Source organism: Lepisma saccharinum, unplaced genomic scaffold, assembly GCF_977018435.1.
Source record: "Lepisma saccharinum unplaced genomic scaffold, izLepSacc3.1 HAP1_SCAFFOLD_583, whole genome shotgun sequence".
Taxonomy (NCBI): Eukaryota; Metazoa; Arthropoda; class Insecta; order Zygentoma; family Lepismatidae; genus Lepisma; species Lepisma saccharinum.
The window spans coordinates 18,880-90,968 of NW_028143256.1; the positions used below are offsets into that span (position 1 = coordinate 18,880).

The 72,089-nt window shown below is 40.5% G+C and overlaps 1 protein-coding gene and 1 non-coding gene across 2 annotated transcripts; both read left to right on the forward strand.

Annotated features, from left to right (window-relative positions):
* Positions 1 to 13,936: 13,936 nt before the first annotated feature.
* Positions 13,937 to 30,686, forward strand: LOC145983040 (cytochrome P450 4C1-like). Its single transcript, XM_083116321.1, has 3 exons — positions 13,937 to 14,105; positions 16,181 to 16,247; positions 30,443 to 30,686. Exons 1-2 carry the CDS (start codon positions 13,946 to 13,948, stop codon positions 16,225 to 16,227), a joined length of 207 nt encoding a protein of 68 aa, XP_082972447.1. The 5' UTR covers positions 13,937 to 13,945; the 3' UTR covers positions 16,228 to 16,247; positions 30,443 to 30,686.
* A 40,316-nt stretch (positions 30,687 to 71,002) lies between these two features.
* Positions 71,003 to 71,077, forward strand: TRNAA-UGC (transfer RNA alanine (anticodon UGC)). The gene has a single exon. It is a non-coding gene; the product is annotated as a tRNA-Ala (tRNA).
* Positions 71,078 to 72,089: the final 1,012 nt, after the last annotated feature.

Genomic DNA, 72,089 nt, shown 5'->3' on the forward strand with positions numbered 1-72,089 from the left:
GACTCTGAACCAAACTAAAGAACATTTTAATTTTACAATAAATTCTGCTTTGGTCAGCATTTTGAGCATTATATTATACATGGAAACAAGGCTAAATAGTGTTACCATTGAAAACAAGTGTTGTCATGCAATGCTTGTGTCAACTTTCAGTATCTCCATGCTAGTTGTTGGTATGTATCTCTAAAACTATCAGAGCTATAAAGAAATTTGTTAAATTGATTGATGCATCAAGTAACAGCTCAACACCGTATACAAACAACTTGATGAGCCTGTCTGCCTGTGAGACATTAAAAATCAATCAAAAGTGATCAAAACTAGCAAAGTGTCAAAATTTATAATTCTTAGAGGCATATATTTTTGGTAAATAAAAAACCAAAATTTCGGTACGAAAACAGTCAATTTTGGTAAATAAAATAAAATTTTGGTGTTATAGAGGTGAAAGAAAAAAACAGATCAAAAGCAGTATATAAAATGACATTTTGGTTTTAAAATTGTGAACATAATCCAAATTTTGATTTAAAAGCTGCACTTATTACAATTATAAACATAACCCTTATTACAATTATAAACATAACCCTTCTAATAGCACATTTATGTAGTTACCAGAGTATTAAGCTTATTCCTGTATATAAGGGGGTCCATTCTTGCTTCTCAAATATTTACAGCAGAATTAATCAATTTTCCATGAATTGCATAACTCACAGGATAATTCAAACTTCAGAAAGTGTCGCGTTGGTAAATAAACTCTACATTTTCTGTTTAAGAGTCTATTTCGCATTTTGCAGTTCATTTCGTGACAAAATAGGGTAGTAAAATGCACCTCACACCTTTCAGAAACATTAAAAATTAACATTAGAATGCGTTATTTCACATTTCATGTTTTTGTCAAAAACGAAATATGCATGCCCCTAATAATTCTACAATTGAAAAACTTAGCAAATTCTAATTAAATGTGAAATAAATTATTTTGAATTTCCCATCTGTCTGTCTATGTGAGCCAAGCAAGTGTCAACAATCGATACATTTTTAATGCTGCAATATCTCTGAACTATTAAAGCTATAAATATGAAATTGCTGATTTGAAAGTACATGAATTAGCAAATTGATTTGATTGTTGAGTTGAGTTTGTGTTTTAAGTCCACTTTATGCACAGTAAGGCTACCTACAGTTTAAAGTGGGATCCGAACCACTATGTGCCTCCACCGGGTATCAAACCCGGGACACCTTGATTACAAGGCGACGACGCTACCACTGCACCATCGGGGAGGCAAAAATTGATTTGATATTCATATTCTTGATCAATCTGTTCATTTATCTGTTTTTATGTACAATCAGAAGCAACTGATACAAAATCAATTACTGAGATCTACTAAAAATGAAAACTTATAATACAGTAGATGGAAAAAATGTACATAATACCATTTTAATATGTTTATACGTCCCACCACAATTGATATGTCTTAATTTTACCCTATGATAAATGTTGTTTGTTGATACTGATGAGAGTTTCATGATAAAATAGCAATGGGAAATGTTCCGGAGCAGTTATTAAGACACAAGTTTGATGTTTCAGTCTGCTCAGAAATAAAGTTTTGAAGCAGGTTAAAAGAGTGAGTGGGAGGAAGATAAAAAATGCCAGCCTCCAGGAAGGTGGGATTCGGTGGAATACAGACTTTACAATCCCGGAATTTGCCATCCTCCATGGCAGAGTAGTTAGCACAGTGTGCTAATATGCCAGGTGTCCCAGGTTCGAACCTTGGCGTGGGTGTTCTTTATGTGAGGTGCCCCTTCATCGTGTAATCAATCATCCTCATGCGAAGTAAAATAAACCCAATCAATTGATCAGCTGTCCCAGATATACATTGTCCTGCATTACAAATTCAATCTTGATAGTGCCAACATAACAAAATGTTACAAAATTTTCCCGGATTTTATATTTTCCGCAATTTTTTTTATGTGGTCTCCTGAAAAACATGAAATATAGGTTTCACTAAAGTGTGCAAATCCTGTGTTCTAATTGGTGTTTCAATGTATTTGTTCCTTTATTTGATTCATTATTCATCCTCATTGTAGTGTTTCTTTGTACAAATCCCTTCTACATCATTTAATCATAGTTTATTATTGTGATTAGCCTAAAGAGGCAGAAAAACCATGTAAAAATAGAAAAGTATAGAAATGAGATAGGGCAGTGGTACCACTATATGAAAGTATTCGTTGGATTTTTTAACCAAGACTAGCCGATACTTTTCCAGCAGTTGGTATCTGTATTTCATGGGGTCTGTAAAAATGCCACATGCCATTTCTTCGGAGTCTAATTATCCTAGACATTATGCAACATTTTAAGTTTCCATTTATTTTGCACCAATATTGTGTGAAATACTAGATTTTGTGATCACACAACAAGTATTTTTAATATTCATGTCATTCTTGAATATTTGGGGCAAAACTCTGGTAAATTCCTGCTTATAATTGGAATTAAATATCCACCCACTGATATTAATCAAATTATCAATATTAGGGATGGGCTGATATGAAATTTTAGCCGTTACTGATAAAGTACTGATACCGATAACAGATATTCTACTGATCCGATGTAAAATTCCAAATGTGTTCACTGGCCTCCTTAATAAATGTATGTTACTAGATAAACCAAACTTTTGCAATGAAAGAGAAGCTGTCTATTTAGACATTTACTTGATAAAAAAAATGTGGGTTAGAGATTATATGTTTATGTCCATGAAAATTATAACAAAATGGCACAATATTGCATTAAATGTTAATACATTTATAGATATGTCAGATCTGGAAAATAATCTGTAATTTTACTGATAAACTGATACACTGATATCCCTATGATTGGCCGATACTGATAAATAGAGCCCGGATATTCAGGCACTGAAATGTATTAAAAATGGCAGGCAAAAAGGCAACGAAAAATTGAAAAAAGGCAGTCAAATTTCAGAAAGAGGCGGTGAAAATTGAAGAAGAGGCATTAAAAATTGAAGAGAAGGACTTAAATTCTCCATAAATCTTTAAAAATGTATTTACAAATAATTATTTGAATAACATTTTAAAAAATGCCTTGTCGGAATGACAAAAGAGGCAAAATAGGAAAAAATGTTTGAAAAAGGCATCGTAAGGTAAAATAGGCAAAAAAAAAGGCAAAACAAAGTATTGTTCAGAATGTTAAAAACCTTCGGATCGGTGTACTTTTGTGTTCATTTTTTGTCTACCAGCGTCGGAAACGAATTGTGTGTGTGTGTGTGTGTGTGTGTGTGTGTGTGTGTGTGTTTGTTTGTTTGTTTGTTTGTTTGTTTGTTTGTTTGTTTGTTTGTTTGTTTGTTTGTTTGTTTGTTTGTTTGTTTGTTTGTTTTTTTTTTTGTTTTTTTTATATATTGTGTAGTAGTTGTGGTGTGTGTGTTTATATTGTGTTATAGTTGTGATGTGTTTGTGTGTGTCTTGTGTAGTAGTTGTGATGTGTTTGTGTGTGTCTTTTGTAGTAGTTATGCTGTCTAATGTGTTTGTGTTCGTCTTGTGTAGTAATTGTGCTGTCTAATATGTTTGTGTTTGTCTTGTGTAGTAGTTCCTCCATTCATATCGGGGGTTAGGCGTAGAGCTGACAACTCTGCACTGTAAAAAGACATGTCAAGAAACAGAAATATAAGGCCATGGATGTTCCCAAGGTAAAATATTCCGGAGGTAAAATAGTCCCCCGTTCGGATCTCCGGGTGGGGACTACTTTGGGAGGTCCCTGGACTAAGGATAAGATCTACGTTAGGAATAAGGATATTAAATTAGGCACCTGGAATGTTCTGAGCCTTTACCGGCCTGGGGCATTTCAGTGTACAGTTAATGAGATAGTGAAGTATAAATTAGATGTAGTAGCTGTCCAGGAAGTTAGGTGGCCAGGAGAAGGGAATTGTAAAACTAAAAATTATACTTTTTTCTATGGTGGTACTGAAAATCATAATTTTGGAACAGGCTTTTTCATAAATAATAGAATTATCTCGGCTCTTAAAACAATAGAATTTATTAATGATAGGATATCATATGCAGTTTTACAGGGTAGGTGGTGTAAAATTATTTTAATAAACATACATGCACCAACGGAAGATAAAGATGATAATACTAAAGATGATTTTTATACAGAGTTAGAACAGGTCTTTGATAAATTTTCTCAGTATGATATGAAAATTCTGTTAGGTGACTGTAATGCACAGATTGGCAAAGAAGAGACATTTAAACCCACGATTGGTAAAGAAAGTCTTCATGAATTAAGTAATGATAATGGAATAAGATTAATTACTTTTGCAACCTCAAAGAATTTAATTGTGAAAAGTACCACTTTTAAACATAAAGATATCCATAAATATACCTGGTCTTCTCCAGATGGTAAAACTCATAATCAGATAGATCATATTCTCATTGATAAGAGAAGGCATACTAGTATAATTGACGTTCGTACACATAGAGGTGCTGACTGTGCCAGTGACCATTATTTAGTAATTGCTAAATTAAGAGAAAGACTCTCAGTGATAAATCATAAGCAACAAAATCTAAAAGTTATAAAATTTGATACAGGAAAGTTTGCTGATGAAAGAATTAAGAAAGATTACCAAATTAAACTGTCAAATAGATTTGATGTTTTGCAGGATTTAAATGATGATGAAAATATAAATGAAACAGACGTAAATAAGAATTGGGAGCACATACGTAATGCAATAGAATCAGCAGCTAAAGAAACTATAGGATACCATAAACCAAGAAAAAGTAAGCCATGGTTTGATAATGAATGTCATAATCTAATAGAAATAAGAAATCAGGCTAGACTTAGGTGGTTAAATAACTCGGATGATACAAATCTAAGCAATTATAATACAATAAAGCGAGAAGTTAACCGCACGTTTAGAAGTAAAAAAAGAGATTACTTGAAAAGCAAAATTAACGAAATTGAAACAAACAGCAAAAATAAAAATATCAGAGATTTATATAAAGGTGTAAATGAATTTAGAAAGGGGTGGCAACCTAAAGTAAACTTGATAAAAGATAAAGACGGTGATTTTCTAGCTGACCCAAGCGATATTCTAAATAGATGGAAGAACTACTTTAATGACCTTTTAAATGTCCATGTAAGAGATAAATCAGAAGTGAATGAAGTACACACAGCAGAACCTTTAGTTCCAGAACCTAACTTGACTGAAGTTAAAGATGCTATTAAAAGGCTTAAGAATAACAAAGCACCTGGCATTGATTTAATACCAGCTGAGTTAATTAAATATGGTGGAAATTCATTAATATGTCAAATTCATAAATTAATTTGTTTAATATGGAATAAAGAAGAAATCCCTCAACAGTGGAAAGAATCCATAATTGTTCCTGTGTTTAAAAAAGGTGATAAAATGAACTGCAATAATTACCGTGGAATTTCTCTACTCTCAACAACATACAAAATATTGTCTAACATTCTTTTAACAAGACTAACCCCATATGCTAATGAAATTATAGGTGATTATCAATGTGGATTTAAACGTAACAGATCAACTACAGATCAAATTTTTCACATCAGACAGACACTTGAAAAAAAGTGGGAATATAATCAAAATGTCCATCAGCTATTCATTGATTTCAAAAAAGCATATGATTCGGTCAAAAGAGATAAATTATATAATATATTAGTAGAGTTTGGAATACCTAAGAAGCTTGTTAGTATGATAAAAATATGCACCAGTGAAACAGAAAGTAAAATTCGTGTGGGTAATAATATGTCTGACAAATTTACAATTCATGATGGGTTAAAACAAGGAGATGCATTATCTCCATTGCTCTTTAATTTTGCTTTAGAATATGCTGTTCGGAAGGTAAAAGAAACTAAAGAAGGACTAAAATTAAATGGTGTGACTCAGTTGTTAGCATATGCAGATGATGTAGACTTACTGGGGGATGATATAAATACGATTAAGAATAATGCTAAAATATTTTTCAAAACTGCTAAAGAGATAGGTTTGGAAGTTAACAAAGAGAAAACTAAATATATGCTTACAGGCCGAAACCAAGTGTTAGGTAATAATCAAAATCTAATTATTGATAACAACTCGTTTGAACCAGTTTCCAAATTCAAATACTTAGGAGTAATATTAACAAATGAAAATTATATTAAAGAGGAAATAAAAAGTAGGCTTAATTCAGGAAATGCATGTTACTTCTCTCTTCATAAACTTTTGTCTTCTCGTTTAATATCTAAGAAACTAAAAGTTAAAATATACAAAACAGTAATTTTGCCTGTAGTATTATACGGGTGTGAAACTTGGTCCCTTACATTAAAAGAGGAACATAAATTGAGAGTATTTGAAAATAAGATTCTTAGGAAAATATTTGGACCTAAAAGGGATGAGGAGACAGGTGAGTGGAGAAGGTTACATAATTTAGAACTACATAATTTGTATTCATGTCCAGATATTATTAGAATAATTAAATCAAGAAGACTTAGGTGGGCAGGCCATGTGGCACGAATGGGAGAGGAAAGAGGAGTTTACAGGATTCTTGTTGGGAAACCAGATGGTAAGAGACCTGTAGGAAGGCCAAGACGAAGATGGAGGGACAACGTTGAGATGGACCTAAAGGAAATCGGTAGGGATGGAAAAGAGTATATAGATCTTGCTCAAGATAGGGACAGATGGAAGGCCTGTGTTGCTGCAGCCATGAACCTTCGGGTTTAAGAAGGCTAGAGAGTTAGTTAGTTAGTTAGTTTTGAATTCTAGACACTATTTTTCCCTGGAATTATTGGTTTCATATTTCTGGAATCGAAATGTCATTTTTAATATTTATAGCGAAGAAAAAATTTCCCATTCCAAATTTTCTGACAGTTCAAGTTCCAGAAATCAGGATAAATATGGAATTAATTTTTTTAATTGTAATACACAAATTTAGGGATCCTACCTAGTGAAATGTGTGATGACACTCTACCACATGAAAAGGACAATCAAAGGAAATTGTACATGTTTTATGCTTTAGTTTAGGTAATACTACCTCAAAGATATTTCATAAGGGTTGAATTGAAATCTTAACCCTCCCCCAAATCAAATCTCTCTTTGTACATCCTTGGAAAAAGACCAAATAACAAAAAACTAAATTTTATCTTGCTCTTTTGAAGTAATTACAGATAGTATATATAAAACTTCATTTCATGAAAAGACATTTAAGAAAAGGTTTAAGAGAAAATGTTATTGTAAATCCAGTATATTTTCTAGAGAGAGTGATTTAACTCTAACCTTAAACAGAGCATTCCGTAGTGAATGTCACGGAATGCCCTGTAGTTTCTCCATGTATCAATGGATGATATTCAACTTGACATCATCACGCAGTACACTTTGGGAAGAAACAACATGAAGTTGGACAAACAGATTCGCATATGTTAAGGAAAGTGTATGAGGAGCCTTCTTACAGCAAAAATTTGCTAGATGTTATACGTACACATTCCCCATATGATCATGATAATCATACCTTTAATCACTTTGCCATATACGAGGTGTGGCTAGAAAAAAACTGGATTGATGTTGCTGTCGACAAACGGCAAGCGCGTCAAGGTCAAGTGGTGGATGAGCGTATAACGTGATATCCTGCCTATCGACTGTGTGATTGCCCAGGGTGCAAGGCACTCAGTTCCGCTATAGCTTGTGGATGAAGTGAACCGTACATCTACGCTCCGTCGGAATAATGTTAAGTGTGAAAGTGGAACAGCGTATCAATGTAAAGTTTCTTATGAAGCTCGGAAAATCCGCCACAGAAACTTATGGTTTGTTGAAGGAAGTGTACGGAAATGAGTGTTTATCACGCACGCAACATTTGAGTGGTTTCAAAGGTTTAAGGAGGGACGAGAAGTGATCGCAGACGACTCTCATCCTGGACTGACTTGCACGTCAAAAACGGAATCAAAACATTGCAAATGTCGGTGAATTGATTCGAAAAGATCGTCGCATTAGTATTCGAGCTATTGCTGAATTCACAGGAATTGACAAAGAGAGTGTTCGTCAGATTTTACACGAAAGTTTCAAGATGAACAAAGTGTGTTCAAAATTGGTGCTACGCAACCTGACAGTGGAACAAAAGGACACTCGAGTAAATATTTGGGTGACATTGTAACAAACATTGAAACAGACCCTACATTCTTAGAGAGAGTGATAACCTGTGACAAATCGTGGTTTTTCACCTACGATCCTGAAACCAAGTGCCAATCAATGCATTGGAAGAGCCCGTTCGCCACGACAAAAGAAAGTTCGAATGAGCAAATCAAAATTCAAAGCCATGATGATTGTTTTTTCGACATCCGTGGGATTGTGTACATTAATTGTGGACCTGAAGACCAAACTGTAAACCAACATTATTACATTACGGTGCTGATGACCCTTCGTGAGCGAGTAAGAAGACGATGTCCTGATTTGTGGAAAAGCAAGTCATGGATTCTTCATCAGGACAATGCTCCTGCCCACATGGAATTGTCAGTCAAGGCTTTTTTGGCCAAGCATGGGATCCCAGTGTTAGAACAATCACCCTATTTGCTGGATCTCGCTCCATGTGACTTTTTTTTTATTCCCAAAGGTCAAATCAGCACTGAAAGGAACCAGATTTATGACCGTAGAATCTGAAAACAAAAGCGACGGAGGTCATGAAAATGGTTTCAGAAGATCATTTCCAACACTGCCTTCAACAATGGAAGATTCGTATGGAATGGTGTATCAATAGTGCAGGGCAGTACTTTGAAGGGGATAATGTTCGTATCAATAAAAGGTTTTGCAGCAACAGTCCGTTTTTTTCTAGCCACAACTCGTATAAACACAATACATACTTTTAACAAAGGATCTCATGTGTTTGCCTGAAATATGGCAGCAGAGCATGATTTCGCACAATAAATCGCAGGGAAGTTGTTCGCTGAATATCATCCATTGGTTTTTACGTGTTTTGAACAGAGGGGCACATTTCTGCAATTTTATTGATGGTATTCTGTACTAAAATACTTACAGCAGGTTTCCCTCAATTTTTGTTGTTGATATTACTAACCGAGAATTTTGTAACATTACTTTTATATTTTAAATACACGCTATATGCTAGATATTTCTTGTTCGAGATTTTTTGAGTCTCGTAACATTTACTACTCTATCTCATTTCCAGACAATACTTGGAAGTCCACAACACAGTGGCGTACGCAAGGGGGGGGGTTACCGGGTTTAAACCACCCCTTGAGCTTTTGAAATATTATGGAAAATGCTGTAGAAAAAAAATAAAAATTGCTAATTTATCACAGTCAAAGATCTGCGACAGTAATAATAATAATAATAATAATAATAATAATAATAATAATAATAATAATAATAATAATAATAATAATTTGAATTATTATTCCCATGCAGCATGAAGAAAAACACAACATTCCAAACACAATCTAAGCGGCCGCAAAGTTAATTTTGCATTTTTTTTTTTTTTTTGCAAAAAATCGCGCAGTGACTCTCGCGAGAATTGTGAAAATTCCTTGCTTCGTCCTTATTGCAAACGTTCTTCCCGGTACTGATTTCACACCCCAATGTGAACTCTCAAGTGATGCTGAGTCTACATCCACATCATTAAATAATGTTGAAGAAGTCCTTTGTGAATCACCTAGAAGTGATAAATGTGTTGGAATGTCTATAAACTTACTTTTCAACGAAAACATAGACTCAGTGGAATTTAGCAACATGTATTCTCGCGCTTCATCATCATCCTGGGTGAGTTCCATAGGTAAAGGTAATGTAAATTCCCCCGTGCATATAGCACCGTGCCATGAAGGCACACATAGTGGTGTGGTGGGCCCCAAAGATTCTCGATCTCGAACTATTTTGCAGGTCATGTGATCAGCACCATGCTCCGGCAGCTTTCATCCCCCAAGGTTGCTCTCAGGTACCCATTGTTATGATGCTGGGTGCGGATACAAGGCTGGATAAATTCCAACCAATTCGGGAATCGAACCCGGATATCCCACGAAGTTGTCAGACTAGACCAGCACGGCTCCTTGAATGAGTTTCATATTTCGATTATTTCAATAAATTTATTATATTTGCTTGTTTTTATGGATTTTCTTCACACTTAAAATGTCTCACTTATCATATACAAATAACCGTTGACTAGACAATTACTTTGAAACAAAAGAAATGTAATTTTGTTCTATTTCTTTCATAAATAGCAGCTGCATTAGTAGTAATTAAACTAATTAATTAATTATAAGAATTGTTAATTAATTTATTATTATTATTAATTAATTAAAGTATAATAAAACAATGGTAATGTGAATTTGTAGAAAGTTTTCGAAATAACACCCCCCTTGATGAAATCCTGGGTACGCTACTGCCACAACATATTGGAAAGGGATCATTTTACAAACCAATAATGTCTTTCCTAGAACAAGGACTTTTCACTGCAAAAGGTAAGTTGAAATATTTTAAATGGCACAAGAAAGATTTCAAGTGGCACAATAATTATTTTCTTTTCCCTTATTTAGAACCAATCATTTCTTAGAGACAGATATGTACATGTGAAATAAACAATTAAGATCACTTATTATCACTTGTTAAAATTACATAAACAATTATTATGTTGATGATTCTGTGCAAGTGTCATTTAAAACTTTGAAAAATTGCAAACAATCTTACCCATGCCATGAGGTAACAGAACTCAGGTTATTTCTTCTTGACAGAAAAGAACTGGGTCATTCTCAGGAATTTTACAGGTCACAGGTTATGGCTTGTTTTTTTAGTAATCAGCCTTATATTTTTCCATTTCTTCTTGCAGTCAATATTTGCTTTTTAAATTTTTTTAGTAAACCTGTGCCAAGATGATGATCGCACCAATCATCTTCAGCAGAGAGTCTTGCACTGCCACTGTGGGTTTAGACCTGGCCTGGGCATGCATTCCTTTGCAAATGCCCTTTATCAATTCCATCTCATCATTATTCATCCTAGGGTCTCCCTGGTGGTGTGGTAGTAATGTTGTTGCCTCGTAATCAAGGGTAAAGGCCTGCACAAGACCTGGAGCAGACCCGTTCGCGAGACATCGCTCCTGAAATGCCATGCAACCTGCGCAACACCCTCGCTTGAGCAGCTTGTATGCCCACCTGCACAGATCGTTCCTGGCAGGCATTGTAGACCCGCCGGGTACCCGCAGTCTTACGATACCTAGTAGGTCTCAGTTCGTTCTTTCCATCAACTGCAGACCCCTCCCTCTGCATAACGTAGTTGCTTCGAGTAGAAACTGCACCTGGCCCACACCGTTCTGCAGTGTTGCCAACTGCAATAGATTTTCACTACTTAAAAAAGGGAACTCGAAGCTTCGTAAGCCACATCACCAATGAAATGAGATTTACGAATGTTGCTACCCCCCCCCCCCACACACACACATTGAAATAGGTTTTCCGTGGCACAGGATCCATAAGTATATGTCGTAAACAACCAATATACGTATATATAGTGATATAGGACAGGACTGAAACATGTCACGTTCGACGCTGAGGTCGCGAGTCGAACAACACACTGTTCTACTGCGAACACCAGGGCCGTAGCCAGCCAGGGCCATTGCCGTTACCCTCGTTTGGGGGGTAGGGCCAAGTACTTGGATAAACGTGCCAACAAGAACAATCACAATAATAGTAATAAAGTAGCATGAAAGGCATTATAATCCTCATAAATCACGCAAAAAGGGGGTAGAAGTTGGTTCTCACGCGCATTTGTGTTGAAACAGAGGATTAGAAATATTTTTTTTCAACACGTCAATTTACATTAGCTAATAATGGAAAACAAGCACACAAACTGTTTTTGAAAGAAAGAAAGTGCATGATAAATGCATTCCGAATGTACAGACATATGGCATGTAAAATTTCCATCTACAATATTTTCTTTTCACATGGAGCGACGTATTACATAATCAATTCATCCAACTCGTAACAAACCAACATTAATAGCAAATAATATCACGGGCCGCCATAGCATTCTCTGTTTTAAAACTTTTCTCACTTAGATCGTTCGGCGCTCAGGGCCGACTCCCGCTACCCCTTTGCTACGGCATTGAACTTGATGAGACTGGATAATATTTTATAATATATTTCTACTTTCATAAAATTTGAAATCAAGGGGTTGCAATTACCCCTCCATTCCCCCTCTGCAGGTGCCATTGGCCGTCTGGAAGGAAAATGCAAGAAAAATATGAAAATTAATTCCATCTTGAGTACCCTTTAGCCCTGCTACTCTTAAATTCTGCTAGTCTGTTTTTTCTTGTACTTTAATGTTTGACCCCCACCCTGACCCTTCCGCTAGACTTAATTTCCGTCCAAGCTTGTGAGCAATGCACCCTACCCACTCTGGTTGCGCCACTGCGTGCCTGGTTAAGGCACCATGCAATGAAAAGCAATTAGTTTTCAGTGAGGAGATTTTTGTTTGCTCGATCATTCATTTAAATAAATGAAGCTGTAATACTGCGTGCATTTCCTGGCAATAAGATAAAAACTGCTTACGCTGAACTGAAATCGCTAAGTATATAAATTCTCCTTGGAGGAGAGAGCTCCTTCTAGGACCTCGTAGGATTTACGAGCTACGTAAGTAGGCAACACTGGCTGAAGCTGTCCACGTGGTGATGAAACACCTGGAGCGACAAGCTGCCGGAGGGCTGTTTCCTTCCAGCAGGTTTTGCAGGCGCCCGGGTCTTGTTGAATGCCCAGTTACCTTGTAAGCGCAGAGCGCCTGGAAGACGAAGAACCCGGGTAAAGACGCAAGTCGACTCGTTGCCGTGGGCAGGCGAGCAGGTATACCTGTCCTCGCGGCAAGCGGGCAGTGGGTAGGTAAAATGCAGATTATGCTGGCCTCTAATCAAGGGGTCCCAAGTTTGGATCCTGGTGGAGACACATTGGCTTGGGTCTCACTTTAACCCATAAGGATGCACATATGAGTAAAAATTACCAAGGAAATTTTGAAACATATTTTTTGATCATTTCCAATGAGTGCCTGAGGCCATCCTTCTCAGTACCCTTCTAGTGAACCCATCTGAGTGTCTGGACCTTGAATCGGTTATGAGACTATGTTAATTCCGCTCCCAGGGTCATCGAAATGCTGCCTGCACAAATTTCACCCAACACATGCTCATACGTTTAAGTTTGGTTTTTAACATATTTTTTTTCATTTTTATGAATTCTGTGATACAATAAAAATGTTCAAAGTTAATAAAATTAAATTAATCAACAAAGTTTTGATATTTAAAGTCTTAAGTAATTATAATTCACACTTAAGACTTCAGACAACTTTGCATCTGAGTATTTTCTTACCCAGCATGTATTGTTACATTATGGCAGAGAGTGCTCGTTTTACAATCTTTATCAATTGCAGAATATAATAACACTTTTCAAACGTATTAAAATTAGTTTAATATAAGAAGGTATTATTATTATTATTTGAATGCTTCGAAACAATTACAAATCATACTTAAGAAGCAATTTTGCTTCTGGGTATTTCTTACATAGCTCACGTCCTTGCATCCTAGTGGACAGTGTGCATCCTGATGGATTAAACAATAGGTTCAGTCCCGATTAGTCACCCTGTGCATAAGTGGCCTTAAAAGCAAACTCAACTCATTGTTCACCTTCATCATCATCTCATTGTTCATCCTCATCATCATGATTAACCTAAAGAGAGAGAAAAGCATCATAAAGTAAATAAAATATCAATTTACATTAGCAGAGTCTGGTGGCAATTGAGACTGATCATGCATCATCCAGTGAAAAACCTACTTATTGGTACCCAAAGCAATGTGGCACCACAGTGTTTCATTTTTAGTTTTAGTGCAATGGAGTAATTTACTTATGTATTTATTGAATTTACTTAGTATCTGTTCTATATTCTTTATTCTTTCAGCCAAAGTATGGAAAGAAAACCAGAAGATGCTCAATCCAGCTTTCCATGTTTCCTTTCTTGACAATTGCATCTCTATGTTTGAGAGGAAAAGTCTAGCACTAGTTGAAGAACTTAAGAACTTTGCTGGTCTGGAAGAAGCAAGTTTGAAGCACACAATCTACCATTGTGCTCTGGATATTATTTGTGGTGAGTTAATGTACTAGTTATTGTACCCATGGACGTCCGCAGAATTTTTCCAGGGAGGGGAAAGCAAGGTATTTTTTTTCCAGGGGGGCAAAGGAGGCACATTTTTTCCCTTAATAGTGATGGCCCCTCAAAAAGCACTATTTCAGTCTGAAATTATCATGTTTCTTCAACTAATTTATAAAAGGACGTTAAAAAATTAACGTTAAAAACTGTACTTACGTATGCGAGTATGTTGTTCCTATTTTTCTTTCTTTAGAACTACGTTTCAGAGATTAACTATCCCCTTCTTCAGGTTCGTATGAAAAAACTAGGTACTCAGCATAGTACCTCGATGAAATGTAATAAAATGATTGTGGACAAGGGTTGGTGTGGATAACACGAGCTTTTTATATACGTCTGGGCTGGGGATATAAATGTATCCCCTTCCGACTACCATTTGCTTGGCCCCCTAAAGAAACACCTCCGTGGGCGGCGTTTCGATACACTGGAAGAGGCAAAACAGGCTACGGTTACCTGGTTAGGGGGCCTGAAGCAACATTTCTTTTAAATGGGCATGGATGATTTGGTGTCACTTTGGAATAAATGTTTGGACCGCAGTGGTTCCTATGTCAAATTTTAGTGTGATACCATGTGTCAAACATACTACAGTTTCATATTTTTTTCTATGCATGTTGTTTTTCAATAAATTGAAAATTCACCTTACTTTTTGATACACCTTTTATGATTCAACATGGCTACAATGGAGTAGGTGAAGGTACTTTAGGGTGGCCACCTTTATGTGTTGAATTTATATAGGACAATGCAAAAGACCCATCAAAGACTGTTTCGCCGACCACCTAGGATACATACGCAGGAAAGAAAGTTCTTCTGGTTTATCCAAACATGCCTTAGAAACCAACCACAGGATTGCGTTTCCTTCATTGCACATGTGAAAGGAGAAATAGAACGGGATGTTAAGGAAGGGATATACATGATCAAAAACACAAATAATCTCAATGACAATTTATGTGGAAATCTTTATTCTTCTTGGTACAACACTGTTACCAACACTGCAAGACTGCAACGGCATCAAGGAGTCGAAAGCTTGAAAGAACACCAAAGTGTTTTTTATCGTTCTGTTTGTGTGTTATTTTAGTGTTTTAACAAATATGTTGCCGGCACGTGATGTAAGAAGTTTTCTACAGTCATAAACCCATGTAGCTAAAACAATCATGCATGAAGTGAATACTTTCATAATTGCGGTAAGATCCTAAATTGTGTGTACATATGTGTGTGTGTGTGTATGTGTGTGTTTGCTTTGAAAAATATAAACGCTTTGATTTGTAGTGGATATAAACCTTACATTAAGGTACATGGACGTCCGCAGGATTTTTCCCAGGGAGGGGCAAGGAAGGTATTTTTCCCAGGGGGGGGGCAAACGAAGGCAAATTTTCCCCCAAAATAGTGTTGTTCCCTATAAAACATTGCTTAAATTTGAATTTATGGTGTTCATGCAATAATTAACACATATTATTGTGGCTAAAATGAAATTATATGTGTGAAATACAATTTTTTTTGTTGAGTTTCATTTTCCAGGGGGGTCCACGGCTCCCCCTTGCCCCCCTTCCAGACGCCCATGTTAAGGTAGCATAACCTTTGTAAAGAGTGTGCCACAAAAAAGTAACCTAAGACTGAAGAAAGGAGCAAGTGGATAATGTATAAATTCTACTTTATTATTAACATTATTACAGTTATTACAATAAATGTTTCTTTCTGAAGGTTTCGTAACATATTCACTTGTCATAATAGATGCTGGAAATGGTTCCTGTTTAAATGAACAATAAATGCTGGCTGGCATGGGGTACTATGGAGCCAGGCTACTTATTTGTGGCCCATCCAGCACTTTATGTTTGCAAAATCTAAAGGAAAACACCTAATAAGAATACTCATGCTTGGTGTAGGCTTGAATGTAGAATGCATATTCATTCAGTGGTTCCTTAACTTGGTTTAAAAATTATTTTGGGGAAACAAGAAAGAAGTACAAAAATACCTTTAAAAATTATCAGCATGATAACATATATTTTCTCTAATTTTAGGGTCACGATACAACAGGTTTTACTGTCCTGCTGTTCCTTTGAAATGAGTCATCATCCAGATATTCAGGTATTGTTCCTTACATGTGTGTTTGTAAAATTAATATGTTTGTGACACTTATTGTTATGGACAGTGAAGATTTTAAATCAGTTTATAAAACTCAAATCCAGAAGTATCAGAACCGATAAAATAGGCTTGTTGAACTGAAACACGTTTATTGATTATAGTTTACATGCATTTTAACTGTGAAAAGAAATCCCCATGGACATTGAGAATCAATTCTCAGTGTTTCACAAGCTGACATATAAACAGACATGGACACGGCACAATTCATGAGCCCCACAGGGAAATATAATTTCTGTGGTTTCACGTACCAGCATCTTGTAGGTTTCCAAGAATTAAGTTTCCAGGATGTGTTCCATGGATGTGCCTTCCCACCCCTTATACCCCACTTGGATTCAGGGTTACCACAGGTCTTCTTCTCCCCAGACATGTCAAAATGGTGTCTGGGAAGATTTTTTTATCAAAAATGTATAACGGTTTAACAAAAATATCCCAAATGTTAAAAATTATCGTAGCAAGTAACAACAGATAAATGTCATGCTAGTTCCAGTGCGAATATAATCATCGATAGCATCTGATAGCCACTGATAGGTCGACATCAGAAATCTACACAAATTGTCTCTCATGTTGCATTATCTCGGAATCAAACTCATACCTACTTTCATTTAAACGGTTTATCAAGTAGTGTCCAGTTCATTTAGCATGCTTTGTTTTTATGCTTTTATATTAAATTAGAAAATAGAAATTTCGAAATGAAAATGTAATTATGCAGATGAACTTAGAAAGGTTACAATTAGTTTCAAAAATTTAAAAATATAAGATGACCTCTTTTTAACTTCACAAAATATGGTAACCTTGCTTGGCTTAGACAGCTGGTACCCTACATAACTTAGTACAGATCAGATGAATTTATTTATCTGAATGTCAACAAATACTATTGCAGTTTGGAAGAAATTTCCCCTGGATTTCTCTAGATTAACTGTCTTAACATAACGTCTTAAAAGCTGCTTGCAGAGTTTGAAACTTGCTATATACTCACATAATATATATTCTAAACCTCCACTCTCCATGATAAAGTATATGAAGAACTACTTGAAATATTTGGTGACTCAGATAGGGGAGTAACAGTTGATGATTTGAAGAGAATGAAATTTATGGAAAGGTGTATCAAGGAGAGTCTACGACTGCATCCACCAGGAGCTGTGTTTCGGAGAACTGCAGGAGAAGATATTAACATTGGAAAGCTATACTCAGGGTTCCTACACACCTAGAAAACCTGGAAATCTCAGGGAATTTGAAAAAAAAAAAAAAAATACAAATCTCAGGGAAAATTTTATAATTGATTAATGGTTCCCAATGAAGCAAAACTGAGGGATTATATTATGCTCCTGTCTGTGGATAATCCAAGCTGTTGTAGCATTTCTCTTTCAGCAAGGAACTCATATCTATTTGTTTGTCTGTTTCTTGTTTTTAAATGAGATTCCAGGGCTGGTGACCAAGTGTATACCCTCATAAATTTTGCGCTTTTTAAAATTTAATTAACCGATTTCGATCTTTTACATGACGTAAAATATATGCGAACCTGATACAGGAACTTCTCAGGAGAAACAGAATGAAGGCTGTAACTGGTGATAAAGTAATTCACCAGTTTAAGACATTGTTGCACAATGTCAGCAGTGAAAAGGAAATGAAAGAAAAGTTTTGTAACTTTTCAATCAAAACTGATGCACTAGATTCTTTTTTTACGGGTGTCGTGAAGGGCAAGGATGACTTCTCTGAGTTATGGAGCACTGTTAAGTTGGTTTTGATTTTATGACATGACAATGCATTTGTGGAAAGTGGGTTTTCTGTAAATAAGCAGGTTTTAATAGAAAACTTGAAAGAAGAGTCTGTTGTGGCTATTCGGCAAGTTTATGATGCAGTGAAACTGGTAGGAGGAGTGTCAAATGTAGAAGTAAGCAAATATATGATCCAGAGTGTTAAAGGTGCATATATTAGATACGAAGAAGCATTGTAGAAGATGAGAAAGAAATGTGATCACAAAAAAGACAAAAGGAAAGAAATGAAACGTAAAGCAAGTGAGATCCGTGCTTTACAAGTCAAACACCAAAAGATGCAAGAAGAAGCAAAGGCTATTGCAGAACAATTCAAAAAAACTTGAAGCTTCTGAGAAGTAAAGTTTCTTAATTTGCTGTATCAGACAATAAGTACATTTTTTGTTTTATATTTCAGTCTCAGAAACTTATTATTCCTTTTTACATCGGTACTAATAATGGTCACTTCATTTTTATATGTTTTAAAATTTCCAATAATTTGTTTGTCTTAACTATTATTGTACACATTACAGATTAATTGATATTGTATCTATTTATAAACATCTATGAAAAGTGTGAAAATATTTCAATGTTCTATATCATATATGTTAGAAATTGTTTCAGAGTTGTTTAAAGTTCTAGAAAACTGGTCATCTTTGTTCTTAATTACATACAAAGAAGTGTAATTTTATTTTATTATTGAACTAGTTTTGTTATTTGCATCAGAAAACAACAGTAATAAAGGTGAGGATGGTATGGCTATGAGGGGAAATGGAGGAGACCATTGTAAAATTATAGTAGTCATTTACTGTGCATTCAATACTCTGGAAAATATATGAGGATTATGGAAAACTCAGGGAAATCTCAGGGAAAATGGATTTGGAGTTTGCGTGGGAATCCTGTACTGTTCTCCAAGTAATGTATGGAATCACTGTAGATTAACTGCAGAAAATAGACTTTATATGCATGCTGAAATGGTAGGAAACTCAGACTTATCACTTACATGAAAACTCTGGAAAAGTCATGGGAATCAGTTCATAAGTAAAAAGTTAGGGAGTTTTGAAAAAAAAAGATTAAAAAACCTGGATTATAAACTGCTAACAAATTTCATCTTTTCCTCGAAGAAGTTTCATTTACGTGGGCTGGAAATTTAATAGTGGCAACTATTTATTTGCAAATGATACAAAAGAGATACCTCTGCCCTTCGATGTAGTAGTCACCAGCATTGTGTACAACCGTTGCCAGCAATGTGGAAGTCGTAGAATACCTGTAGCATCACTTGTTCTGCTGATGGTTGGAATGGAGCTGTTTATTGCCTCAAGAATCTCTGGAACAGTTCAGAAGCTTCATCTTAGGGATCTAATCAAAGTCACAGGGGCTGCTAGAGGATCTGCCAGCCCCATCGAACTAACAAATCAGCCACAGGTAGTGCTACATACACCCGAGCATTGTCCTGCAAAATGATGGGAAGATTCAGCAGAAAGGATTCGCAATGCAGATTGCAGGTTATGTTCCAAAAATAAACAGTAATACTGTGCATTGATGGTCTGTTCAGGACAGGGGTGCCCACCCCCCCCTCCCAAGGCCGTAGATACATCCCTTCCAGGGGGGAACTCATCATCGAGCGGGGACAATATAGTCTCCCCCCCCCCCGGTTGCATGCTAAAAATGAGACTATATTTTTTCCAACTTATCTCTGTTTTTTTATAAATTTGGAAAAAATATTTTTGCGCTAGTTGGATCAATGGAGCCTCAAGTTTTTGCTACCAGCTAGAAGTATGTGACACAAAGATTGACGTGCAGATTAGAATTGCAACCACGCGTCGTCGCCTTGTAATCAAGGGGTCCCGGGTTCGATACCCGATGGAGGCACAAGTGGTTCGGATTCCACTTTAAACTGTAGGTCCAGTCCCGATTAGCCTTACTGTGCATAAAGTGGACTTAAAACAACAACTCAAGAATTGCAACCACGTCTCTACAAATCAAGTGTAACGTGTAATTATCCCGAATTCGCTGCTTCTGTTTCCAGGTTTCCATTGAATCTGCCAGGCGAGGTCAGTGTGAAACAATAAACCCACAGTACCCCGGTGGGAAAAGTATGGAAGAGGGGCCATAGGACAGCTTAATATTAAATCTCTTCTTTTCCATCTACGATAAGACGAGACTAGATCCTCCAAGACTTGTCGAAACGAGACCAAGAACGAGACAGTCCACTGTAAAATCTAGAAGGAGAAGCAAACAGAACGGGTATTTACACTTCAAGATGAGACCCAATGCAAGATAGGCATTTACAAGTGAACACAAGACCGAGAACAAGGTAAACTTCTCCTTCCAGACAAGACAAGAGACTGACAAGTACCGTCTTGATCATATTAGTGTTGTTCCTTCAGTGGCGAAATAACAACCTTCTCAACATAACAGAAAAAATATATTTCTCCTGTCCTCAATTATCTCTACCATTTGCCTAAAGTACTTTCCAGTTTTTCGATCTCTCGCCCCCCAACTCCTCCTCGCAAAATTTAGCACCTATGCCCCTTAGCTACAGACCTACCATGTGTTTCGTATAATGTCACAGTATTTCCTATTTTTCAATCTAGCTGTGCAAATTATTTATCAATATCAGAGAAATTTGAATTAGCCACCCCCTGTGAATGAGATCCACGCAAAAGCACACATACACAAGATCCTCAGATGAAAGTTGACACCCCACAGCCTGCCCCAATCTGCGCTCTTGCAGCAATATATATATACTGGGTGATTTTTTTAACCTGAATCATTTGAATAACTTGAAAAAAAAATCATCCTACAAAAAAATGTTCCAAATAAAAAGTTGATAGTTTGGAGGGGGAAGTTTAGTGGTGCAACAAAAGAACACCCCCTCCCCCTCTTGTAGGTGGGGCAGGGGGCAACTTTGAAATTGCAAATAGAAACCCCTATTTTTTATTACAGATTCGGATTTTACGAAAAAAAATACATAAGTTTTGTCTGAAACATTTTTTTCGATTCGTGATAGATGGCGCTATAATCGACAAATTTTCATTTCTTGAATGTTTACACTTTAAAACCAATGTATTTCATTTCACAATTCATTTAAATTAAGAAAATAAAACATTTTTGTTCCAGGACTTGAAATTGTTGTAAAACAAATAAATTTATTTTGAAAATACAAAATTACTCGACAATTCTTAGCTCTAGATATCTCGATGGTTAGTAAACTACATTCACTTCTCAATTACATTAAGTGTTCAAAATGGTGGGTGACCTTCAACTTCAATACATTTATTGATCCGCGCTTCGAATGAATGTACACAACTCAAAAGTGCCTCTGGTTCAATTATGGCACAAGCGTTTTGGATTCGCTCTATCATATTTTCACGAGTAGTTGGCAATTCTCGATCCACTTTATCTTTTAGGTAGCCCCACAAAAAGAAATCTGGTGATCTGACAGGCCAATTTACAGGACCAGCTCTGCCGATCCATCGGCCATTGAAGTCACGGTCGAGTACTTCACGTGCTGCTCACAAATAGTGAGCTGGACATCCATCCTGCTGAAACCACATGTCTCAGTTCCAGGTTAAGATCTTCAAGTAATATTGGCAGTTCATTTTGAAGAATGTCGCGGCACTGTTGACCATTCAAATTTCCATCAATGAAGTAGGGACCGATGAGTTTGTCATCAATAATTCCACACCACACGTTTACAGTCCATGGACGCTGATGCTCAACTTTGCGCAGCCAGTGCGGATTTTCGACACTCCAGTAATGCATATTATGCAGATTGACCGTTCTGTGGTTTGTTAAAGATGACTCATCAGAGAACAATACCAGATGAAAGAAATTTGGGTTTATTTGTATTTGTTCACGTGCCCACTGAGAAAACGTCACTAGATTTTGAAAATCATCCCATGAAGTTCTTGATGCAATGACACATGATATGGATGATATTTATGATGCTGTAAAATCTTCAAAACACTGCTCTGGGAAAATCCGGAATTTCGAGCTACTTCTCGCGAGCTGACATGAGGATCATGGTCCACAGCAGCTAACACATTAATTTCATTTTCTTCTCCAGTAACTGTTCTTCGACGGGTCCTTTGTTTAGGTTTAACACTTCCTTCAGTAGTAAATTGATTGACTGTATGTTGAAACGAAGCGAAAGAACGCACCCTGTCTGAAAAACGCTGAGCATAAACAACGACAGCTTGACGGAGATTCCTGCCAGATTCTCCATACACGAGAACCATTTCAATTTTCTCTTCTACAGTTAATACATCCATTGATATTAAAAAGTATCAACAGCTTAGTCAAATTAATCGCTAAGATAATTCTTGTCATCTAAAAAACAATGAAAAACAAACAATGATTTAACAGGAAAAGTCTAGAAAGGAACGGTTTCTTGAAATTGTTTTATTTTTTAATTTATTTTTTTCTGTTGTAGCTTTGTTAAGCATCTTTGACACAACAATAAAAAAAATAAACAAATATCGAATCTAACTTTTAAATGTTGTAAATAGGGGAATTACCAGCTTAATGAAATCTCAAAAGATTTGTCAAGAATTAGTACAAAGTTCATGCATGAGAATGTTTTATTTTCTTAATTTAAATGAATTGCAAAATGAAATACATTGGTTTTAAAGTGTAAACATTCAAGAAATGAAAATTTGTCGATTATAGCGCCATCTATCACGAATCGAAAAAATGCTTGAGACAAAACTTATGTATTTTTTTCAGTAAAATCCGAATCTGTAATAAAAAATAGGGGTTTCTATTTGAAATTTCAAAGTTGCCCCCCGGCCCCACCTACAAGAGGAGGAGGGGGTGTTCTTTTGTTGAACCACTAAACTTCCCCCTCCAAACTATCAACTTTTTATTTGGAACATTTTTTTGTAGGATGATTTTTTTTTTCAAAATATTCAAATGATTCAGGTTAAAAAATCACCCAGTATATTGCTTTACTTATTCCCTTACGCATAGTTCGCGTGTTCTCAGGATCCAAGCATCAAAAAATCGAAATGGGCAAAGGTCAAATTAATTTTTTACCTAACACAAACTACTAAAATCCAGTCTTTTTAAAATATTAATAAGTGCATCGCTCCACTCCAGCTGGTTGGAAGTTTATTACGGTCTCGTCTAGTCCCACTTCCGACGAGCTAACGTGTGTATGGCTCTGAAAAAGAATTCAACTGGTTTGCAAAAATTACCTGCAAGGCATGAATTTGTACGAAGGATGGGTGAACTAATCCTAATCGGCGTCTTGCGCCCTCCTTGACTTCCTGAACAAAGTAAGATCGCGTATCTTCTCAAATTTAGTTTTATTTGCTTAACAAGTGCTATTTGAATTTACATCATCAAATACGTAACAATACGTTCTGCATAAATATAGACAATCACGTGACGACTACTATTCTCTCTCAATTATATAACAATAGCAGTTGTATTAAAAAAAAACAAGCCGCGTCAACTACAACTTGTTCCATACACTTACAAGGCAGACATCTCTTAACATTTAGCCCCTCTCCAGACTTCACAAATTTAACTTCGACGATCAACGTCGATTATTTCTTTTACATTTTCTTCAGCTTCCTCTTCGTCTTACAAACATTTACATTCACACAAAAAAACTATCCCTACATATACATTCCTTCTCTTCACTCTCGTATTTCAGGAATTAACCCCGGCGATAGAAATTATTTGCAAGTTAGTTGGCGATCTATTCTAGAATTGACAAAAGGGGAAAAGGGAGGACTAATTCAAGATTTATTAATCAAAAGTAATGCAATAAATTAAACCTTTAGATAAAATACTATGATTACTAGCCCACCTTGACTCCAAATTACGCAAAGCTTCCACATGTTCGTTGTGGACGTCCCAGGTGTACGGGGAAAACGGTAGAGTCACGCCTGCCTTAGCTCGGGTGGCTATCACGTCGTGGAGAACACTGTTACTAGAGTAGCTCTTATCGTGGTCGCAGCAGGGAGAGATCTTGCGACTCGCGCAACAAGGAAAACCTCTGCCCCGAAAAACTCGCCAGGTGGCAGTATCATCAATCCCATGTGAGCTTCTGGGAGGCAGACGAAATTTATTCGAGCGAACTAACAATCTCAAGGCTACGGGTTTAATTCCTTTTATACAGGGTGGACCGAAGTATGTGGCAAAACAGGATAAATAGCCCCGATTCACCAGAACATCCCCCATCTTCGAAAAATAGAACATCAGGCACCAAATAGCAACACAATACACAGTTACCAAGGAAGGCAAAAAAGGCGTATAAAACCCCAGCAAAATATCACATACCCTCAAAAAACTTATTTTGTTCGATTTCCAAATTTTTACAACTTTTTTTTTGTTAGATCCCGATTAGCCCAATTAAGTAAAATATTATAAAAATAAGATATACAGTAAATAATGAAATAAATATCCAATAAATATAAGAATAGGCATAAGTGTAACCATTATTACTGTGGCCGCGGTGGCTCAGTCGGTAACGCGTCTGACTACCATGCTAAAGGTCCCGGGTTCGATCCCCGGCCGGTTCAAATCCGGGAACTTTTCTAACGGTGGAAGCGGCCCCGGCGCGCACCCAGCGTCGAATAACATGGGTACCTGGGGGAAACCCTGGGGGTAAAGGCGGTCAGGGGCGTGATGCTGATCACATCACCCCCACTAACGACCGGATCAAGAAAGTGTGGGGCGTTACCCCCACACCCCCTATACGCCTTCATGGCTTGGTGCTATGCACAGGGGAACACTTTACCTTTTTTTACCTTTTTATTATTATAAACTATCTGATACCAAAAATACAAACACATTGAGATATAGCTGAATGAGCACAATAATATGCTAATAAATACGATGAATAAAAATGAGTCAAGGCCTTGTGAACACATAATGAGGCTGAAAACTAGCACTTCGGCGAAAACATCATGATAATACCAAAGATTAAGCGCATAATATATAAACTCATTGATTAAAATAATCGTCCTGGAACAATGACAAAAAATCTCCAAAATAGAACAACAAATTGTGGCAAAATACCTATGTACCAAACATAGGTGTGTGTGTGTGTGTGTGTGTGTGTGTGTATATATATATATATATATATATATATATATATATAGCACCATCAAAGCGTAGCACGATCCACCTGAAAAAGAAAAAAAGTGTCCAGTGCACCGTAAAGTTTCTGCATGAAATGAAATCCCAGAACTATCCACCGGTGACCACCAAGCACTCCCACAGGGTCGGCATTCAAGTCCAAAATTCAACACTACAATGACATCCATCGAAGGTTGAAGACATGACCACTCGATCTTCCTTATCATCATCTTCGCACATCTCGCAGCAAAGGTAAATATGCAAGTCCGGCGTCATCTTGCGAAAAAAACAGCAGAGAGGGATGCTCAAAAAGAAGAACATGAAGGGTACTGGAAACCTAGTCAAACTTCGATCAAACCATGTCGAAGTGAACAAGACAATAATACACTTTCCAAAACACCATACTGAAGATCGCAACGACGAAGATGCGAAGATACTTCATACAAGAAACAGGGCAAAAATATTTGTGTAAATAGCATCTGTCCAAAAACACAGGATAAAGAGGATCACCACCACGATCGAAGCACTAAATATTCACTGGTGTGACTCCAAGGAGAGTACGAGCCAATAGTAACACCTAAAGAACACAGGCGTTCCTCAAGACATACCTGAATTTCCAAAAACACATCTGTTTGGTGCAATCCATGAACACCAATGTACAGTTGCAGTCGGAGATCCAAAAATCCAGTCCAGATCCAAACATGCAAGATCCATGCAGTATACCCATAACCGGGCACGTACACATGTTCTGAAGAAAAAAACATAGCAGCGACGAGAAGCAGGTGGAAAAAGAAGGCACAGCGTGGCATGCAGAATCTAGTGGCACTGGTCACTGACAACCGGGTTGGTAAGCCACATCAACAAATCAAATTCTCCAGGAAATGTACATGCAAAAAAATAAAATAACCAAAATTACTAATTAGAAAAGGAAGAAGGAAGAAGAGAAACAGAACAGATTGAGAAAAATATACACTCTGGATAACAATATTGAACAGATAAGGATGACAAGATTCTACAGAGCAAGGACATACAAGTTAACAAAACTGCTCTTATCGTCGAACATTTTTTTTCCTGGGGGGGGGTTCATTAGGCATACAAACTCTCTAAGTAGCTTGTACATGTCCCCACTTAGAACAGCGACGGCACTGAACATTACGTCTAGGTATACCTGTTACATTATAATGACCAGCCTGAAGATTGGTGCTGGAAGCCAATTTATTATTAGAAGTTGTAGCCATTAACCTATGTGCATTTGTATTCATAGTTCTTTCATCCGATGGCGGAGCGCTATAAAATTTTCGCTCCATGGGAGAAATGTCATCAGTAAAGAGTAATTTGAAAGACAAGCGGCAACATCTGAACCGGCTTCAGAAAGAACATCATCCAAAACAGTCTCTTCCCGAGAATGATAAGCTTTAAGGTGCATAACATGCATTTTTCGAAGATAGAGCTCAGTTTCTGGGTCAACTAAAAGGGCAGTAACTGGCCCTAAAAATTTTAGAATCCTCGCGGGACCTCACCATCGTTCCATTAACTTAGCAGCAACATGATTTAAGGCATTACTTTTTGGAAAGACCTTGTATAAAACCAGATCACCCGGTTTAAATTTAACAGATTGACGTTGAGGATCATATCTGGCTTGCCTTTTATGCCAAGCCTTAACTAAGTTTTGAAAAACTTCAGCCCAAAGAGTAGCTCTATCTTGAGTAGGATTGGCGCCCAAATCATCCTCACCATGGAGTTCCCAATGGAAACCAAGCGGTCCATCAAGATCCCTTCCAAACAAGATTTTTGCCGGCAAAGTTTTAGTACTTTCATGGATCGCATTATTAAAAGCAAAGACAATTTGTTGGATCCCACTTGCGATGATCAGCCGAATGATAACAGATAAGGGAAGACTTTAAATTACGGATAAACAGTCCAGCAAGTGAGGGATTTGAATAATGAACACTAGTGTATATGTGCTTTACAGACTGTTCAAAAAGAAAAGTATTAAAAACACTAGAACGGAAGTAAGAAGCGTTGTCAGAAACTAATTCACAAGGACTTCCAAATGAAAGAAATAAGGAAGGTAATTTCTCAATAACTTTTGCAGAAGTAGCAGCACTCCGGGGAGATAGAGACACCCATTTTGAGAAACTATCAACTACTACTACTAGAATATAAACGTTGCCTTTTGCAGAACGCACTAAGGGGCCCACAAGATCAATGTAGAGCCTTCTCCAAGGGTGACGGATAATCTCGGAAAATAAATAACCTGAAGGTTTTCCCACAGCCAACTTTGCACGTTGACAAAGATTACAAGATTTAACATAGTTACGAATATCAGCCTGTGCTCCTTCCCTTCAAAAGAGAGACAAAATTTTACATATTGTTTTGGCTATACCGACGTGAGCACCTCCTAATGGAAAATCATGATAGTAACGACATATAATGTGCTGTAACATTTTAGGAAGAACAATACAAGCATGGTTAGCTCGAGGAGGCTCCATACTAACAAATTCTTATAAATAGCATTGTGTTTCATTTGCTGACCAGCCAAGAGATCTAATCCTCTTTAACACAGAATCATGAAGTTGAAGATCAACTATATCTGATGTAGAGAAGGGAATAGGAATAAGTGTCAATTTGGGAGCAGAAAAAACCATGTGAGAAGAACTGGTTAAGCTCGAGGGACATAACTGAAATTCCTCAGGGGAATGTATCCTGGACAAACAATCCGCCACTGGGTTTTGTTTCGAAGTAATATGTTGAGTCTGAAAGTAAAACGTGAAAGGTACAATATCCAATGTCCAAACTTGCTATACTGGTCTGAATGTTGCAATAACTAGGATAGAGCCTGGTTATTGGTCTGAAGAATAAATGGTTTACATGCAAGATAAGTTTCAAACTTTATAAACCCAAAGACGATAGCACTACATTCCACCTCATAGATGGATTGGTGGTGTTCCAAAGGAGTACGCTTTCTGGACGCAAATGCTATAGGATGCCAAGGATCCATCAGGGTCCCATTGGTGCAACACAGCACCTAACGCAAAACCAAAAGCGCCACACTGCAAGACAAAATCCTTAGAAAAATCTGGCAAGGCAAGAACGGTATGTTCGATGAAACTCTGTTTTAAACGCTGGAACTTAATGTTATCTTCTTCAGTCCAAACAAAATGGACATCCTTTTTTCGCTTATCAGATAGAAAGGCTGTAAGATCAGAATAGGCGGGAATAAATTTACTGAAATAACCCAGTAAACCAAGTAATTTCATTGTTCCTTTGACTGATTTTGGGGGCGGTAGTTCTTGGATGGCCGCAACGCGGTCTGGATCCAACACAAGTTGTCCCTGCTGAATAATATACCCCAAATATTTAATACGTGGTGATATCCAAACACTCTTGTAGGGGTTAACTGTTAAACCAGCCTCTCGAAAGGCCTGGAGAACAAGGTTTAGATGTTGCAAATGCGACTCCTTACCAGGGGAAAAGATAAGGACACCGTCCGCATACGTAACTAGAAACTGATATTTAAATTTACCTAGCACTTCATCCAAAGCTCTACCCAGCAACTGGGTACCCAAATTGATCCCAAATGGAACTCTGGTGTAGCGATAAAGACCCCACGGGGTACAAAACGCAGTAACATCCCTACTAGCTTGATCCAATTCCAACTGATTGAAAGATTTGTTCAGGTCCAATACAGAAAAAAATGGACGCATTTTGCAAATGTTGTAACAGCAAATCAGTGCTCGGAAGAGGAAATGTGTCACAAGAGATCAACTTATTAAGAGCTTTATAATTGCAAACCAAACGTTTGGACCCATCTTTCGTACAAATTCTTGCCTTGCAGATAATTTTTGCAAACCAGTTGAATTGTTTTTCAGAGCCATATACACGTTAGCTCGTCGGAAGTGGGACTAGACGATACCGTAATAAACTTCCGACCAGCTGGCAGTATATGTGAGAAGGAGTGGAGCAATGCACTTATTAATATTTTAAAAAGACTGGGTTTTAGTAGTTTGTGTAAGGTAAAAATTAATTTGACCTTTGCCCATTTAGATTTTTTGATGCTTGGATTTCCTTCGGAGAACACGCGAACTACGCATAATGGAATAAGTAAGGCAAATAAGAGCATGGTTTTCGAGTCATGGTCGAGCTTGCTTTTTCCGCTAAAATTTCCACATATGCAACATCATCTTGCTTTCTCTTCTCGACATTCATAAAATCGACTGTCACACTTACTTCTGAAGTCTTATTGAATGATTCTGTTGTACAGACCAACCGTGAAATTGAATCCGCGTATTTATATCCATATTATATTCTGAAATGTTCTGCACATAAAATGTTTTGTAGTTCGACTCCACCTCCTATTCACTTTTCAGAGAATTAGTAATCCAACGAATCGCCCAGCTCATGCCGATGCCTTCTACAGTGCTTTGTTGTGCAACTTACAAATGCTGACAAATCTTTAAATAATGCTCAAGTTCGTTACGACAACACCGAAAGAGCAAGAAAAGTTTACATACAATATTATCAATAACAGGGTTATCCCTCAGCGTTCTAGAACATTCTCCGCTTTACCTTGATAATTATATCTCTCTTTAAATTATAATCAGAAAAATTTATTTCACACACACAATCCAAAAACCTCATTTTATCTAGTGTAAATCGAAAAATTTCAGAGGGGGCTTGAGCCCCCTGAGTTCCCCTCTGGATACGTGCCTGGTTCTTGGTGTATCAGAGTTGGCTAATTTCTAAAAAAGAGTTATGCTTTTCAGTTACCATTACTTTGCTTCCAAAGATAATATATTACCTTTACCATTATTCTGTCATACAATAAGGACATTTAACTCTTTACACCAGTGCATATTTTCAAAGTGTAAATATACACTCACAAGTTTAAAACTACACAACAAAGCATGTTTTGTTGTGGCAAATAAATCCTTCCGTTCTGAATTTTTCAACGTAAAACAAAGTAAAAGTAATACAAAATAATGAAATATCGTTACTAACTCAAATACTGGAAAAGTAATATAAGAATCAAAAATACAATGCATTACCAATCAATTAATCATGTTATTTGTATTTCATTACTCCTCAAGTCTGATAATCATTCAATTTTTCATGACAGTATTAAAATCTTAATAATGATAATTAGAGAAAAAAAACTTTATTATTGTGTATGGTAAATTATGTGTAGACTCTAAGTGTAAATTATGCTCAAATACCTTTTTAACCATTTTACTGTTAAAAGGAAATGATTTACCAGTATTACTAATATATATTTTTCTCCTCTTTGAACAGGCTATAAATTTGCCATGATTGAAATGAAAGTTATACTCTCTCATGTAATAAGAAAATTTAAGTTTGAATCCGTGGGTAAAGGAGAAGATATCGTAGAAGTTCCACAAATCACACTAGGAACAAAGAATAAAGTGCTGATGAAAGTTGTAGAAAGAAGAAAGAGAAGTGCACTACATGAGGATGATATGGATGATTATCATGATTCACGTGGATTGTAAGTAAATAGAAGATGGAAATGAACACTAGGCTGTATAAATCTAAAAGTTTACAACAATCACTCAAGGAAATAGAGGAAGAGTAGCGTTTAAGTTTAAATTTACTGTATTATTTTTATATTTGTATTTATTAGTAATAAAGTGAGTTCCAGACAAGAAAATGAACAGTTAAAGTCACAAAACTGATTTTCTAATATTGTCTGTGGAGACTAATTCACTTTTTATTTATTTACATAATTAGCTAGTAATCTCTATGAATATTTAAAACGTATTCAACTTGGTTCGAATAGTACCTTTTTTGTATTTAAAAGTCTACTATCAGTCTAAATGGTATATACAGTATGAGACATAACAAAAGCAAAGTGTATAAAGCTGATAATAAAATGTGTATGCATGTAAGCTTGAATTTTATATTAATGATAATTTTGAGTTACATGGTAGGAGTAAATGATAGAGTCAAGTTTATGATTCGTTTTTACATGTGAACTAAGAAACTGAGAAATACAAAATGTAATTTTCTATTTAGGCTTATAATAAATACCTTTCAATTTTTTTTTTATTTTTTTATTTTTATAGTTTTTATAACAACCAGCTATTGGTTATATTTAGAAATCCTCCGATTTTGAATTGTTTAATTTTTGTGTTGCTTTAATGCCCCTCTGTGCTCCCCCTGCAGGTGCTCTTGGCCGTTTGGAAGCAAAAATGCAAAAAAAACCACAAAAAAACCAAAAAAAAAAAACGTGAAAACCAGTGATGTGCGTCTACGCGTAAACAGCGATAGTCTACATTCTACACGTAGACTATTTTATGCACTTAGATTACGTAATCTATGTAGACAACATGGCGAAAGGTGATAACTTAGCAAAGGGCGCCATGGAATTAAAAGAAAATTATACTATGTATCAGTTGCTGATGTGTGAGGAGAACTTTTCATAATCTTTCTTCCAAATTCGAACAATTTCTCACCTAGGAAGAAACTAATATAGGAAATATTGTAGTGTTTTATGGGGAAAATACCACTTTTGCCTCACGGCTGCCATCTGTTGTTGTTTTTTGCATACTATTTATCTTCTTCCATAGTTGATAATAGAAGAGAAGATAAATTTGTTGTAAATAGGATTCTTTTTATTTCGTTAGGAACCAATATAGTTGAAAATGTCAATTTCCTTTCATGAAACCCTTGAAAATTAATTTACATGCACTTTAGATTGTCTACGTAGTCTATGTAAACTACAACCCAATGTAATCTACGTGTAGATTACGTGTAGACAACGCATGTAGACGTAAACTAATAGTCTACGGCACATCACTGGTGAAAACTAATTCCATCTTGAGTATCATTTTGTGCTGCTGCTCTTAGATTCTGCCAGTCTTTTTTTTTTTTTACTTAAATGTTTGCCACCCCCTCTAGAATCTATTTCCGTCCAAGGTTTGAGCTGCAATGCCTCCCTGCCCCCCCCCCCCACCCCTTGTGGTTCCATCACTGACTTGTAATCTTGTTGAACGATGAAAAATTTATATTCCTTGCACATGAATTTTATCATTGATATTTTTAGGTCTTTTTTTTTTGACAATTTATAGGTCTTCAACTTCCGAGCTCTAATCATTACCTTTTGTTTCACAAATATAATCCTCTGCAGTAGCTACTGGTTATTCTTTCTGTTTTGTAAACAAGGCAAATGCAGCGTAGTGGGCTAATGTTCGCGATCCTCTGACTACTCCTGATTTATCTGAACTGCTCTTACGTCTTACAATGTTTGACAGACACGATTCCTGCTGTGCTCCATCGCTTTCAAGTTAAACAGAAACTGTTGTATTGTCTGTTATATGTGAGAGCGATGCCACATTCTACACGTACACGGTCACGAATTAACGACCTCTCACAGATAGCAGATTAACTTTTTCTAACTATCCCCTAAAAGGTTCATTCATAAGGTTTATAAGTTGTTTCCAAGGGTGATGGCTTATTTTTGGACGTCTTTTTGAACGATACCTTAATTTTAGACGTCAAGGTGGAGGCTATCCATATTTCTTAAGTTATTTACGATTTATACTAGATAGGTTTAGAGGTCAAAGGGGGCGCGGTAATTGCTAATTAGTTTGTGTAAAATTATTATTTATTTTTTACATTTGGAAGTTTCAGGAGGGAAGGATCGCCCCCCTCTGCCCTCACCCTAATACGTCATACTTGAGCAAAGCGTGTCTCTCCTTTCACCTTTGTTTCCCGAATGAACAATTTCAATTCTCTGGCCCAGTCGAATAGTCGACGATATATTTTTGCCCTCGTTCCTCACCAATCTTTTTGGAACAAGGAAGAAGGAAGGTATCCATTTACCCCACCCTTCAACCTGTCCGACTCTTACACATATAGCTTAGCTACTTACTTGCCTCAGCGAACGTAGTCCAAAAATTTCCGAGCAAGGAACTATTACCTGGCAGAATTTCTGACAGTATATTTTAAGTTTACATAGATACACGTGTATATATATATTATAAATTTCAAACAATATGAAAAGAAGAAGTAAGGATATTGGAATACGACAACTAGCTTTCGACCCCTACTGTTCATGCGCGGTGCGGAACTACTTCTGCTGTGCAAGCTTATTGCCATGTATGCTACGCCCTCCCTTGCCCGGGAAAACAAATGCTACCACTACCTAGATAGAGGCGACAAAATCTCCCTCGGACAAGCGAAATAGCGTTACGGTCCAGGTTAAGTTCGTGTGTAGGAACCGGTGACCAACAGTGCATAGTAATAAGCCATATCGAATAAAAACAAAGACATATGTACTTTCAAATTACCACCTCTTTACCTGTAGCCGGGAAGCGGCTAGCTGCATACCTGAAAATCACGGGTAGCGACATGCATACGAAAATGATATAGCCCAAAATTAACATGAAAAAAATAAAAAGTATATTCTATTCATAACCAACAAAAAATGGAATTATTACAGGTCCCCACACTTGCACTCTCACATTCTCTCTCAGATTCAATCCTCCTGGGGTCATCGACACAAGAAATTATACATGACATGTACAGGTTTTATGACGACAAGCCCTAATTATTGCATTCTCAATTAATTTTATCTTACTTTTTGTCTAATCAGGTCATTTGTGATTTTGCTCCAGTGCTACTTAAATCCTAGCCAGCCCTTACTTAAGTTCACCTTTTGTTTTTAAAAAAGAAACTAGTCGGCGCGGTGACCATACATTACTTGACCAGTATAAACAAAGGCGTCTCAACGGCAATTACATTCACGTGGGCGGACGTTTTCCTTTTACAAGACCTCACGTGGTTCCAAACATAACAAATAACCTCCGTTGAGTGGCGCAAACATATACTCTCTAGCAGGCGGGACTTAAACACTTCGCCGCGACGAGCAATTCACATTACCAGGCAAATACTTTAACAAATAATCACATATGCGACCGGACATAGCTAGCAGCGACACAGCGCTGACACATAAAAATGAACAAACCTCAAGTAGAATATGCAATTAAGCGGGCGGCGCTTTACTCTAATAGTACGCACTTTAAACAAATACAAAGGAGCACAAACAACAATGAATTTAAGATCATAAAAAAAAATCACAAGGAATAAGAAAAATTGACCTGAGACGAATAGATTACAAATGACAAGCGCGACGGGAGTTTGGTATGAAGTTCGAGTTGAGTGGGCGTTTTCAAAATGTCGACGAATTTCAAGGGCGTTCTCTAAATCAATCGGGCCGTCACGTGTTAAGGTTCACACAGATGAATACTTTACCATCTCTCAGCTTCCGGGGTGCATCCTGGCGTCGTTATGGGCGATTGAAAAACACATAGTATTCACACGGAAGGTTTCCTTGGTCGCGACGATGGAGATGCGAAACGTGTTCAAACACCTAGTTCCCCGGCTCCTCTTCCTCTCGGGATCGGTGGATCTCCGTGGTATGGCGCGGTTCGGACGTCGCATCTGAGCGGGCGTCGTCGGCGTCGTCGGGGCGTCAACATCTCTCTCTACGTCTCTCTGTCGCGGTTGGTAGGCGTCGTCGGAGCGTCAACATCTTTCTCTACGTCTCTCTGTCGCGGCTGGTAGGCGTCGTCGGGGCGTCAACGTGGCGAATGGTAGGCATCGTCGGCGTATCAATAGGGCGGCGTTCGACGTTCTCTCTCTCTCCATGGCGGCGGATAGGCATCATCGGCGTATCAATAGGGCGGCGTTCGACGTTCTCTCTCTCTCCATGGCGGCGGATAGGCATCATCGGCGTAGCTTCTTCTGACATCGGGCGAATCGACGTAACGCCCCCATCTCTCTTCTTCCTCTAGCCCGCCATAGTTTCCGGTGTTCCTCGTTTCTCAAAAATTATAAATGGCGTAAGGTAATCACGGAAACACGGTTTCGCTTCAACTTCCCCCAGCGGTTGAGGTAGGCGCACTCGTGTAGACTTACTGCCTATCACACACACTGGTGTTCGCACAACACAACAAAGTCCACTGTACACGAAAGGTAGCACAAAGGTGCTCTCGTTCCAAGAATCGCGGCAAAACTGTATATGGAGAGGTAGCACGGAGCTTCTCTCGCTACAAGGATCGCGGTAAGACTGTATATGGAGAGTTAGCACGGAGCTGTTCTCGCTACAAGGATCGCGGTAAGACTGTGTGTCGAAAAACCATGTCCTTCGTTTTATTTAGATTTTGAAAAACGACGCTATGCGATCGTTGAAGCGACGCTTCCGAAGAGGTCAGTCCACTTTGCTCTATTGTCTCCAAACTAGGACGTACCGTGTCCGAAGTTGACTTGTGCGGATTAAGCTTCCGCCTGGCTGTCGCAAATAGCTCAATTGCAATCGCTGTCCACAAACTGATCAATTAGAACCGATTTGATCTGGCGTCCGTAATTGTCGCTTGATCGTGACGAAACTCCACACATCTGTCCTTGCACATATGCCGCTGCGCTGGTATAAGTTTCACATGAATCGGACCGTTGGAAACCGAGATATTTAAATGTTTGTCATTACGGTCGAATTTCCTAAGCTTTAGACGCATAGCGTGACCCTTCAGGTGCTCACCCTTAACACAAGCGAATGTCTCGTTCCTCCCGTCGGCTTGGCAAAAATCAAATATGTAATCTTACAAATTAAAACACTTAACACTTCGAATCAACACGTCTTTTTACCGCTACATACATGAATAATAATGATAATAATAATGACGGTAAATCTGACTGTCACAACCTCGCCCCTCTCCTTCTTACAAGGATTTCGTAAGCGTAAAAAATTCGCTCTACACAGGGACGGAAATTTTTTTTTGTTTACAAATCCTTGAACACTCTGTATATAAAAATTGACAAGCAAATACATGAACACCCTGTATATAAAAATTGACAAGCAAATACATGAACACCCTGTATATAAAAATTTACTCTCTGAACGGCACGGACACTGTGACCTTCCAGATACATAACATATATAATAACACCCTGAATATAAACATAACACGAAGAGTATGTACACAAAACAAGAACAAGATGTGAGCATTTACGTGTCAGCTTGCACTCTTACGTCGCTCGCTCTCTCGTATCTGGGCGAACCGTGTCTCGAATTTGGCCTCTTCAGGTCTCTCGCTGGGCTCCATGGTATTCTTGCTCCACGGCGTCCTGCATCTCCTCGATCTGACTCCGGGCTGACCGATCTGCTATGTGCGTTGCGCTGATAGAATCCATCCCGGACTTGGCCGTTCTGAAAGAAGCCGTCGTTTCTCCTTGGCGACGCACGAGTCGGACCTCCACGCCGTCTCCTGCCTCTGAACGGGCGTCTTCGTTGTGGTGAAGGTGGATCTTGCAGCTGGCGGTTCCTTTCAGCCCCTGGAGCGTGGTGCTGTCCTCTCCATCCCTGCTGGACTAGATGAACGCGCGGGTGTTTATTCCGGTGCGACGAATCATCTTCCGGTCGGCGCCGCTTGCTAAACTTCTCACCCCTGGTTTTCTGCCTCTCCTCCTCGCACTGAAACAGGTTTTCCAGTGTGAGGGACATCGCGTCGGCGTCAACCACGCATGCTCCATTGAGGTGACGACGAATCTCGTGTGGAAAATGGTACACCAGAGCGGCTATTATCTCTGCCGTGGTCATTTGGGGTTGCAGAGACTTGAACTCATTGTAACGTTTCCAAAAGTACTGGGCATACGTGAGTCCTCCGCCCCTGTCGTATCGTTCGTTTCGCACCTGCATTAGCATCCTCTCGACCTGCAGGGGACGTTGAAAATAAGTGAGAAACGCTTCCTTGAACTCCTCATATGAATTGAAGTTCCCCTCGTTCCTGTCCATCCAGTTCTTGGCCCGGTCCTGCATTAAACCTTTCAGAATCAGAAGCCTATCCTCGTCCGTCAGACCTAACTCACGGGCGGTAGAATTAAATTCCTCGAGGTACGTGGAAGGAAGAATTCTGTCAGCACCCGAAAATTTTTTGAAGTGCTTCCGGTATTCGGGCGGAAACAGAGCTCTCCTGACGGACGGTTGTAGTAACTGTAAATCCTCGTCCCTCTGCTCGCGGCGCGGACTCAACCGTGGTGACGCAGTGTTTTCTCTTCGAAGGGGGCGGGGCGTTCCTGGGGCTCGCTGGTCGCTTTCCCCGTTCGAACAAGTAGCGACGTCGGCTGCCGGTGGTGACGTCAATCTGGGCTCCCGCGACGATTGTGAAGTGCCGCTGCTAGTCACGCTCAGTTGACGCACTTTCATCTCGAGGTCCTCAATCCGTTCGGAATTCCCTTCGGCTTGAACTAAAATTTCTCTCACTTGTCGCCCCAGGGTGTCTATGCCAAGGTCACATGTCGCTTCCAGCTGCACGCATTGTCGGGCCATCTGCTGCATACCTTCATCCTGGTCGCGCACGCTCTGAGACAGTGTTGCCATCTGGTCCTCTTGCCGGTCGATCCGCACGTTGGTGTCGGCGATTTTGGCTTCGACACGGGATTCGCATTCCTGTACCCGAGTGACGAGTTCTTGCGTTATCACCTCACCGGAAGTACGGATGGTCTCCTGGAGGCGGTCTTCCGTCACTTGCATCTGGGTGCTGATGGCCTCTATCTTCCTTTGGGTGGCTTCCATCCCGCTTCGCGTGGCTTCCATCTTTGATTCTAGCGAGGCTTCGATTCCGCTTCGCGTAGCTTCCATCTTTGATTCTAGCGAGGCTTCGATTCCGCTTCGCGTAGCCTCCATCTTGGCTTCGAGCGAGGCTCCCATCCGCAGTAGCATCTCGATGATCTGTTGGGAGTTGGTACCACTGAGGCTAGCTGCTTCGTCGACCCGTTCTGCACCTCCCGGAGAAACCTGTTGCGCGCTGGTCTCCTTGGCTTGCCCCCCGCTGTTCGGTAGACTGGTTTCTTCACGTGGACTTAACGGAACATCGCACCGGGAACAAACGAGGCTAGCTGTGCCGACGTTTTCACTTTCTGGGAACTCCTCGCTGCAGACATCGCAAATCACCCTTACGTCACTCATGTTTAAGTTCTCGATGCGGCGGTTGCGCAATCTCATGAAATCAAATATTCAACCCTCGGTCGATTCTCAATGCTCGCTGACAAGCGTAAACGTGAGCGCTCACAATATATACCAATATATGTATTTAAACAATTCACAAACGAAAAAAGATAAGGGCGGTAGATTCCCCCTTTGCCAGAACCCAACTTAACGCTTAATGCCAAATGCCAAACAAATAAAATTTAAAAATGCCTAACGCCTTAAGTAGCTGCCCTACTGCCTTGACAAAAATAAACGCCTAATGTCTCAATTACCGCCTCACGTCAAAATAAAACAATAAAATCTCACAATGAAACACAGTTACATGACACCAAAATACGCCTGACGTAGCCCTTACAAAAAACGACATATGCACCTGCACTGAGGGTGCTTTCGATTTAAAATATACCGGTCCCTGTGTTCGCGGCGCCAAAAATGTATATGCACCTGCACTGATGATGCTTTCGATTTAAAAAAAACCGGTCCCTGTTCGGGCGCCAAAAATGTATGCTACGCCCTCCCTTGCCCGGGAAAACAAATGCTACCACTACCTAGATAGAGGCGACAAAATCTCCCTCGGACAAGCGAAATAGCGTTACGGTCCAGGTTAAGTTCGTGTGTAGGAACCGGTGACCAACAGTGCATAGTAATAAGCCATATCGAATAAAAACAAAGACATATGTACTTTCAAATTACCACCTCTTTACCTGTAGCCGGGAAGCGGCTAGCTGCATACCTGAAAATCACGGGTAGCGACATGCATACGAAAATGATATAGCCCAAAATTAACATGAAAAAAATAAAAAGTATATTCTATTCATAACCAACAAAAAATGGAATTATTACAGGTCCCCACACTTGCACTCTCACATTCTCTCTCAGATTCAATCCTCCTGGGGTCATCGACACAAGAAATTATACATGACATGTACAGGTTTTATGACGACAAGCCCTAATTATTGCATTCTCAATTAATTTTATCTTACTTTTTGTCTAATCAGGTCATTTGTGATTTTGCTCCAGTGCTACTTAAATCCTAGCCAGCCCTTACTTAAGTTCACCTTTTGTTTTTAAAAAAGAAACTAGTCGGCGCGGTGACCATACATTACTTGACCAGTATAAACAAAGGCGTCTCAACGGCAATTACATTCACGTGGGCGGACGTTTTCCTTTTACAAGACCTCACGTGGTTCCAAACATAACAAATAACCTCCGTTGAGTGGCGCAAACATATACTCTCTAGCAGGCGGGACTTAAACACTTCGCCGCGACGAGCAATTCACATTACCAGGCAAATACTTTAACAAATAATCACATATGCGACCGGACATAGCTAGCAGCGACACAGCGCTGACACATAAAAATGAACAAACCTCAAGTAGAATATGCAATTAAGCGGGCGGCGCTTTACTCTAATAGTACGCACTTTAAACAAATACAAAGGAGCACAAACAACAATGAATTTAAGATCATAAAAAAAAATCACAAGGAATAAGAAAAATTGACCTGAGACGAATAGATTACAAATGACAAGCGCGACGGGAGTTTGGTATGAAGTTCGAGTTGAGTGGGCGTTTTCAAAATGTCGACGAATTTCAAGGGCGTTCTCTAAATCAATCGGGCCGTCACGTGTTAAGGTTCACACAGATGAATACTTTACCATCTCTCAGCTTCCGGGGTGCATCCTGGCGTCGTTATGGGCGATTGAAAAACACATAGTATTCACACGGAAGGTTTCCTTGGTCGCGACGATGGAGATGCGAAACGTGTTCAAACACCTAGTTCCCCGGCTCCTCTTCCTCTCGGGATCGGTGGATCTCCGTGGTATGGCGCGGTTCGGACGTCGCATCTGAGCGGGCGTCGTCGGCGTCGTCGGGGCGTCAACATCTCTCTCTACGTCTCTCTGTCGCGGTTGGTAGGCGTCGTCGGAGCGTCAACATCTTTCTCTACGTCTCTCTGTCGCGGCTGGTAGGCGTCGTCGGGGCGTCAACGTGGCGAATGGTAGGCATCGTCGGCGTATCAATAGGGCGGCGTTCGACGTTCTCTCTCTCTCCATGGCGGCGGATAGGCATCATCGGCGTATCAATAGGGCGGCGTTCGACGTTCTCTCTCTCTCCATGGCGGCGGATAGGCATCATCGGCGTAGCTTCTTCTGACATCGGGCGAATCGACGTAACGCCCCCATCTCTCTTCTTCCTCTAGCCCGCCATAGTTTCCGGTGTTCCTCGTTTCTCAAAAATTATAAATGGCGTAAGGTAATCACGGAAACACGGTTTCGCTTCAACTTCCCCCAGCGGTTGAGGTAGGCGCACTCGTGTAGACTTACTGCCTATCACACACACTGGTGTTCGCACAACACAACAAAGTCCACTGTACACGAAAGGTAGCACAAAGGTGCTCTCGTTCCAAGAATCGCGGCAAAACTGTATATGGAGAGGTAGCACGGAGCTTCTCTCGCTACAAGGATCGCGGTAAGACTGTATATGGAGAGTTAGCACGGAGCTGTTCTCGCTACAAGGATCGCGGTAAGACTGTGTGTCGAAAAACCATGTCCTTCGTTTTATTTAGATTTTGAAAAACGACGCTATGCGATCGTTGAAGCGACGCTTCCGAAGAGGTCAGTCCACTTTGCTCTATTGTCTCCAAACTAGGACGTACCGTATCCGAAGTTGACTTGTGCGGATTAAGCTTCCGCCTGGCTGTCGCCCATAGCTCAATTGCAATCGCTGTCCACAAACTGATCAATTAGAACCGATTTGATCTGGCGTCCGTAATTGTCGCTTGATCGTGACGAAACTCCACACATCTGTCCTTGCACATATGCCGCTGCGCTGGTATAAGTTTCACATGAATCGGACCGTTGGAAACCGAGATATTTAAATGTTTGTCATTACGGTCGAATTTCCTAAGCTTTAGACGCATAGCGTGACCCTTCAGGTGCTCACCCTTAACACAAGCGAATGTCTCGTTCCTCCCGTCGGCTTGGCAAAAATCAAATATGTAATCTTACAAATTAAAACACTTAACACTTCGAATCAACACGTCTTTTTACCGCTACATACATGAATAATAATGATAATAATAATGACGGTAAATCTGACTGTCACAGCCACGTTAGACCGGGATGGACAAACGGTAAGGAGAATTAAAATAATCTTGTGCAAAGAAAGTATAATCTCTTGTGTGGGTGCGTATAGCTTACGGGCTAAAATATTTATACCTATAGCTAACGACATCATCTTAAATTGTCGTGATGTTGTTTCATGCAGACTCGATTTTGAACCTGGCAACGTTTACAGCAAATTTGATTACGACATTGCAATTGAACCGAAAACTGTTCCAAGTTTGGAAGTGATTCGTCTTGCGCGCGATTTTCTTCTGCAATTCATTGAAAGCATAGTGTTCGCGACTTTTACTTGTCTTCTCGTACGTACAAGGGAAAGAAATATATTTTAACAAGTATTCAATAAGCGTAACAAAAAAGAGTTTCTGGAACAATCTGGGTCAGTGGCATACTATGCATCGTGCAGAAATATTCTTTTGGAGTGTTAAGATCATCACTTCTAAACCGGAGTATTGATGTGAAGCGGAAATGTATTTGTATTTAGTAGGTGAGTGAATCTTTTATTTACAGTTCTTAGTAGCTCTTAGCTTCTATTATTATTATTATTATTATTATTATTATTATTATTATTATTATTATTATTATTTGTAAACTGAAAACTTTTAATTCGCTTAATACCTCGATACAGGCTTGGATGTACCCGTAATATTTTCCAGGGGAACAAACAAAACTTTTTCCATGAGGGTCAAACAACACTTTCCCAGGGAGAGTGTGCTTTACTTTGAATTTGAAAAAGGGATTATATTTAATTTACTTTCCACGTAAAAGAAAAAGAATGCACACTGAACAGAATGAAAATTTTCACTACACGTTTTCATGGGGGCAATTGGCTTGCTCCCTTCTGGATGCAGGCGCTATAAGGAAGTCGAAAGAGCGAGGTGTTTACCAAAAGCTAATCACCGATGGCTGCCAGTGGCGGCGATTGGGTTCCAAAACCGGGGGGGGGGGGGGCAAAGTGCAAAACTGGGGGGGAGGGGCAAAGACAGTATATTTCCCTTAGTATATAAAGTTTAGCACAGTGCGGGGCAAAAGTGGCGAAATTGTTTGGGGGCAACTGCCCCCTCGCCCCCCAAACGCCGCCATTGAATTGGCTGCCGATGGCGCAACGTTCGCCCAATTCTCTTCGTATATGTTAATCTATTTACTTGCATTTCTACTTCTTGTTGTTCATGTTCATTCACTGGTTTACGCAACGCAAAGTTTAAAAATTGAAATTAAACGCCAACATCACTAGAATTTCTTTGAATTAAGAATGGAGGTAGCATCTATCATCGCAAAATGTGATTTGTAAGGTCTCCCGCATCAAGCCAAACCTTAGTTCTCGGTCTTGTTTCAATTATAAACACTGCAGGCCTCGATCTCGTCTGAAGAATCTAAATATACAGTATAAATAACATATACACACCGTGTTACCGCACAAACTTTCACAGGTATAGAGGTAATTAAGGTAAACTACGTGTACTTTTCTTAATGCTTTTCTTTTCTCCTTGATGTTACGAACTATCGAAAAACGGCATCTTATCATGAATATATGCAACCTCGCAGCACAGACTTTTAATTAAAAGAAATATATACGTATGACCTACTGTATATCTATTATGCAGGTATCCCTAGATAACCGCTTGTTAGAAGTAACGTCGTAAATTTGTTCTTCAAATATAATACCAGAGGTCAAAAGTAGCGTCGCTACAGTAGCTAGTTACAAAATTTGTAGCTGTAGCTGTAGCGACGCTACATTTTGAAAATTGTATTTGTAGCGGCAGCGAAGCGTGTAGCGAAAAGTTTCCTACAGCTACATTTTCTCTCAGCATTTTGAGGTGAATTTTGAATATGGCAACAGCGTCAGAAAAAATCGAAAATAACCTTTAATTTTGCAGGAGGTTCATAAAGACAAAATCTATTACATGGAAATACGGATTATCTAGATTGTAGATTATAGATATCTACATGTTATTTAATTAGTATCTGAATAATTCAGATATCCAGATAACTAACTGACATATATGAATATATTCCAGCTAACAGTTAGGTTTTTTTTTAGCTGCATCGCTATTTTGGGGAGAGACATGCCTCGTTTGTTGCACTGCTGGAAAAAAATTGCCTCGTTTGCTGCACTGCTGGAAAAAATGTGCCTCGTTTGCATCACCCCCAGAACAAATCCTGTGGATATCCATGGCGTAAGAGACACTAAAATGTCATTAATTGCTGTGTAAAACACAACTTACAGTGCAAAAACGAGCGATGGATTTTCCACTGCACTGACAAAGGAATAGTGCCAGCAAGAAATGGTTCAGTACTTTAACAGCATTGATCATTGTCAGTATATAGGATCTCACCAGCAACAAAATTATTGTTACAAGAATGATAGAGTTTCTGGAATTACAATTATTTTCGCGATAATATTTGTTCACAAATGTTAAAATTACAATATGTTTAGAACACTCGGGTTTACACGACAGTTTCCTCAATATATTGTATCATATTGTAAAAAGTAAGTAAGTTATTGACTTTCCTGCAGAAACGACAATTTTCTTTAGTTATTATACATAGTTTTCAAATTTATGTATTTTTCCTACTTTGTCACTTTTCTGTAACTTTTGCTAATCATGACATCATCATCATCTATCGCCGTTTCCTGCCTCTGACTGGGTCGGCATAGAAGTCAAGCCTCTCCATTATTTCCTGGTCTTTCACCACTCCTTCTTTCCACTGTGTTCCAATCTTGTCCTCTTCTCCTAACACTCTCCACTATCTGCTCTTTCCACCGACATCTTGGTCTCCCCCTTGGCCTTATTCCCACTCCTTGTGCATTATAATCTCTTACTGGTAGTCTTTCTGCATCCATCCTCTTCATGTGTCCGAACCATGTCATCTGTGCCTGATCTATTCTGTCCTGAAGCTTCACTACACCCACTGTCTCTCGGATCTTCTCATTCCTTATTCTATCCCTTCTAGTCTTCTCCCATAGACTCCTTAAAAATTTCATCTCCACTGCCTGCATCTTTTTCTTGTCTCTCTATTTCACGTAATTATTGGCACATAGTATGTGTTATATATTACCTTCTTGCATTTCATAGGTACATCCCTGTTCCATATTAATCTTCGAACGCCTTGATATAGTCCACCACCCATTTGTTCTCTTCTGTTTACCTCCTCATCTATTCTTCAACTCTTCTCAATCATGACAATGAGGATGAATGGTATATTTAATTATTCTCTTATCTATAGTCGCTTTCTGCCACTTTCGGCTAATTGTGGAGGAGCAGGAGGATCCCATCCTCCCAACTTGGCGTCTTTCCTAGTTTTTGTTTTGAGTCCATTTTATGGATAGATAAGCTTATCGAGACTGGATCCGAGCGACTATGTGCCTCCGCTGGGTATCGAACCTGGAGCCCTCTTGTAAACAAAGGGTCCCAGGTACTTTTCATTCAAAATGCTGCCTTCATATCAGTCTATTAAAAAATGAAGTATTTATTCTCAAGAAAAATATGTTGATGTGAACATAATACGTAATCCTACCAAATTTCATTTGTGTATAGTTGTAGTCATTTATTCATATAACAAATTTGAATTGAAATTCCACTTGCATAGGTATGTTATTCTCAAAAATTATAGTAAAAATAAGTAACTGAAGTAACACTGCTATCAAAATTATCGAATGACGGGAATCATGATAATAAATAACAAAATCTATCGTTACGTATCCCTCATTTTCATTTTCGAGTTACGTGTAGCTAGGCAGCCTGGCAGGAAGTATAGGAAAGTGTTAACTTCAGCACCAGCTCAGCGAAAAGCTTTCGCCAATATTTGCAAAGGAAAATTGATGAGAGAGAAAAAGGGGAGGAGTTTTGATGAGGAGACAGGAAGTTGGATCTGGCTCGGGAGAGACAGGGGAGTTGGTCTTGAGTTTTGGAAGAGAACAGGAGAGTGGTTCGGGAGTAAGAAAAGGGGTTTTTGAGTTTTGGAGAGAGGAGAGTGAGTTGGATTTTGAAGGAGATTGAGGCTGGATGCAGACTTTCAGAAACTTGTTTGGAAGTGGAGTGCAGCGAAGCTGAGTGAGAATTTAAGAGGCGAACTTCAGCAAGCAAGTGACAGTTACTTTAGAAACTCTTCGGCCCACGATTCTAAAGAGAGACAGGTAATATACTTTTATAATGCCATCCTTTGCCAATGCAGACTTAAGGTCATAGTAACCCAAATCATGAGAGTTGCCATTTTATAAAGGGTTCTGTAAATTTAAGTTTATTCAGGTACCTCCTGCAGTTAGCAGATGCAGCCAAGCGAGAGCTTACGAGCTACCGCTAACCCCCAATAGAATAATTACTTTAATCTAAAAGGCTCCAGGTTTGATCCCCGAATCTTCCTTCTGTTCATCTGTGTCACAAGACGTGGTGCAGGTGCGGAATTTCATCAATTTCTATACGAAATGTGATGAAAATTAGCGTCATTTACCCCCTCCCTAACCCAACGATTTGGCTTTTCTTTTTACACAAAACCCCTTTAACAACAGGAGATTCACCCATTCTTCCAAAGTACAGTAATTAGTGCACTATCAACGATAACTAATGTTATTTCAAATTGCATGTATTCGAGCTATCTAAATTTAAATTGGTGAACGTGAAAGTCTTATATAGAAATTGGCAGCGACGATACGATTGTTAATTATGTAAGAAGTTGAAATTTGAGTCACTTCCCACCCTGATAGGCTAATCACCGCCGCAGTCAAGCGCAATACAATGCGAAGGAAAAGAAAATAGAATGTTTTCTTCCATAGCCGCGGGCGATCTGGGTACAGCCCAGCGCCCTAGCTTCGTCGCGGTTGTCCGCGTCGGGCTGGCACTATTGTATCGGGAGTCCGTCATGTGTCCCAGCCTACAAGTTTCAAGTGGCCAGAAGAAAATATGACACATTTTACCCCATCTTCAGTATCCTTCGATTTGGTTACCATTCAGACGCCCGTACGCAGCAAGACCAGCTTTTCTTTCATGTACGGTCCCCACCACAAGTGTGTTACCATCTTCGAGTGCAGGCATATGCAACCCGACAAGCACACCTACTTTAGCTGTTACTTCTACAGCATGGCAGACTTTACGAGACTAGGTTCCCTAGTCCGGTGAACAGCATTCTCCCCTGGATGATGAATTCTACAGTACAGTTAGCAGCACAAATTAATCCAACTGTTTCTTCCTTCTGTTCACCCGCCGATCTTCAAGATTTACCCCCCACCCCTCATCAAACGTCCCTCACCCAGAATTTTACATCCAGTGGTACAATCATGAACACTTCTCGTTCCTTAAGCTACAAAAGGACCGATATTCTCACGTGATGATTGGGATGTAAATTTTGACACCCTCTTTCCGGTTTTCGCAGTTGCAAACACTTTTGCACGGACTCCATGGAATGCAGTGGATAATACACGCACGTGCTTTCGCGTGTCTTCAGAACATTCCGGACTTTACATAGGAACTTTTACGCCATACAGCAAGGACTGTAGGATTACTTTTTTAATAACCAATATATATACACATATAATGGACATTTGATTTTAATATTCCACTCATTATGTATTTGTAGTGGACTAACTTGTTTTTTTTTTTACTTGTCACGTGTGTATTCAAATATCTACTCATATTTAATGGACGGTGTTGGACAATTTTGGTATTTTAATACGTAATGCAGTATAGCATTATTCACTATAATATGATATATTTTCAACAATCTTTTTTTTCTCTCATTTTTATTGGAAGATGGTACTTATATCTTCTATACATATATTATTCTCTCAAAGAGATTCAATGGACGGAGAAACTTGCGTGTGCTTCGATACAATATATATTCACCAGGATCCTCTTATATTAGTGCAAATTGCCTTGCAATTTATTGTGTCGTGAGCTGTTGCTCCCATATTCCTAATGTTTTGGTGTTAACCCCCCCTCCCCCACATGCTTAGTGGGTGGAGCCACAACTTATGGCTTTGGCCATTCTGACGTCAGTTCAGCTGACAAGTGAGTTCAGTGGTGTGTGTTTGATGTATCAACATCTTTTTCATGGTTCTCTGACCCGAGCTGACGTTACCGCTTAGCTCGTGTTGATAAACATTTCTTGGAAGCCAATGTATGCGTGCTCAGCATAAATATTGTAGTACGCACGCGTTCATTTCATTCATGCAAGAGACGCACGAAATATGGCATTGGACTTCTCATTCTTGATTGCCATCTCGGCTTTTAATTTTAGTTTGCTCCCACAGAGCTTTTGTCTTGATCTTCGATAGTCCAAATTAGATTACGACTTGACACCTGTCAACCGAATCTAATTTTGACTGCATTTTTTTCCCTCCCCTTTAGTTTTAGAGTTAGTCTGTAGTGTTCATTTTCACTGATGTGAATGTACTATTATTTTTCTTCACTAAATAAATAGACCTTCTAAGGGACTGCATTGGCATAACCGGCACTGTACCTGCAACTTATCTAAACGTTTTAAAAATTCAAAGGAATTTTTTTTTCGCCCAGCTGGATACCGTTACGTATCCCTCATTTTCATTTTCGAGTTACGTGTAGCTAGGCAGCCTGGCAGGAAGTATAGGAAAGTGTTAACTTCAGCACCAGCTCAGCGAAAAGCTTTCGCCAATATTTGCAAAGGAAAATTGATGAGAGAGAAAAAGGGGAGGAGTTTTGATGAGGAGACAGGAAGTTGGATCTGGCTCGGGAGAGACAGGGGAGTTGGTCTTGAGTTTTGGAAGAGAACAGGAGAGTGGTTCGGGAGTAAGAAAAGGGGTTTTTGAGTTTTGGAGAGAGGAGAGTGAGTTGGATTTTGAAGGAGATTGAGGCTGGATGCAGACTTTCAGAAACTTGTTTGGAAGTGGAGTGCAGCGAAGCTGAGTGAGAATTTAAGAGGCGAACTTCAGCAAGCAAGTGACAGTTACTTTAGAAACTCTTCGGCCCACGATTCTAAAGAGAGACAGGTAATATACTTTTATAATGCCATCCTTTGCCAATGCAGACTTAAGGTCATAGTAACCCAAATCATGAGATTTGCCATTTTATAAAGGGTTCTGTAAATTTAAGTTTATTCAGGTACCTCCTGCAGTTAGCAGATGCAGCCAAGCGAGAGCTTACGAGCTACCGCTAACCCCCAATAGAATAATTACTTTAATCTAAAAGGCTCCAGGTTTGATCCCCGAACCTTTCGAGGTTCACACACTCAGTAAAAGTGTGTCACAATACGCTATTTACCAGTAGTAGGGGATTTTTTTTATTTCCACATGATTATTTTTAATTTTTTTTTATGCAGGAGTAGCGCAAAAAGTAGCGAGTAGCGAACAGGAGTAGTGTAGCGAACTACTTTTTGGTAAATGCAGCTGTAGCTGTAGCGAAGCTACTTTTAAAATGTAACGTTCTGATCTGTATAATACCAATATCATGTCTCGAACGAGATTGAAACTCTCTGGCACTAAATTTCGGTCCTGTCTCGTTTTTACAGAGTTGTCTTCTTCTCGTCTCGATTTTTACGAGGATGTATCGGATTAGGACTTGTCTCGGCATCATCCACAGTCCCCCGTTCGTCGTGTGAAGGCAGGCTCCAGCCAACTTGATTTCCTGTCCATGCAAGAAGCAGAAGGAAAATAAAGATAGAAACAATGACACACACTCACAGAGAGGGGGGAGAGAGAGAGAGAGAGAGAGAGAGAGAGAGAAAGAAAGAAACAGAGAAAGGAAGAGAAAATGTAGCAGACAGGGAACGAAAGAGAGAAAAAATGGCAGAAATAGGGAAACGTAGAAGAGAGAGACGCTTTACAAAATCTGAATCATAATGATATAAAATATTGGTAATAAATAGAGCTAGGAATTTTAGGTGCTGCACCTTAAATTTTTTTGTGTGAAAATGGGTAAAAAAGTGACTCATCCCCAAAATAAGCACGTATTGAACTCTACTCATGGTGTTTCGGTTGCACCTTTTTCCACCTTTTTCACATTCTCAGAACCTTTTGCACCTTTTCGCCCTTTTTGCATCTTTATAATTTTTTTAAATACAACTCGTGCGCTGTTTAACCCCACCCACATTCGAGGCACGGCCTCTTGGCACGCGATTCTTGTTTACCGCACAACAATGAATCGGCTTTCTTCAGTTCTTGGACATTAATGTAGTAAGCGCGCGGACTTTAAACAGTGCCAACAATGACGCGTTACAATTGCTACAAGTTGTGCTCTTTTTGTCCTATGCTGTATTGTTTACGAATTGTTGTAGGAAAGCTGCTTTGTTTTTGTTTCCTTCTCCCGTCTCAGCTAGCAAGGTAACTGCAGTCTGTGATCGACTGATCGATGCATCGGATTTGCTTGTTCACCATGCCAAAACATAAAGTAAATGTTGGGAAACTGCAGGACATTGTTAAACAGTTTAGCGGTGACAGCATTCAGAGTGATGGATCTGTTCTGAGGTGTAATGTGTGTGATATTTCTATTGCTGTAGATGACAAACACCAACGCACTCGGGTTGTGCAGCATCTACAAAGTGGGAACAACGTCAGGAATAAGAACTACGAGATGGTAAAGGTGGGAAGCGACAGCAATTCATTGGTGAGGCGCTTGCATCTTCGAGTTCCAGAAATATAAATGAATTTTTTAGTGAGACAGCAAAGACATTTATAGCATGTGGAATACCTCTTTCGAAACTTAACAATCCTGTCATGAAATCATATTTGCAAAAATATACTGGGAAGTCAGTTCCAGTTGAGAGCACCTTAAGGAAATCTTACCTTCAACCTCTTTATGAAGCTAAAATCTCGCAGATCAGGCAAATAGTAGCTGACCATCCAGTCTATTTCATACTAGATGAAACCACAGATAGGCAAAACAGGTACGTTTTGAACATTTTAGTAGCACCTCTCAATGGACAACTAGTGAAACCCATGATTTTAAAAACATATTTTCTCGGCAAAACAAATAATAGAAGTGTAATGCAAAGTTACAATGATGCATGTTTTGTATTGTGGCCGGAGGGCGTAAAATATGATAGTGTGTGGTTAGTTCTTCAACCAAGCATCTTATATGTTAGCTGCATTTTCTAATCTGAAGAATATGTATCCTAACTCAAAACATGTGACCTGCATTGTTCATGCTTTGCATCGAGTTTGTGAAACTCTTAAAGATGAATATACATATGTGAACGAATTTGTTTCTAGCATTAAGAAAATACTGAAAAGGCTCCTTCTAGAATACAGAAGTACGTAGAAATTACGAAACTTCCACTACCACCCTCTCCCATCCTCACTAGATGGGGTACATGGTTAAAAGCTGCAGTGTTTATTTGCAATAATTTCCATATCGAAATTTTTAGATGCTTTCCCTAGTGATTCCTCAGCTGTAGAAAAAGCCAAAAAACTTGCACTTAAACAGGAATTGCAAGATGAACTCTATATTGTACATGGCTTCTCTTTTCTTACTACCGCAATCACAAAACTGGAGGAGCAGTGTCCTGAAAAGGAAGCACAGTGGGTTGTTTTGATGGATGCAAAGAGAGCTGCAAGGGGTCGGGAAAGAGAAGTTAGAACAAAGTTTTGCCAAAAACCCTGATGTTCAAGAAGTCGCAACAAACAAGGGTGTGGATTACCAGTTGAAAACAAAATACACACCACTTGTACCTGCTTAGTGACCGCAGATGTAGCCTCACTCAGAAGAACATAGAAATTTTGAATGTAATCTATTTTAACAGTTATCTAGATGACTAATTCTAAGCAAGTAAGAAGAAGCATGTTTTCCTTTATGTCGCTTTCTAATGTATCAGAGAATTTTCTTGGCTTAGTTATATTAAACGATTTAATACCAGAGAATACTCTGTGTGTTTATCCAGACAAGTTGAATCATATATGTATGCACTGCTCACAATAAATTTTACATCTGAAAATTAGCACCTATTCTAGCACCTTTTTTGTACAAAAATTGGCACCTTTTTTGCACCTTTATTGGCAAATTTTTGCACCTAAAATTCCTAACTCTGGTAATAAATATGTTGAGATTCACACTATAGTGTCATATTGTTAACATGATGCTTTTATCATCATCATCATCACCAGTGACTCGCAATAATATTTGGATACGGCAAATTATCTGCATTTCTTAACGATATTTCGAAATTCACAACATACATACAGACGAAATGTCAAAGGTAATAAAATTCATTAGAGTTACACTCACTGTTTAATCGACAAACCTCACTGCCAGCTAGCGACATGCAGAATGTGTTTCGTTGTTGCCTTTTTGACACTTGGCAGGACGAGTGGGATGTGGAAACGGGGAACAAGCTTCACGCTATTAAACCCACAATAGAGGCATGGCGTTCCTCATCCTGTCCCTCTCGTTGCGAAGTTATTCTTACCCGACTGCGTATTGGACACAGCCGTCTAACTCATGGTTACTTGCTGCAAGGGCTGGACCCTCCAATGTGTCGTGTTGGTAACGTTTTTCAAGTGTTCGGCATATTCTTATTGAATGTACCGACTTTGCTATCCTCAGAAAGACTTTTAATCTTTCCTGTTGGATGATGACAGCAGTGTTTTATCAAATGTTTTTAGATATTTGCGAAGAGCTGGCCTCTTCAACCGTCTGTGAGGAAGCTTTTAATACATTCTGACTTTTTAATGTGTTGTGCTTCTTTTGTGCAGGTCTTTATACAACCTTGCACTTTTAAATTTTTCCAAGGGGCTTTTTACACTCCATATTTTTTTTTCAGTCAGAATTTTAGATAAGGAGTTATTTTCCCGTATACATAGTAGGGTGCAAAATGGCCTTAAGTACCGACGCACCCAAAACTTTTAATTCAATCAATCAATCAAAGTACTTTACTTATAACATTTTTGTGTTTCGGTGTCAAAATAGAGGCCACTTTAATATTCAGACATAACATGAATGTCTTTTCCTGTTATGTATCCTCCTACCCATCCCCTGGGATGAGGGGTAGTAGCTGCATTCTGATTGAAATACGATAGAAATGAGGCACAAATAAGAAATCAACATTTTGAGCAACGTCAGCTATTTATTTTAACTTATGCAAAAAGGCGCTGCTACCGTACAAACACATTGAAGATGTGGGTTTGTGTACGAATTATCTACGGTATAATTACAACGCACTAAAATGCACTGATTTAAGGGGACTCGAGAGACAACAGTCCCGAGTCTCCACCTGCAAAGGCGCCTCTACGGAGGTATGGGTGCTCAGGGGTGCCCATCCCCTCCAAGGCCCATGACGCACTCCCCCCTCCCAAAAAAGGTAGAATATGCCGAATTAATTACTCAAATTATTTTGGTCAGACAAAATTTGCGGAAACAATATAATACAAGAGGTGCAACCACGAATTTTTGTCTGGGGGAGCAAGTGCCAGGATAAACGTACCAATAATAATAATAATAACAATATTAACAACAACAACAACATTAATAATGGCTTTTATTATTACTAGTAGTAGTAGTAGTAGTAGCATCAAATACGTTATTATCCTCATAAATTTCGCAAAAAGGGGGTAGAAGTCGGTGCTAAAGCATTTGTTTGGAACAAACTATTTGAAATCTTTTTTCAACACCGTCAATTTCACATTAGCTACCGTAATAATGGAAAACAAGCACCCAAACTGTATTTTTGAATGGCAGAAAATGAATGATTAGGGTTACCAGACGTCCGGTTTTTCCAGGACATGTCCTACATTTTAGCATTATGTCCGGCGTCCGAGAGGAATTTGAAAATATCATACATTTTGAGCGTCACATAATATTAATTTAGGAAAATACGTAACAAAAAAATCATGCAAGTTACAAGTGTATGGACTGCGCTTCCAAACTCAATAGTGAAATTTATTTTGATTCAAAATAAACAAACGGGAAAACGGAAGCAATTAATGAACAAAGTTTTGTGACCACTTTCTGATAACGTCACTGTTCAATGCTTGAACAGAATTTTTTGCCTTAGCGTTTATACTGATGGAACGAGGTGTTGCCCATTATTATTCAAATATAATTTAATTGTAAAGCAGGGGTATAGAGAACAAAGTTTTTCAGGGTGTCTGCTAGTCAAGAAAGTCATGGAAGTCAAGAAAAAATAAAGAAATCAATAAGTAGCTCAAGACGTCAATACAAAAGCAATACATTATTCTTGTGGTCAAGAATTTTTGCTATTGATTGGTTGAATAAGTTTATTTAACTTCACTTTTTTCTGTAAACCCTATGAATCATAAATGCATTCCGAAGATACATGCGTAACTTTCATGTACAACATATGTTTTACTCATATATGATATGCAACATGAAGCGACATAAAATAAGAAAATGTGTATGTAACAAGCTTACACTAAAATGTGTACGTATTCAAAGCTTATTCAATACAAATATACAACACATATTATTCAAAGACATTACAGAAAACAGTAGGTAAAGTGCACGGGTTCAACGCCCGAAAATGGGGCTCGGTGGGGCTCGCCTTAATGGATTTCTCTTGTAAGGCATGAGCCCCCATTTTCTCGCAGTGTTGCCAACTCCTCACTCGAAAAAATCACCAAGGTTTTTTTTGGTCTAACCTAACCTAAAGCAAGGAGCTGGCAACCTTGCTTGAGGCTCCTTAATGGTTTGCTCTTGTAAGGCATAAGCCTCATTTTCTCGCAGTGTTGCCAACATCTTACTCGAAAAAAATCACCAAGGTTTTTTTTTCTTGGTCTAACCTAACCTAAAGCAAGGAGCTGGCAACCTTGCTTGAGGCTTGTCTTACAGTGCATAAAGCAAGGTTGCCAACCTACTGGTGCTTTTGCCATAGCTTTTTACAAATAAAAGAGAGAGGAGAGAGAGAGAGGGAAGAGTTAAACAACCGACAGCCTACCTACAACTTTTTTTTCTTGGTCTAACCTAACCTAAAGCAAGGAACTGGCAACTTTGCTTGAGGCTTGCCTTACAGTGCATAAAGCAATTTTTGCCAACCTACACACACTGGGCAAGGAGAGCCGGCACTGCCGTAAAAGAGAGAGATGGGTGGATGGCAACACAGTATGTGTGTGCGTGTGTGTGTATAATATGTAGCATTATTAACTAGAGTGTGTTGGCAAACCACCTGCAACTAAAAAAAATAGAGATGCCAACGTTGCTGTAAGATGAAGAGAGAGAGAGACCTACGGCTGGCAACAGTGGTGAGCGAATGCGCCATATCGTAATTTTCCAACTCCGGCAATGTTTGTATATCGTGACTTTTGTAAACCTCTCTCGGGGGGGAACGATGTGCCACACACACACACACACACACACGCACGCGCGCGCGTATTGTGACGCATTACATACATGTGGAAAAAAAAAACTTTGCCTGTTATTATAAAAAAAAACTTTGACCGTATTCTTAAATAACTAACAAGAACAATGAATCTTTTTGGCTTCCGCAAACAGATCAACATGGAGACTGCACCGCCAAATTTCAATAACCTCTTACCTTCCGTGTTATCTAAACTCAATGGTTTACTGATTGTTCACCTCAACAGCATTTGGACGAAACTGAATGACGATGTGGGCAAGATGTTTTGTTTTTAATAACAATTTACATTTCTACGAAATTCCGATCGACGGGAAACTTCAAATCACCGTGAATCCGGTGAACGCAGGCGAAATCAAAATTTCTACCGGCAAGAATATTTTTCGAATCAAGCACGACAAGATGCTTTCTAACATTACGTACGATGTTTCCGCTGGAGATTACCTGTACGTGGAACTCCTCGGAGATTACGACAAACTTATTCCTCTCTTCGTAGAATTACGAATCGTCTATCCTATCCGTTAACCAAAAATGCCTAACGACATTTTCGGCAACACCAAGCGTGTAGACCATGCAGAAGAGATTCTCATGTTGGACGTTCGAGTTAAGAAGTTGAGGACCGATTTGATCGCTTTGCAGGAGACCTTAAACAAAAGTTTAGAGTCGGAAATCGCCACGCTCCAAACGCAATGTCTCGACCCCATTCTGAAAATCGATTCCGAACTGAAGACGCTGATAAAAAATTATGTCGACGTACCTTCTTACGACAGCGTTCAAAATATACAGTTGAGCGTGGATTCGCTTCAAAATGATTTGGCCATATTACAGCAATTTCAATCGAAAAATGAAGATTTGGAAAAATTGAAACTCGAAATCGAAGAACGAACTTCCGCAATAGAAAAGAATTTCTCTGAACTTCAAACCGTCGTGAACGATATAGACGCAGAACGCTTGCACGTCGTCGTTTCCAAATTACAAGAAGAATTCACCAGCACGTTGGAAGAAATTAAATCCAAGTTGCAGACTTTGGAAGATACCATGACGAACCTACCATCGTCGGACGAACTGCAGGTCATCGGTAAAAGCGTCGCGAACATAAAAATTCAATTGGAGGCGTATCGAGATTTCGAACACATTCAAACCACCATCGCTACGCTTCAGGCGTCCTTGGAATTGATCAACGAAGAAATTAAAAATATTCACGCTGAAGCAAGAGCGTTGACGAGCATTCAAGACACGTTAAGCACGGTTCAGCAGAAGATCGAATATTTAGAAAATTTGAACGTCGAAACGAATCTCGCTCATTTTCATCACGTACTCGACAACATACAGGGTGACTTGGAATCGTTACGGACGAGCGTGCCTTCGAGCGAAGATTTGGAAAAATTGAAAACGGCGGTGACGGCACTATCCGATTCGAGCGACATCAAAAGTTCATTGAGCGATCTCGAGAGTAGGGTGGCCAATCTCCCCACCTCCAAAGAATTGCACGCTTTGAAAAGAAACATATCTCGAATGCTGAAACGACTAGAAACGGAAACGGCGAACGTGGAACAGATTCGAGACGAAATTAGTTCGCTGGTGTCGACGCTGCCCACTTCGCAGAGCGTCGCCGACCTTCACACGCAGTTTACAGAGATGCGAAGCATCGTGAACGATCTTACCGAGAAGAGCTCGAAATTGAATCAAGTCGAGAACCTTCAGAACATTGTCGTCAACGTCAGAGATCAAGTTGGAGTGCTGGAATCCACGCAGGAATCGACGCTGGCCTCTTTCGGTGCCAAGTTGCAAGAACTCAACGAAAACTACTAGCAGTTGAACGTGGAAGTGAAAATCAAACCGTCGTTTTCTACCGTAACGGATACCATAATCGAGCATTTGCTGCCCATCGAAAATAAACTCGGACAAGTTCACAGTAATCTCGTCACCTTCGACACTAAATTCGCCAAATTGTTCACCTTGCAAGCCATCGAAATCAACAGCGTTCCCAATCAACAGAGAATCTCCACGTTCGTCGAAGGTAACAAACTGTACATGTTGCATCCTTATCATCCGTACTACAAGTTTCTCCTCGATGGGACAATTCAGATAAACGAATTTTCGTACTGGTCTCACGGCAGAAAAGCTAGCGTTCCCACCATGACCTTAATATCGAATCGTGGTGTCCAGAAAGCAGGAAACATTCCTCTGGCACGTTGGAACGAAACGCGCAACATATATGAAATACACGAAGACGAAGATCTCACCGTTTTCGACGTGAGTGCCGGCGATAAGCTGATCATTCAAAACACGAGCGAGGTGCCACCCTCTTTGAATCCCATCACGCTGGTGCTTCTCTTGAAACGTAATCTCTAAACAAAAAAATGTCTAGGCAAGCCATCGTCGAAGAATTGCATAAACCTGCACGCCGCAACTACGAACGTTTGGCTGCGGTAACCAAGGGCATCGACGACCTCTGGCAAAGTGACCTCGTGGAGATGAGTAGCGGCAATTTGAAAAACGTACATAAATGGAACAAGGGCAACAAGTACCTCCTCACCGTCATAGACACATTTTCGAAATTCGCATGGGCTCTAACTTTGAAGGCGAAAACGGGATCGTGCGTCACGGAAGCATTCAAATTAATTTTTCGCGAAAGCGGCGGCAGACGACCTCGGTTTCTGCACACGGACAACGGTAAAGAATTTTACAACGCCGTATTCCAAAAGTTTATTCAAAAACATGGCATTCGACATTATTCGACCTTCAGTCACATCAAAGCCAGCATCGTGGAAAGATTCAATCGAACCTTGAAAACACACATGTGGAAACGATTCACGCTTCGGGGAAATTACAAATGGGTCGATATTCTGCCGGAACTCGTCGACACCTATAATGATACGGTACACAGAACGATAGGCATGAAGCCAGTTGACGTTACCAAGTCTGACGAGCAGCGTTTAATTTCTACCGTTTACTGTCCAAAGTACACACCCGCGACAAAAAAAGCTAAATACAAAATTGGAGACCAGGTGAGGATCAGCAAATTCAAACGCACCTTCGAGAAGGGATTCACAAAAAATTGGAGCACGGAACTCTTTACGGTGGTTCGAGTTTTACCCGGAAACCGACACACGTATATAATAAAAGATAGTAGCGGTGAGATTTTGAAAGGAAGATTTTACGAAGAGGAACTCTCTAAAACGAAACACCCCGACACGTACCTCATCGAGAAAGTATTGCGTAGGAAAGGTGACAAACTGTTTGTCAAATGGCTGGGACTTCCGGAAAAGAGTTGGATCGACGCGAACGAAGTGATCTTGTGAGTACGTGGAACGTGGTGAAGCGTCTACCGGATCCGGAAAGTCAAACGAAGAAAAAGAACGGTGAGTTGCTTCCCGACAGCATTCGCTGTCTGATCGTAGGTCCTTCGGGGTGTGGGAAAACGACACTGCTCGTGGACAATTTTCTCCTTGCACCGAATTGGTTAGATTGGAAGAACAGGCACCTGTACGTGTTCTCGAAAAGTTTGGAGCAATCCAAATACCAGCAATTGATGAAACTGTACGATGGTCTGGACATTGCAACGTTCGCCTCGGAAATAAAACCACTCGACGATTGTCGTGAAAATTCAGTCGTTGTGTTCGACGACGCCATCCTGGAAAATCAAAATGAAATTCGCAACTTTTTCACGCAAGGTCGTCACAAAGGAATGGATTGCTTCTACCTAGCTCAAACGTTTTCCAAAATTCCAAAACAGTTAGTACGCGACAACGCTAATTTCATATGTTTGTTTCGTCAAGATCACACCAACCTCAAGCACGCGTACGATGACTACGTAGGCGGAGACATGAACTACAATCAATTTTCGGAACGCTGCTGCTCTACTTGCTGGAACGGCGACGATTTCGGATTCGCGACGATCGACATGACGAGGAAACCCAACGACGGAAAATACAGAAACAAAATCAACGACTTTCTAAACGTTGCAACGTTGTGAGAAACGACGTATATAAATAAACGTTATGACGAAACGAAAAGTCGAAGACGAAAATCTCAAGCTTCGCGATTACCTCGCGAAACGCTTCAAAGGTTGGAAATCCGAGAATCGCGGATTCTACGAAGAGAAGAAACGTCAGGATCAACCTGTGATCGATGCCATCAGCGGTCTAGGTAAAGAAATTAAAAGTGTCACGGAACAAAATAAAAATTTGATCAACGAACTCGTACCGCTCGCAGCTAAAAGTTACGCTGTACCCACGCCCATTTCGAGCATTCCTTCGACGCCGTTTGAACTGAAGGATGCACCGGCACGACGTCGAGCCATAGGTAGCACGTCATCGTCTTCGGATAAGATCGAGTTGGGACCTTTGGCACGAGACTACCTGAGCACGGGGAAATTCGACAAGGATGAAGTGTTCGGATTGTATCCCAGCATGGAAACCAACGAAGGCGGTGGTGTGGTGTGGAAGATTGGGAAATCGAAGGTGACCTTCGAAGGCAACGACATTAAAGTCAATTTAGGCGACAAGGATAGTTGGAACAGGTATCCGGGTACGGTGGGACTGTGGGAACTCGTCGCCAAAAAGCAGCCGAAAGATTACACCGACGAAGATTACCAAAGTTACAAGGAAATTCTGATCATGACGGATGCCTTGTACCAGAACAACGACGCCTCGCAGAATAGGGTGAAATCGAGCAGCGGCGAGAAGTACAGGAATCTCATCAAACCGATTTGGAACCAGGTCAAAACAGGCAGCGGCGTCAAACGCTACAACATGTTACCCAAAGAATTCGTTTGGGTGGACGACGTTAGGAAACTCGTGGACCGATTGTTGGTGATAGCCGGCGAAGAGAATGCAGGCAACCGTAATTTCTACAACGAGAAGGTTGGCATCGTGGACATGATCAGCACGAAACTTTCCAACTTCATCGTGAACGACGACAAGGGCATAGGTTACCTGATCAAAATCATCAACACGCTGCCTCCGAGATTCTGGAACGTGGCCGAGGGAAAAGGACTCGTGAACGACATCATCAACAAGTTACCTTTCGAGATGCATCTACCTGGCTACCAGTACTGCGGACCGGGTACCAAACTCGAGAAAAGATTGGAGAGAGGAGACAAGGGTGTGAATCCGTTGGACGCGGCATGCAAAGATCACGACATCGCCTACAACACCACGCAGACGGATCTGGACGCACGTCACGAAGCAGACAGAAAATTGGAGCACGCAGCTTTCGAAAGGTTCGTGAGCAGAGACGCATCGTTGGGTGAACGGGTCGCCGCACTGGGTACTACCATCGCCATGAACACAAAACAAAAATTGGGGTGGGGTATATAAATAACATAGAGTAAAAAATAATAATAATAACAACACATCATCGCGTTTTCCGAAGCACGGATTTTCTTCCTCTGTTAAAAATAATAATATATATACGTGTCAAAAAAAAAACTTGATATATAAATAACACACATCGTAAAAAATAATCTTCGGTATATATAAATAACACACATCGTGAAAAACAATTAAATTTCTCTTAACACTCTGAAATTTTTTTTTGATATGATGACTGAAAAAATGAGTGATCTCCAAGCATTAAAACAAATGCTAAATTTGTCAGTCGAGTATGTAAAAATTCAGGAATTGGAAGTCGACAAACCTTACACGATAACTTCCGGTTCAATCGTTTCTACCCAGTATGGTCCCAAGGTACGCCTGTTGCTCAACGTACAATACAGTCTATTTTTACCTGATCGATACGCTAACATGTTATCCGACGAGAAGCTATCTATTTTAATCGAGAACAAAACTCGAATCGTGTACAAGGGGACAAAGGAACTTCTTGGCAAGAAAACGAAGCACGTAATAGAATTTGTGTAACGACTGCGAGGCCGTGAAAAAAAATCTCAGAACATTTATATATAAATAACATACCGTAAAAAACTACACGAGAAAAATCTCAGAATATATATATAAATAACATACCGTAAAAATAATACATAGAGCATCAACATGAAGCCCAAGGGTGTCGTGTACCAGATACCATACTCCAATCTTAAAAATCTAGGTGCCCTCGATGGGTTACTCACCAAGAAACAACGCGAGAAGAAACGTTCTTGCTTGAGCAAAGGACACGGAATGAAATTACTTCTCAGCACACCTCAATTGAGACGCTTGCAGCGTTCGCGGAAACAGCAAAAGGTCGGAGGTTTCATATTCAGCATCCCGGCCATCCTGGCAGCATTGGGGGCTGTTGGAAGTTTGGCCGGCGGTAGCGCCGCCATCGCGAAAACCGTCATCGACTCGAAGAAGAACAAGGCGGAATTGGAAGAACAGAAACGTCACAACCTGGCCATGGAGAAAAAAGGGGGCAAGGGCGTGATGAAAAAGTTTAAAAAAAAGAAACAACAGCACTCACCAACCGAGATATTGAATCTCTGATCGAACCGTTACAAATCAAACACTTCAGAGGAGTTTTCATGTCCGACTCGTTACCTTCAAGCGTTAAAAGAAGAGAATGCGGAGTAGTCAATTTGGACGGTCAAGAAAATCCAGGCACGCATTGGATATGTTACCACAAAAATAATGATAAAGCATTCGTTTTCGATTCTTTCGGAGGTGTTCCACCTACAAATTTAATTCATTATCTGAAAACGAACAAAACCTCTATATACTACAACGACGAACGCATTCAAAATTTCGGAGACGTGAACTGCGGTCATCTCTGCCTCTCCGTGCTCGCGTTTCTCTCTAAAATAAATAACCCTACGATCGAGGATTTCCAGAAAGCATTGTGGAACCTCAAACAGCATCACTAGGATGGGCGTGTTCCATCTCACGAGCGAATCTTCAATCTTGAAACTCACGCTGCACGACGACATCGTCTATCCTAAATCCGTGGCTCTGCGTGCATTCTACAGCATGTACCTCATACCTAACGTCACGCAGCACAACAACAAAATTAGCGTCGGAAGCGAACACATCGTCGTCACGCCAGGCCAATACAATCTTTCCATTTTGCAAGCTCAATTACCCAAAGGCACGTACTTTTCTCAAAATTCGGTCACGCACAGAGTGGAAATCCTATCCGCGACGGAGACCGTGGACCTGGGCACCATGGGAGAACTTTTAGGTTTCGAGAACAACCACCCAAAACTCGAAGCTGGCATCAAGCACGTAGCAACCAACATTCCTAAATTCTTGGCCATAGAGACTCTGAACGTACACTGCAACGTGGCGGAAGGCATGATCACGAAATCTTCGGACGGATTATTAGGAAGTCACAAGCAGACGGGAATCATAGCCACTTTCAAACCAAGTTCCGAGTTCATGAAACCGATCATCTACACACCCTCTTCGCCGATCTATTTTCCAGTATGTCGCAACCGCATAGAGGACATAGAGTTGGTGGTGACGAACGAGAAAGGAGACGTGGTGGATTTCGCAGGTGCCACTACGACGGCCATCGTGGAGATCAACGTATAATAAATAACCATACATGTAAAATGGAGCAAATCGAAAGTTACGAATTGCAATCTTTCCCTCCCAACCGTCGCACGTTCGCCAATCTCAACGAAGCGAACAGGAAGATCGAATACGACGTGGACGTAGGCGACGGGTTCGTTCATCCTCACAGAGCGGACCTCTACCTTCAATTCGACGTGGTGAAGAAGGAAAGCGGAGACGCGTTTCCCGCAGCAGCAAACTTGATACTCGTGGACAACTTCGTGCCTCACCTGTTCTCGCAGGTGGAGGTGAGGAAACACAACACCGTCATCGACAGAATAGATTATCCAGGCATCACGTCGACGGCAGTGGGAACGTTGAAATTATCCAAAACGGACGCAGCATACTATCAGGCCGGGGGATTCGAAGCCGGGACCAAAATATCGACGACAAGTCACACGGTGCTCTTTCCCATGCGTCTGCTGCCTGGTTTCTTCTCGGACTACAAGGAGATCATGTGGAAGGGAGGACTGCGCGTCACGTTTCGAAGAGCGGCCAACGACAACAACGCACTGATGCGATACGCTACTTTGGGTCCGGACGGCACCACGCCGATAGCCAACACTTTACCCGAAGCGGCCAAGTGCGTCATCCGGAGCATGGAATTGAGAATGCCGGTGGTGGAATACGAAACGAACTACGCCCTCAAGTACAAAGCGGAGATCTTGAAGAGTCCGCAGGTGCCGATTCACTTTCACGGTTACCAGTGCGTGCAGAAGATGGCGTCGGGAAGTCACATGGAATTCGACGTGACGACGCAGTTCAACAACATACAGTTCGACATGCCAGATTTCGTCGTTGTGCTCTTTCAGACCGGACGCGATAACGCCAGGAAAAAGATTCCAGCAAGTTCGACGACTGCAAGATCAAGAACGTTTATCTGAAGAACGGTAGGAACGAAGTGTTCCCGCGCGAAAATTACAACCTCGACATGACCAAAAACGATTACCTCAAACTTTACGAAGCTTACACGGCTTACAAACGCGTGACCGAGGGAAGCGTGGACGTGTACTACGCGCCCAGCGAATTCAAAACACGCAGGCCGATGTTCGTCATCAACACATCTAAGAGAAAACAGGTGGTGGTCAACGATCGAACCAACATCAAGGTCGTGTGCGAGTTCCACGACGCGCTGCCTGCCGATACTCTGTGCAGCGTCATCCTGATTGCAGAGAAGTCTTTTGTGTATGATGTCAAAAATGAAAGAGTGACCGAACAGTTTTAAGTACAAGAAAAAAAATCACATAATTCTCAAAAAATTATACTGACCGCAGGTTCAAATATTAGATTAACCTGCAACGCAATGTTTAGGATGTACTGCGAGGAACACCTTCTTACATTTGTGAGAATAATCTGGAATAAAAAAATAATAAAAGAAAATTAATTTTAATGCATTTATAATAAATCACACTTGAACGCACAAAGGAACTTCCCCTTTGGCCCTGCGTGTGCCCCATATTCACCCCGTAGTGCGCGGCAGGGAGTTAGTCCCGCTAAAAATTCCAAACCTCCACCTGTTTTTTTTTGTTTTTTTTTTGCATTTGAAGATAAACACTATTGTTCTAATATTTTGGCTATATTAAATTAGAACTTCTGTTACATAAATTGTTTTTTTTTTTATACATACATACATACATGCCATTTACCACATTCTAAGCTAATTTCTAGATGATAGTGGCCCCATGGGAGCGTGTGAATCCCACATTTCAGAACGCACCTCTTGTCGTCGCGTGCGTCCAGGGCAACCTTTCTCACCTGGTTGGTTGTCAACACATGGTCGACGCTCTGGATGCGCTGCTCCACTCCTGCAATTGACGTCCTAGTTTGAAGGGTTTTGACGTAATCCACGAACTTGAGTAACTCTTGGACGACCCGCCTGTCCACACCCTTAGCCTTTTTCGTGATGGATTCTTCTGCCCGAATAGCATAGGTTTTGGCGCAAAGACCGACATCCTCGAGAGTCACATCACCGTTCTCCTCGTCTTTGACTTTGCCGGGCACCATCTTGTTGCGAGCCAGGATGCCGTATCGGTTCGGCTGGGGATAGCCCGAGGTGTCGAAAAGGTCAACCAAAGATGGAACCGTGGCCATATCCTCGTACGCGTCGGCTGTGTGAACCTGGTATATTAAACTGTCCGTGTCTATGTAGAGAAGCGAGATGTTGTGGTCGTAGTGTGCACGTAATATGTCGTAGTACGTCTCGAACATGTGTAGCTTGCTCAGATCCAGAACCGCGGCTCCAACGTAGATTGGTTTGTTGAGCTTCACCTCGTTCTTCCTCATATGCACCAGAGCCAGCTGCTCATTGTAAATGGTCCTCGATTTGAATAACGGGTTTGCCACGAGCCTGCGACATTGTGCTTTGTTTGATATTAGCCTCACATCTACACGATTTCGCACATTCTCCATAGTTTTCCCGAACACCGCATTGTTCATTAACTTGAAGAAATCGCGATCGAAATCAGAAGTGGCGACTGTGCGATGTTCGGTGTTGAGCTCGATGTATGGCCTCAACCATGGAGAATGCTCGAACATCAAAACTCGATGTACTGTGCGGACGGTAACCCCTCGCTTCATCAACCACCGGAGGTTTTGGTAGTGTAGGACATAACGCTCTTTGGGCACGAAGTCCATGATGAGCTTTGCTTGGTTCGAGCCGGGCGGGCATTTGAATTCCGGGACTGGCGGAAGATCGCAGAACAAATCCTGCACCTTCTCGGAGAACTCGAGGTCCACCTCGGCAAAAAATCCGCGTTCCGAATCGTCGAAACCTTCAACGTCGAAGTTGGAGGGATCGGCCCACTCGAAGCCTTTAAAGGGGAGTGGCTGCATCATGGAGTGTCCGTAGAGGTTGTTGACGTCCGTGTGCATGATGTAGCTGGACGGTTGCGAAGGGTCGTAACCGGTGGCCATGTGGTGATTGTTGGCGCGTGCGTATCGCTGCGACACCTGGACCATTCCACCCCGCACGGCACGTTCTACAAACAGCATCATGTCCACGTCCGAAAGAAGCTCAAGCCTGATTTTCGTAAGAAGAAGCATGGCCGACCAGGCCAGTCCGGGAAGACTGTAGAAGTATGCAGGGTCCAGCTTGTAGATGGTCTTCGCAGTTGCACGGAACGTCTGGAACACGTCGGCGAGGAGCGTCACATCAAGTTTGAGGTACGCATCGTGGTAGTCCCCGAGATTTTGGCAATCCAGCTCGCGCCACATGGACTGAGCATGGTTATAGTCATCCTCAGATATGTCCGAGCCTCGCAGCTTGCTATAGAAGTTTGCTCGAGGAGGTAGCGACGTCTCCGCGAACTTGGTAGGGTCTGTGACGTATTCGTAGGGGTAGACCCCCTTACGCCTGAAGAGACCGGCGTCCAAGTTCGGAAAATTCGCAGAGGTGATGAGTGTTTGCTCGTCGCTAAACTTCCCCGCGAGAGCATCGAGGCTTGCCGGGAGGAACCTCAGGGAGTCGAGGAAGCGAAGCTCGACGGTAGAGCGTGATCCCGGGATTCGAACCCACTTGCTCAAGCTAATATAACGCTCCTCGTTCTGCGCCAGGACGTTGATTCGCATGTCATCGTACCCCAAGTGAGGCACCAGATGGTGGAAGTCGTATCCCGAGCCATTGTGAAAAAACACAGGGATGAAGCGCGGGTCCCGGGCCATGAGGTTGCAATCGTTGCACCAAGGACCAACGTACCTACCGTTAAAGTGATCGTGGTGTTGGACTTTACGGTTGTTGGCGGTGTACTCCTTGACGCAGACAGGACAAGCGATGGCCTCGTCGTGTCTACGTTGATCGTCGGGGGACAGTGGGAGCATAGACTTGGGGGCCAACAGTACTTTCTCTATCTCGATGGCCTCGACAACCATCCTCTCGAGGAAGTGTTTGGCTGCGTCGGGACCGCGATACACGTAGGGCTCGGGGGCGATGTGCTGGTCTCGTCGCACCACAACGTATGCGAAACTGGATGCCTCGTGGAGTTGGTAAGGGGTGGTGGAGGAAACTTCGGGATCGGGATCGCAAGTGGACAGGGGTTTGAGGAAGGCCTCGAAATCCGCGATGATGATAGCGGGGTGCTCCACCATGGCACCGTGCATGTGGAAACGCTCCACGGTGCCAGGTTTGGGCAAGACTGCCACCCCAGGCTCGTTGGCATTGCAATAAAGTTTGTGGCGAGCGAGCTTCTCGACAGCGATGTTGGAGCCTCTGATGCGCTGGTAATCTTGCTGTTCTTGATTATCAAAAGTTGACAAGCACCTGCGACAAACTTCTATGTGGGTTTTGTCTTTGCTCCGTTGGCTCGAGACAAGCCGAGAGAGCGAACGGATAAGGGTGTAGTGGTGATGGATCTCGTCCTTGATGAGCAGAAGATGAATTTCTCGAGCACCATCGTCGTCTACGTCGCTCACCCGGATAGGGTACACCACATTTTTGTCAGTGAGGCCATAAACGTTGATGGCCAACCGAGGGTTGTGTGTACGGGCCTCGAACTTGCGAATGTCCGAAAGCGCCACCGGGTAGTCGATCCCAGCCATCGCATCTTCCAGTTCCGACTCGTAGGGTAGGTAGTGGTTAACTCGATGTGGATGGTTTTTTGGCTCAACTGGGTGCAAAGCTGCAAGCACACACCATACGAAGCACTTGGCGTCACCGTTCTGAATGTTCAGGACGGCCTTCTTTGCCGCGATGGAAGGTGGTAAGGGGACGTAGCTGGAGGCGGAGAGAGGCGTAAACTTGCAAAGTTTGATGCACAGTTCGTGAGGATCGCCACACAGCGAACCCCCCGAGCCCTTAGCTTGATGTTCTTCTTGTTTAACCACCAACTCCTCGGCAAACTGGTTGTAGATGACCTCGAGGTTGTCGACATCCGCCAGATGCAACGTCTTCGCCTTGGTGTTGTGGCAGAAGCTGTAAATTTCATCGGACGGCTTCTTGTACTGGCAACGTAGCGATGCGTAGAATTTGGTGGAGGAGTACGTAGCCAGTGCATTACAAAGAATGGAAATTATCTCTGCTCGCTTCTCCTCTAAAAAGCTACGAACGTCGCATAAGCCCTCCGAAGTGAGGACAAAATCCTCCAACAAACGCTCGAAAGCAGATTGGTTCGCTTTCGCCATACGCTTGACACGTTTCGTGGGTGGTGCATTGATGGAGGCTGCTTCTGCCTTCCTCTTGGTGGAGGTCGAAGGCTGAGCCCCAGATGTACTTTCGCTTAGACAAGTAAGCTTATGCTTCTTGGCATACGCAATTGTGATGCGTTTATTGCATCCGGAACACAGTTCGGCGGCAGCCAAATGCTTGCCTGGCCCGCAGGTGCGACAATGTCTTGCAAAATGTTTGCTTGATATGGTTGTTTTGCACACAGGGCAACTTTTCATGGAGCGCATTTTTTTTGGGGGGTATGTTTATTTATATGTGATCTGTTGGTGGTAGAGTGTTTACGAAAAAAATGCCTTATGAGAAAAATTTTGTAAGCTAATTCTAATTAGTGTTAGTTTGAGGGGTTTATTTATGGGTGGTGTTGTCTTCCTCAAATATGTGCTTTAGTCAACCCTATAAAAAAATTTAAAAAAATATATAAGAAAAATATGATTGTAGATAGAAAAAGCACAATAAATATTGTATGCATGTGTAATTCTATTTAGCTTATTTTTGCTAGACACGAATCTTCTTCAGATTTTATTGCCTACTAGTATATTTTTCTACCAATCTAGTAGAAGTGTGAAACTATGAAAATGTTCTTGTTTAAGCACTAATCATTATGTTTCCAATAGGACTCCTATGGGACGTAAAACCTTGTAATTTTGCTCTATGTATATACTAGTGCTTTTCCAACATATTCACAAAACCTTAGAACCTTCACAGACAAAAAAAAATAAAGTTTCCCCCTGTGTACATGTATAATTCGAATCCCACAGTAGGTCCAGTTTCGATTAGCCTTACTGTGCATAAAATAACAAATCCAACTTAGAGTATCAACACATTCAAAAAAATAAAGTTTCCCCCTGTGTACATGTATAATTTTAATCTCCAAGTTCGATACCCGGCAGATCCCACTGTAGGTCCAGTTTCGCTTAACCTTACTGTGCATAAAACAGCAAATCCAATTTAGAGTATCAACACATTCAAAAAATAAAGTTTCCCCCTGTGTACATGTATAATTTTAAACTCCAAGTTCGATACCCGGCAGATCCCACTGTAGGTCTAGTTTCGCTTAGCCTTACTGTGCATAAAACAACAAATCCAACTTAGAGTATCAACACATTCAAAAAGATAAAGTTTCCCCCTGTGTACATGTATAATTTTAATCTCCAAGTTCGATACCTGGCGGATCCCACTGTAGGTCCAGTTTCGCTTAACCTTACTGTGCATAAAATAACAAATCCAACTTAGAGTATCAACACATTCAAAAAGATAAAGTTTCCCCCTGTGTACATGTATAATTTTAAACTCCAAGTTCGATACCCGGCAGATCCCACTGTAGGTCTAGTTTCGCTTAGCCTTACTGTGCATAAAACAGCAAATCCAATTTAGAGTACACGCGTCAATACCATCCACCATGAGTAAACTAACATGATTATTACCTCGCTTTTATGTTATTCGCGATGAAGAATAGTTTTTTTCAAGCGCACGTTATGTATGCTCATACTTTTTTTGTTTATCGTAAATTTCGATGTTTAATCAAAACAACACTTTCTGTTCACTAACGCCACTCGTAATTATTATTATTAACACCCACACACATGCAAAAGAAATAACAAAAAAACAAAACTTACCTACAAAAGGCTGCTAGCAATTTAACACTCACAAATAGTAGTATAATCGCGCACAGTCGCAAAAACTTCACTGTTCTGTCTAGAAGCTTCCACAGAAAACGAAAGTCATCTCCCCCCCTCTCTCTTCTCTCCACCCGTCGTCGCATCTGGTTGCGGTGACAATATAAGCAAAAACTAGGTCGCGTCAGTATTGCCAACTCACTAGGCCTCTGAGTTTAGGGCGACCCGAATTGTGCTGCCAGAGCGTGTTGCGCGCGGACCAGGTTCGAGGGCACAAACTCAACTGGCATCTCTCGCATTACTATTTCAGCAAAGCGTTGCAGAACAAGCAATGTTTATGTTTCCCACGGCAGCATCTCGAGTATCATCACAAGCTGGTCGGGGGTTACGTACAGCAGCTGGCCTCCCCCCTTTCAGCATGAACTTGGGAGTGGCGCGAATTCCACGCCGCCGGAGCGGACGTTCCACCCGGTACGGAAGTTGATGTTTATCGCGGCGTCACGAATCCCACACCGGCGGCGTGGAAGCCAAACAGAACACGGCTAAATTAATGATGAATAGTATGCACGGGTAAATGTACAAATTGAAAAACACCCCCGAAGAGATTCGCCCCCACGTCAATCAATTTTACGTTCGAAGGCCGTACGGGAAAACCTTTACTTTTTTGGTTGGGCACCACGCACTTTGGCGGGGTTATAGGGGCCAGGTATCCTAAAAAACAACAATTATTATTATTTTGTTTATTTGCTTGTGTCACAATACAGGCGCGCGCGCGCGCGTGTGTGTGTGGCACATCGTTCCCCCGAGAGAGGTTTACAAAGGTCACGATATACAAACATTGCCGGAGTTGGAAAATTACGATATGGCGCATTCGCTCACCACTGTTGCCTGCCGTAGGTCTCTCTCTCTCTTCATCTTACAGCAACGTTGGCATCTCTATTTTTTTTAGTTGCAGGTGGTTTGCCAACACACTCTAGTTAATAATGCTACATATTATACACACACACGCACACACATACTGTGTTGCCATCCACCCATCTCTCTCTTTTACGGCAGTGCCGGCTCTCCTTGCCCAGTGTGTGTAGGTTGGCAAAAATTGCTTTATGCACTGTAAGGCAAGCCTCAAGCAAAGTTGCCAGTTCCTTGCTTTAGGTTAGGTTAGACCAAGAAAAAAAAGTTGTAGGTAGGCTGTCGGTTGTTTAACTCTTCCCTCTCTCTCTCTCCTCTCTCTTTTATTTGTAAAAAGCTATGGCAAAAGCACCAGTAGGTTGGCAGCCTTGCTTTATGCACTGTAAGACAAGCCTCAAGCAAGGTTGCCAGCTCCTTGCTTTAGGTTAGGTTAGACCAAGAAAAAAAACCTTGGTGATTTTTTTCGAGTAAGGTGTTGGCAACACTGCGAGAAAATAAGGCTTATGCCTTACAAGAGCAAACCATTAAGAAGCCTCAAGCAAGGTTGCCAGCTCCTTGCTTTAGGTTAGGTTAGACCAAAAAAAACCTTGGTGATTTTTTTTCGAGTGAGGAGTTGGCAACACTGCGAGAAAATGGGGCTCATGCCTTACAAGAGAAATCCATTAAGGCGAGCCCCACCGAGCCCCATTTTCAGATGGTGAACCCGTGCACTTCACCTACTGAAAACAAGCATAATGCGAGCGAAGTAAGCAAGAACATTTTTAGATTCAATATTTGCAATTGAAAACAATATTTATTTAATAGGGCGCAAATGATTTCACTGGACGCCATGGCATTCTCTCTTTACAACTTTTTTCATTTAGATCATCCGGTGCCCATGGCCGACTCCCGCGGCCCCCTAGCTACAGCTCTGAACTTGACGAAAATGAGAAAAGCAGACAATGCGAGCGAACCGAGCAAGAGAAAATTAAAAATGTATTTGTATTTGCATAAAATTTGAAATCGAAGGGTAATTGCTCCTCTGTATCCCCCCGCAGGTGCCCTTGGTCGTCAAAGTTTGCCCCCACCCTATTTGCAACTAATAAGGTGCAAATAATATCACGGGGCGCCATGGCATTCTCTCTTTTACAACTTCATTTAATTTAGATCACCCACGCCCCCCCCTCCATCCAAACCGATTCTAAAGACACAAGAGGTGGTGTTTCATTTCAATCATATCGCTGAGATCACCCACAGGTAGATAGTGTAACCAAATACAATAATCAATAACAAGCCAATCGGCCTCCCCCATGGCGCAGTGGCAGCGTCATTGCCTTGCAATCAAGGGGTCCCGGGTTCGATACCCGGTGGAGGCACAAGTGGTTCGGATTCCACTTTAAACTGTAGGTCCAGTCCCAATTAGTCTTACTGTGCATAAAGTGGACTTAAAACAGCAACTCAAACCAATAACAAGCCAATCAAACGAAACGATCCCCCCATTTTTGTGTGAAGATCTGGTTCTCAAGGTCTGAACTTAGGCTTAAAAAAATTCTCTTGAAAAGGTCTCATGCATTTTTCCCAGCCTAAGTCCCCTATCGGACGAATTTTGATCTATAACCGACACTGTCCCTAAGGCCCTATTATTACGAACGATTTGTGTCTGAAAGTTAACTGCCAAAATCTGAAACCACTGTCAAGATATATAATTAGCACTGAGCATGACTGCGTAAACTCGAAACATAATAGATAGCAACCTCCATGTCGCAGTGCTAACACAGCGCGCTAAGACACCAGGGGTCCCGGGTTCGAATCTCGTCCTGGATGGGTGTGAGCGTATTCTTTCAATGTCATCATACCATCACCCATCCTCATCGTCGCGATTAGCCAAATGTGGAAGAAAAGCTACTTAAATAGCCTAATTCAATCAATTAATTGAGATATAATAGAACACTAACAGTAACTATCAAGTAAATCATACCTTCAACAGTCAACTTGTAGAAGAGAATAAAGCGAAACTGACGAATGATGTTCACACTGTGATAACTGAATACAAATTAGTCCGAGCTTGCAATGAAACGTTATATTTTAACTATTTTCTTCAAGGTTAACGTTCCTTCGATGACCCTGGAAGCCAAAGAATTATATACCTAGTTGTCGCCCATAGAGCTACACATAACCGGATTTTTGATCTTTTTATATACGACCGTCGATCGTAAATCAATTAAACAATCTGAGAGCATGAAATAGCATGAGCGACGTGAACTTGTTTGTGAATAGCTGCGGATTCAGACATTACTCAACCTGATTTCCTGAATGTCGTGAAGGTGATGGAATCCTGTTGTTCGACAGATTGCGTACTTGTTCTCAAACTGGAACCACTTACCCAGT

Bases quoted from the DNA above. Each gene is read 5' to 3' on its own strand.
- LOC145983040 (XM_083116321.1), top strand. From the start codon at position 13,946: ATGCTCAATCCAGCTTTCCATGTTTCCTTTCTTGACAATTGCATCTCT. The intron at 14,106-16,180 runs GTGAGTTAATGT...CTCTAATTTTAG, and splicing joins TGCTCTGGATATTATTTGTG to GGTCACGATACAACAGGTTT.